This window comes from Gossypium hirsutum, chromosome A12, assembly GCF_007990345.1.
Source record: "Gossypium hirsutum isolate 1008001.06 chromosome A12, Gossypium_hirsutum_v2.1, whole genome shotgun sequence".
Lineage (NCBI taxonomy): Eukaryota > Viridiplantae > Streptophyta > Magnoliopsida > Malvales > Malvaceae > Gossypium > Gossypium hirsutum.
This window is the reverse complement of record NC_053435.1, coordinates 13,487,052-13,538,329: the sequence shown is the minus strand read 5'-3', so window position 1 is coordinate 13,538,329 and position 51,278 is coordinate 13,487,052. Positions and strand designations below refer to the sequence as shown.

General features: G+C 34.9%; 3 protein-coding genes and 2 pseudogenes across 5 annotated transcripts; 3 read left to right on the top strand and 2 right to left on the bottom strand.

Annotated features, from left to right (window-relative positions):
- Positions 1-1,725: 1,725 nt before the first annotated feature.
- Positions 1,726-3,248, top strand: LOC121211297 (protein STRICTOSIDINE SYNTHASE-LIKE 5). Its single transcript, XM_041083969.1, has 4 exons — positions 1,726-2,316; positions 2,394-2,701; positions 2,781-2,913; positions 3,001-3,248. Exons 1-4 carry the CDS (start codon positions 1,879-1,881, stop codon positions 3,166-3,168), a joined length of 1,047 nt encoding a protein of 348 aa, XP_040939903.1. The 5' UTR covers positions 1,726-1,878; the 3' UTR covers positions 3,169-3,248.
- A 1,227-nt stretch (positions 3,249-4,475) lies between these two features.
- On the bottom strand, positions 4,476-7,152 carry LOC107949967 (isocitrate dehydrogenase [NAD] regulatory subunit 1, mitochondrial-like; annotated as a pseudogene).
- A 1,456-nt stretch (positions 7,153-8,608) lies between these two features.
- On the top strand, positions 8,609-10,462 carry LOC107887665 (ABC transporter B family member 15-like; annotated as a pseudogene).
- Positions 10,463-21,734: 11,272 nt separating this feature from the next.
- LOC107949974 (paired amphipathic helix protein Sin3-like 2) lies at positions 21,735-30,532 on the top strand. 3 transcript variants are annotated; one of them, XM_016884729.2, is made up of 24 exons: positions 21,735-22,040; positions 22,132-22,206; positions 22,613-22,834; positions 22,927-23,107; positions 23,186-23,284; positions 23,409-23,582; positions 23,799-24,072; positions 24,782-24,918; positions 25,063-25,138; positions 25,222-25,251; positions 25,417-25,610; positions 25,693-25,847; positions 26,283-26,410; positions 26,513-26,767; positions 26,993-27,631; positions 27,776-27,864; positions 28,137-28,745; positions 28,837-28,937; positions 29,024-29,162; positions 29,246-29,398; positions 29,476-29,639; positions 29,808-29,919; positions 30,037-30,195; positions 30,299-30,532. In XM_016884729.2, the coding sequence occupies exons 2-23, from the start codon at positions 22,133-22,135 to the stop codon at positions 30,160-30,162; spliced, it is 4,131 nt and encodes a 1,376-aa protein (XP_016740218.1). In that variant the 5' UTR covers positions 21,735-22,040; position 22,132; the 3' UTR covers positions 30,163-30,195; positions 30,299-30,532. The 3 variants fall into 3 exon arrangements, with proteins under 3 accessions (XP_016740218.1, XP_016740228.1, XP_040939902.1); XM_016884739.2 differs by lacking the exons at positions 29,808-29,919; positions 30,037-30,195; positions 30,299-30,532 and having other exon boundaries at positions 29,024-29,113; XM_041083968.1 differs by lacking the exons at positions 29,246-29,398; positions 29,476-29,639; positions 29,808-29,919; positions 30,037-30,195; positions 30,299-30,532 and having other exon boundaries at positions 28,880-28,937.
- A 3,166-nt stretch (positions 30,533-33,698) lies between these two features.
- LOC107949992 (uncharacterized) lies at positions 33,699-36,469 on the bottom strand. Its single transcript, XM_016884747.2, has 5 exons — positions 35,936-36,469; positions 35,599-35,866; positions 34,921-35,019; positions 34,612-34,805; positions 33,699-33,878 (listed from the first exon to the last, which is right to left on the bottom strand). Exons 1-5 carry the CDS (start codon positions 36,346-36,348, stop codon positions 33,803-33,805), a joined length of 1,050 nt encoding a protein of 349 aa, XP_016740236.1. The 5' UTR covers positions 36,349-36,469; the 3' UTR covers positions 33,699-33,802.
- Positions 36,470-51,278: the final 14,809 nt, after the last annotated feature.

The window sequence follows — 51,278 nt, the reverse complement described above, 5'->3', positions numbered from 1 at the left end:
GGTTTAAATTGATAAAGATAATAAAATAAGGAAATACGAATGTAATATAATACAATAAAAACAGATTCAAAATTGCAAAAAAAATAAATTTAAGTAAATAAAGTAAATTGGTAAATAGAATATTTTTAAGCTTAGCATTAGCCTCGGTGTACTCCAATCTTGAATCGATCCCCGAAATAAATTTTCTCTTCCAAGCAATAAACTGGTTATAGCAATCGAGGATCCCTCAAATCGCCAACTTTTCCTCTCGTATTCAATCCCAATATCACCTGCAAATCGACCCTTGTCGAATTTCCAACCACGTGGCATGTACCCGTAATTTAAGATTTTGACAACCTTACAATCTGAAAAGCCCAACTCGAATTAACGGTCTCAAACGTGTGGGTCGTTTAAATATGATCACTATCTCCCTTGACAGAATCCAACTAGCTTTTTCCAATTGAACATGTCAATTTGTTCGCAGGATTTTAAATAAAACACCGCTGACTCAACTTCTCAACTGTACGCCAAACGATTCCAACTCAATGCACGCTTTTCGAATTGAAATCAAATCAACTTTAAGGGACGAATTTGTACTATCCTATATACCAGAGAGATAACGAATACCGAATTACAAAATATTTAGTGTGGGTTCATATCTCACGATTACTTTGTCGAAGCGATAATTGGGCTAAGGCTAAAAAAGGTTTAGTTAATCATGAAAAGTATCATGCTTGAAAATAAATGGTTTCAATGAAATTGTAAAAAGTGAGAATGGGAAGGGGAAGGGAAAGGGCTTGGTAGGCAAATAGTTAAAAAGTTGAAAGTAAAAGAAAAATAGTTGAAATGGTAGAATAGAGTATCATGCATGAATGGAAAAAAATAAAGAATTTATTAAATGCCAAGTGTGTGTTTAATTGGTTGTAGCCACTAGGTATTTATATACAGTTTCAGTGCTAAAATTTAGCTAGATTTTTCCTAAATATTATCATTAAATAATCCTAAATATTATCACTAAATAAATTAAAATTTAAAAATCAAATTTAAACTAGAGAGTGAATTTAAACTAACTACAGAGTTATAACAATATAAAAAATCTTTCAATCTTTATCTAGCCACCTTAAAAAAAATCTTCAACCCTTTAATTTTTATCTAGTCATCTTTGTATCTTCAATCTTTCAATCAAGCCCTCCTCTTTGCTTTTTGCTTCAATTTAGCTCTTTTTTGTTAAAGTTTGAATTCAACACACCAACTTCATTCTTGATAAGAAAAATCTAAATTTAATAGCATTTTATCCAATAATTAGCCAAGAATAAATATATTAAAATATGAATTTATTTGGCTATCACCCTTTCATCTAAAAAGCTAAAAAAAAGTTATCTAAATTTGATTGGAAATATATAAAAAATAAAAACAACCAAATATACAATATAATAATTTTTCATACTTTCTAATTCCTTTAAAATTAACCCTCAATGTCGCAATAAAAAAGTGCAAATGTTGAGGGTTAGATTTTTTTAAAACCAAGACTAAATTAATACAATGTATAAATTTTAATGGTTAAAGTTGCTGTTATATCAATTTTAAAAGTTGCTACTACAACTAGTGCCCAAAAAATACAAAATCAAATGGTTAAGTGATAAAAAAATTTAATAATTGAGTAATCATTTTATAACTTTTACTAATTAAGTGATCGAAAAATAAAATTTAACAATTGAGTTACTACTAGTTTAGTCTTTTTAAATATAAGTCAAGAATGCATTATCCTAACATTTAATTATTAAAAGTTGGCAAGTTGCATTATCCTAACATTTTTGGTTTCACTATGACCCCTTAGATCTGTAAAATTGGTATATATTAAAATCGTTTTTGTTGAATCTGCAAGTCCCCAACGCTTCAATGCCTCACTCAAATTCTGATTCGGGTATGGCATCTCCTGCTCCTCATCCAAAAAAGAGACTATGCCCCTTCCCTCTTCTTTTATCTTCTTTGTTTCCCGTACTGGCAGCTATGCTTGTCTACCAGCTTGATCCATTCGATCCAGCTCCTTTGCCCATCCACGAGTTGGGTCAGGCAGCCATGTCTGTGTCGTTGCGCAACGATCGCATGCTGCAAGGTGCAGAGTTCGTGGGCGCAGGGGAGTTGCTAGGACCAGAAGACATTGCATATGATTCCAAGTCGCACCTCATTTACACCGGCTGTCAGGATGGGTGGATCAAGCGAGTTAGATTGCACCACGCAAATTCAGCAGTGGAAAAATGGGTTAACACCCACGGTAGACCGCTAGGAGTGGCTCTTGGCCACAATGGGGAAGCTATCGTGGCTGATGGTTATAAGGTTAGTTGCTCACAGACCTGGAAGCAGCAAGCAGCCAAAACACGTTTTCGTTTTTAAACTGAAGATTAATGTGACAGGGATTGCTGAATATAAGCAGAGATGGTGAGGTGGAGGTGCTGACGGAGGAGGCTGATGGGTTGAAATTCAAGCTTGCAGATGGAGTAGATATAGCTGACAATGGCATGATATACTTCACCGACGCTTCCTACAAATATAGCATGGAAGATAGCGTTTGGGACGTGCTAGAGGGTAAGCCACATGGGCGGCTTATGAGCTTCGATCCTGTTACCAGAAAAACCAGGGTGTTAGTCACCCATCTTTACTTTGCTAATGGAGTTGCTGTGTCACCACGTCAAGATTCTCTAATCTTATGTGAAACCACAATGTATGTTCCCTTCCCCAAAAGGCTTCTTATAATCCCAACAGTGAAATGCTAATAACAATGATAATCAATTTAATTGCAGGAGAAGATGTAGAAAATATTACATAGAGGGCAACAAACAGGGAGAGCTAGAGAAATTTGTGGATAACTTGCCTGGTCTGCCTGATAATATTAAATATGATGGAGAGGGCCACTACTGGATTGCATTAGCCACGGTAAATTAATAAAAGTTAATACTATTTGATGCATTGATATTCTATACACTGGCTATGCATAGTTGTAAAATATATTTAATTGGGCAGGGAAATTCGGTTGTTTTGGACTTTGGCATTGAGATATGCTTTCATCCGAAAGGCCATGGGATTGATGGAGAAGTACATTGGAGGATTGTCAAAGGGGAACTGATACGGGGTTGCGCGCGGACCAAGATCGAGTTGCCAAGTCACGAGAAACTCCTACGAAAACCCTAAACAATTAGATCTGAAACGAAACAGAAAATTAAAAAATTAGATTTTTAAATTTTCAGATCTGAAATAAAATCCCCAAATCAGCAAAGAATCAAATTGAGAATAGAAATAAGTGTTAGGGTTCTTGAAACCCTCAAGGAGATTGTGATTCTGCCCAATTGAACACCAAGATAGTTTTCCCCAAATTTTGACAATCTAATTTCACCCAAAAAGAGTATGGAAAAACCCTAGAAATTGGGGATTTTTGGGCTGATTCCTTAAGATAGAAAAAGGCTGAAAACACAATAAGAACAGAAAATAGATTAGATAATGATTCAGCACAAGTAGAAATAAAGAAAGAATTGACAGTAAGAAATTAAAAGATAAGTCCTAAGAAGCCTTGAAATCTCGAAAGATCTCACAACTTCCTTCAAACGGCTCTAATCTCCCCTCCAAAGAATATCAATGGCAAGAAGAAGGTTGAAGATGGCTCCCACAATCAAAAAGATTGTTAAAACAACTTCTAAAGAAAACTCAAGAGAGAAATCTTGGAGAAAACTCAAAGAAAATTCTGCTCTCAACAAATCTGAAATTTTAATAATAATGATAAGTGTTTAACAAGGTGGATAGCCATGCCTTTAAATAGGCCTTATAACTAGTCCTAATCTAATTAGAAAACTAAATTAAAAAAACTCCTAATTATTTTAATATGGAAATTCGGTCAAACGTCATTTTATCTGGGACTCTTGGACTGAATATTAACATAAAAATTTAAACTAAGTAAATAAATAAATAAAAATAAAAATAAAACTTTACAACTTGGGCCACTTTGACAATTTGGCCTGATTTTCAACTAAGTATGGATGGATTTCTTGATTGGGCTGGGAATTTGCTTATTGGGCCTCGCCTTCAAGAATTTGGGCTTTTGTGACTCGTATCAGGAACAATGCAGGTGTCTTAGTAGTTGATTTGGAAGGAAAACCGGTTGCCCACTACCATGATCACAAATTATGTTCGGTTACAAGCGCAATCAAGATTGGAAATCGTTTATAGTGTGGCTCTTTTGTTTATCCCCACATTACCAGCCTCGATCTGAATCAACATCCTGCCAGACCAACTGTGTTTGTGTGAGCAACAAAACTAGATTTACTACATTATTCCCTGCCCCTGCTGCTGCAGAATCAAATTACAGACATTAATTAATGGCTTGCCTTCTGCTAATTTGATTAATAACTACCTGTGGATTTTAAACGCTTCCCAACTTATTGAACCATACGATAGCAAAACAGCGATAAATTTACTAAATACATGACACACAAAGGACGCAGAAATGAGATCTCAGGAAAACTGATATACTGACTTTGTATGCAAATTACATCCAATAATACAATAAAATCACGATTAACAGACCCACAATTTTATTTAAATATAAGCTGGAACAGTGATTATTTTATACCATCATTAGTGGACATTCCAATCAAAGGAATAGTAGTTTGTGTTGTAGTAGTCCAAGTATCAAAAGCATTGATCTCTATCATGGTATTTTTGGGCTGTTAAATGCAGGTTTCATGAATATTTCAGAGTTTGATAGCACCAAAAGTTGTCAGGATTGGTTGCCTGGTCATAACTTGCGTTGGGTGTAATTGCCCTATAACTTGCGGGTAAATGGTAAAGCCGTGATTAGTCAGTTTTCTTCTTGCTCAGTCTAATGCAGCTATGACTGCATCAACGACTTCTTGAGTAGTACTAGTTCCTCCAAGGTCCTTCGTACGGTACTTTCCATCCGATATAACCCGTTCCACAGCAGTTCCAATCGATCTGCAAATGAGGGAAACTGCAGATGTCTTAACATCATAGCAGAAGACAGAAGCAGGGCCACAGGGTTTGCTTTCTTCTGTTCCACCAGATTCTCATTGCCCACATTTCCTGCAGAAGCTCCTTGCTCGAAAACAGCATGATCAGCCCCAACATTGCCTGCAAAAACAGCACCCCAGAAATTGAACAAAATTTTAGTCATACATTCATGATTCAGTGAGATCCCAACACTATACCACAAGTGGTGGTACCTTTTCTGCCGACAATATCTTATAACCTAAACATTAGAAAACTGAATAAAGTGGAGTGAAAATTCACTTGGCCTTTCAATGTAAAGATACATGTCCAGTGTTGAAAAGTATTTAAGGAAACAAGATTACTAAAACAGAGAGAAGAGTACATGGTTCAAAATTCCTCTTATGGCAATTACACATCTTCATTACATGGTCTACTAAAACATGAGCATTTGCTATTGCTTAATACACAGTTTTCATTGCTCTTATTGAAAGGAAAAACAAAAAAAATAAAATGGATAGGCATGAATATTTGATTTTTAATGATTTCAGAATCACCACTTTCTAGTTTTGGTTAAGAGAACCAAAGCTATATTCGTCAATGATCCAACAAAACAATGTAGCCCATTCCAGAAAAGGTCAGGGTAGCAAATATTTAACAAACAGAAGAAAACATTACAAAAGACCATCAGGTGTCAATTGATGTACCTCCAGGCATAACTCCAGTGCCCCCAGCAATACCAGCAGCTGTATTTGCAACTAAATTGCCATAAAGATTGGGTGTTACCTAAAAAAAATAGCCAACATAATTTATCATTAACTATAATAAGTAGATAGAGCAAGAAGCAAGTTAGAGAGTTGAACAATAATCACCTATTTTCTACCAAGTTAGTATAGCCTCTTAGAATAATCTACTTTCATTGACATTGCCAGGACTATGCAATCTCCAGTAAAACAGAGATATCCCAACAGTATGGTAGTGGAATACCATATCGTAGTGTCTAATTTCATTATTTTTAGCACCACTTGCTCTAGGTTGCTGCTCTAGGGACTAGAAGATAAAATTCTGAATTTAAGCAGTGCATATGAAATTTTCAAATTAATAGCGGCGAGGGAAGGATATGAATACCATGACATCAAACTGCTCAGGCTTGGAAACAAGCTGCATACAGCAATTGTCCACGATTATTTCATTGTACTTAATCCCTGGATACTTGGTAGAAACCTCTCGGCAAGATTCCAAGAACAACCCATCAGCAAGCTTCATGATGTTGGCTTTATGCACAGCGGTCACTTTCTTTCTATTGTTTAAATAAGCGTATTCAAATGCATATTTTGCAATGCGCTCCGAACAGAACTTTGTTATCAACTAGCAATAGAGTAATATCAGTATGAGACACATAACATAAAAATAGAATAATTCTAAATTTTATTCAGTATTAGCAGCACAAGACAAAGAGTGGAGAGTGGAGTCAAACGGAGTACCTTAAGACTCTCGACGACTCCACGGACGACCTCGTGTTCGAGGCCAGAGTACTCGCCTTCGGTGTTCTCTCTGATCACCACAATATCAACATCCTGATGCCTTGTGGGCAAGCCAGGCAAATTGAAGCAATTGACGAGCGAAGCGTACAAATCCAGCTCTCTTCTCAGCTGCACATTAAGCGAGCTCACACCCCCTCCCATCGGCGTAGCCAATCCTCCTTTCAAACAGACTTTGTTCTTCTTAATTGATTGGATCACTTTTTCAGGCACGCGCTCCATGTCGCCGTGAACCTCGTATCGCTCGAAATATAGAGGCGCGTGCATCGCTTCCATCACTTGCTCCACAGCACCCGTCACAAGAGGTCCGATCCCGTCACCAGGGATCAAGGTAACGGCTCGCGGGGCACCGTCGCCTGGGCGGGGCATGTAGGTGACGGATCGAGTTGGTGTCAGATTAAAAGACGGTAAGGTCCAGAGTTGTCTGAGGAGGGGAATGGATCTTCGGGACATGGGGGTTGAGTTTTAGCCTTTGGGAAGGGAGAGATTGCGTTTGTTTAGCCTCTACTTTCAGCGAAGCAATACAGCCATTGAAAGGGCATGGCAAAGCAGAGAATAATTGGAAACAATAAAATAATATTAATTAATTAATTAATTGTGAGACAAGAGTAGCTTTCCCTTTTCTTTTGTTTTGACTTTTCCAAGTTGTATGTGGACCTGCTCTGGTATAGATATTTAGAAGACGATTATAGGATTTTTATTTTTTTATTTTGATCATACCATTTTTAACGGTTGAACTGAATATTTAATTACTTAATCAGGGGTATGATGGGATTAGGGATGTAAAATATTTCCAACCCTTAGATTTTTTTTAAAATGAATTTAGGTTCAGGTTGGGTAAATTTAGAAAAATAATTAGGTTGAGATTAAGCTTGAGTTTGAGATAAAGTTGCACGGCCATTACTTTAATATGTATATATATTAGATTTTTGTTTTTAATAAATAAATATATAAATAAAAAATAAAATACATTAAATTCTAAGTTTTTATTCAAAAAATTAACCTTATTTACTTTAAAATAGAAATGTAAAAAATATAATTTTATTTACTTCAAAAATAAATAATTAAATAATTAAATTAAATTCGGTTTCAAGTTAAAAATCGAGGTCAATGCAGAGTCGGAATAAATTAATCAAGTTTCATGTAGGATGTGATGGATAGATGCAGTCAGCTCTCGGCCTTGTTTGTTTCATTCAGTTGGGAGAAGTTTGCTCCTATATTGCTTGCACGTACTATGTAGTAATGTTTTCCACTATAACTCAAAGGGGCAACCTTTCATATTTAGATATTCCATCAGTTTTAAGTGTTTAATGTATACTTTACTCAAAAAAAAAAAAAGCAGCATAGTACAAAGGTAACAAAAACAAAATGTCAGCAAATGTAATTAGTTAAAAGCACCGGTTTCAGTTACATCGATTGTTGTGCATTATTTCAATAATAAATCGAAATAAATTTTTTATATCGATGTAAATTTTAGTTCATACTGATTACATCAGCTCGTTCTGGTCAATTTCGATTATAATGATCAGAATATTGTTCACCAAATGATATATGAACAATATTAAAAAATAAATAAAATTATTTTTTATTCAACTTTTAAAGAAAAATATTAATCAATTTAAACTTTAACCAAATGAATGGAGTAATTTTAAAATTTAAAGTAAAAAATTAATAATAAAAAAATAATTTATATAACAAAAAAAACTAAAGGAAAGAAAAAAAAATTCTAAAAGCTTCACGAACACATTTTTATGTGTATGTTTTTATTAAACTTTCATATGATCTTATTGTAGATTTTCTTAAATTATGTCGTGGATAATTTTGTTGTTTAATTTGTGAGATACTTTTTTTCTTGTTTTCTTTAAATTTATTAAATGAAAAAAATTTTGTTTCTGAAATTTATTGATGAGTATTTTATATAATCAATTAATATTTTTATATTTAAAATTATTTAATCTAATTCATTTAAAATATTTAAATATTTTATATATTAAATATTTTTTAAAATATTAATAAATTAAAAAAATACACCGAAAATAAATTGATACCAATACATATCAATTCCAGTGAAAAGAATTGGTATGCCCACGAATATGGCCAAGAATACGATAAACAAAACTAAAACAGTATTTTCTTTAATCGCGTTGTTTGAATGAAAAGATGTTAGCCGCTTTATTTCAAGCCCCTCCTTATAGTCCACAATCATGTATCACACACATCAATACACCACGATGTCATAACACTTGAGAATAGGAAGTCAAACCAGTTCAAAAGGAAAGGACTGAAGATTCAATAATGTATAATTATTCCATATAACCAAAATCCACCGATCATTGATGGTAAGCTGTGGCTTATATTTCATTAGTTTGCTTCCAGAGGAACCCCATCACATGATTTACTAATTAATATTATCCAGCATTCCAAATTTTCTTACATGGGAGAGCACTTGACAAAGAGGATAAGAGAGAAGATGCTTTCAAAGGTGTTGACTTTTGAAGTTGGGTGGTTTGACCAAGATGAGAATTCCAGTGGCAGTGTTTGTGCTAGGTTAGAAAAAGATGCTACTGTGGTATGTTTTGCATTTTCTTACCTTCTTTATGACTATATATAATTGATTGAGATTATAAATTTGATTATGGTCCTGTATGTTTCCAGGTGAAATCTTTGTTTGGTGATGAAGTGTCGCTTGTTGTGCAAACCATCTCGGGTGTAACTCTAGCTTGTGTGATGGGCCTATTCATTGCGTGGAGACTTGCCATTGTCATGATTGTTGTCCAACCGCTCATCATCCTTAGCATGTACACTCGAATGGTTATACTTAAAAGAATGTCTGTGAAAGCCATAAAAAGCACAACAAGAGAGCAGCAAGCTTGCTGCGGAGGCAGTTTCCACCCATAGAACTATTACTGCCTTGTCATCTCAAGACCAAATCATGAAAATGTTGCAAACAGCCCAAGAAGTTCCAAGAAAAGAGAATGTTAGACAATCTTGGCTTGCAGGTCTAGGACTCGGTTCAGCTCAATTGCTTACTGCTTGTATTATTGCCTTTGATTTTTGGTATGGTGGAAAACTCATATCGCAAGGATATATCACTGCGAAAGCCCTTATTGAAACGTTCCTTGTTTTGTTTAGCACCGGCCTTGTCATTGCTCAAGCTGCAAGCATGACATCGGACTTAGCCAAGAGCGCTGAGGTTGTTGGATCTTTGTTTGCGATATTTGATCGTTGCACAAGGATAGGACCTGATGAATGTCTGCGACATTCATTTTGTGACAGCTAGACTTATCAATCAGCATAGAAGCCGGGAAATCAACAGCATTGGTGGGACAAAGTGGATCTGGTAAATCAACCACTTAGTTCAATTGAGAGATTTTATGATCCTTTCAAAGGAGTAGTGAAGATTGATGGTCGAGATATAAAGGAATACAACCTAAGGTCATTGAGGAAACACAATAGCACTTGTTAGTCAAGAACCAACACAATTTTCTGGCACAATCAGGGAAAACATATCCGGAGCATCAGATAAAATCATTGAAGTAACTAGAGCAGCAAATGCACATTATTTCATAGCAGGTCTAGTAGATGGTTATGATACCTGGTGTGGAGACAGAGGTGTGCAACTATCTGGGGGCCAGAAGCAAAGAATCGCCATAGCCCGAGCCATATTGAAGAACCCAGCAATGTTATTGTTAGATGAAGCAACCAGTGCACTTGACAGTTACTCTGAGGAAGTGGTGTAAGAGGTATTGGAGCGAGTGATGGTGAGGAGAACTTGTGTTATTGTTGCACATAGGCTAAGCACCATTAAAAATTGTCATCTTATTGCTGTGTTAGACAAAGGGAAGGTGGAGGAGAAAGGCAACCATTCATCTTTTTTGGCCAAAGGGCCAACAGGAGCTTACTACTCTTTGATTAATCTTCAGAGTAGAGCACATAATTCTATCTAGTCATTCAAATAAGTTGTGTATTTTTAGATGATAGATCATTTTTTGAGCTTTAGTGGGTGATAAAATGCCCCTTAGCTTTCACTATGAGCTTAATCATTTCATGGAAGCTGGTGAATGTCCTATAACATTCTAATCATCATCACCCATCATTGACATAATGATTTATTTGGTTCTCTAACTTTATAAAAAAAATCATTTTAGCCTTCTATTTAATTTTTCATTTTTTTAACTCTTGAACTTGCATTATTTAACAAATCATCCTAAAATGAATGGAATAGTCAACATTGTTAACTTTACTAACGTGGTATCCACATGGCAGTCCGCGTATATGCCATGTTAGCAATTAATTAATTTTTTAAAATTTAAAATTAATAAAAAATGTTTTTTATACTTTTTAATAATTTCTAATTTTTAAAATATTTTTATTTATTTTTTTTATTTTTTAAAATTTAAGGGATAATGACAAAATTTACCCCTATACTTTATCAAAATTGTCAATATAATTTTTGTACTTTAAAATTTATTTATTTTGATACTTGTACTTTAATTTCGTTTATTAAAATAGCAATTGCCCTTAAAACTATTAATCACATCACATCGTACCAATAAAGAGATTAGATGTGAAAATTTTACCATGTCATTGAATATGTATCTATCTCTTATGCCACCATAGGTGGCTTAAAGCTAATTTACCTAATATTTATTATAATCAAAAAACAATTTTAATTATGACTAAAAGAAAAATAATTGTACTTGCCTCTTCAAGCATCTTTTCTAGAACAAAATAAAGAAGACTGAGCTACATGTTTTCACTGTCAACGCTAATACTCATCAGTGTCTTCTCTGATCAGGAAACATTCAATGGAGTTTATGAGTTCATCTCCTAGTTTCAACCTTCTTCAACTTTGGGTTAAAATCTTCAATTATGGGCACATATATATAATGTATAATACTTTATAAAGTATGATACGAAATTAAGTGACCAATTATGTTATATGTGTCACAGGTATTAAAGTGTCATAGAAATAATGTGTAGATACCATAAGTATCATGGAAAGGTATAATTCTTACCCTGGTCTATTTTGAGGTTAATTTAGCTTCAGTACCTAAAAACACTTAGTGGATAGATTTTGGTGCTACTATTCACATAAGTGTTTCTATGTAGGGTTGCCTGAGCTACTGAAAGCCAAGTGATGGTGACAGACACATCTTTTTAGGTAAAGGAAAATCAGTGGAAGTGGAATCAATTGGACATTTTAGGTTGTTATTAAGAACTGTTTTTTGTTTAGATTTAAAAGAAACTTTTATAGTACTGTCTTTTTAACTTACCGATGGATAACATTTGTACATATGTTCATTTCTATTGCCTCTACATCTAGTGGCATTTTAACTTAGTGAACTAATTATGTTTACATTAGGAATAAAAAAGTTAACTAGATATCACTCTTAAGTTGCATGTGAGGTAGTTCTAGTACGAGTTTGATATTCTATCGCTATGTGACTTAATTGTCTGGTTTAGTCCACGAGTAGTCTTTTTTTTCGCATGTTTGGTGTGTTTGCTTTAGGACAAACAAAGAGTTAAGTGTGGGAGAGTTTAATCTTCCATAATTTGATATGGAAAATTAGGTTTTCTCGATATACTTAAGGAGCTTATTCTCAAGCAAAGTATCATCTTTTTCATAGTTTTTAGATTTTAAGTTAATAAGTGTAAATGTCTCGATTTTACTCATTTTGTGACCCAGTTTGACCAATAGTGCCATTGGGGGCCTAACATGTTGTTGAGTGGTGTAGAGAAGGGTTGGAGGTTGAAAATGAGCGAAAATGGTACCAAAGGAAAGGGTATCATGATATCATTGCCTTAGAATCGTGACACCTCCAACAGGTTTGAAGATTGAAGATCACATTTTAGCTGTATCACGATATCCACCTTCAAAGAAAACCTCTAATGTAACACCCCTAACCCGTATCCATCATCAAAACTAGGTTACAGAGCATTACCAGAGTTTACAGATCAAACTGACAGAAATTTCAAACATTTCATATAATATAATATTCATGTCAGAAACCAATCGAAATCATACATATAATCCCTTATACGAGCCTTCGAGGCCCAAAATACACGTTAGAAACAAAGCGGGACTAAATCAGAAACTCAAAAACTTTTTCGAAATACATTAAAAAATTTCAAAGCTGCAAGGGTCACACAGCCGTGCGGCCAGGCTGTGTGACTCACATGGCCAAGAGACACGCCCGTGTCTTAGGCCGTGCAGGCATTCGAAAATAAGGACACACGGCCATGTCCCAGCCCTTGTCTGTCCCTATGTAACTCACTGACTTGGGTCACACGGCCAAGCCACACGCCCGCGTGTCAAGCTATGTACCCTTTCGATGTAACCTCACATACCCGTGTGCTAGGCTGTGTAATAGCCTGACTTGCAAACCTTTAATAAGCTACAGGGGACACACAACCGTGTTACACACGGCTGAGACACATGTCCGTGTGGACGAAAATAAGTCATTTTACAAGCCACATTTCTCACACAAATTGGCATTGCATATACACAAGTCATAAATAGGCATCTAAAACAAGCCAAAATCAAGCCTTAAATATGTGATATCTTCACATACAACCAATATGCCCTTAGGCATCTCAAATGACAACTTATAACATGTATATCTAAACATTCAATATATTCAATTGTTTAACTAACTTATATGCATATTTGTACCAAAACTTACCATGTAGGTCATTAATCAAAACATACCATTTAGTACCATTTATGTACATGATCTCTAGTATCAAATGGTCATATAAGTCACTTGTAACTTGTGCACTAGAAACACCAATACAAACCATTCAAAACTAACATCATTATACATATGTGCTTTCCACAACAAGCACTAAATCACTCCAAATTATAGTACATATCCATATGCATATTCAACTACCATTTAATTTTCATCCATCAAACATAAATTATTTCATATATTAACCATACCAAACCACACATCAAACATGATAAGGCTGTTTATATATACATTTACAAAATATACCAAAACACAAGCCAAAGCATATGGCCACAACCACAACATCACACATAGGCCAACATTAGCCTAAATAACCTATACATGCTATTATAACCGAAATTAAACAACTGAAAGTACCAAAAGAGCCGAAGGGTAGTGTGTTATAGCTTTGACAAGCTTCCAAGCCGAACGAGCTTTCAAATCACTATAAAACACAGAAAATAACACAGAGTAAGCATTTAAGCTTAGTAAGTTCCTATAACTTAGAATTTAACTTACCATTTTAAATCACAATTAAGGTAAGCTAACATAGCATATCCCAACCAATTTGGCCAAAAGCCTAAACACATGATCACCAACATATTAGCCATGTAAATCATATATAAAATCCAATACACATGGATGAATTCAACAATTAATCACATTTCATATACATGAATTATTCATTTCATATATCAATGTATCATGTAACATCACTTTCAAGTATTTCATGTAAATACCTGTAATAGTTCATATTTAACTCATATAATCTCGTAACAGAACTGTGCCCGTTGAACCATTTAGAATATCGTTGGATACGCGGGTAGTACACACGAGGTGTACTAAACTGTAATCCGTCAATTCCTGTAATCTATGCTCATATGAGCTCTGAATCAGTATGCTCTTACGAGCTGTAAACAGCAAGCTCCTCCGAACTGAATAATGGAAAGTTCATACGAGCTGAGTATCGATAAGTCATACGAGCTGAAATCAGTAACTCTAATGACGTGCCATTTCTATCCTACAAATTCCTAAGGTTCAAACGGGGCTCGGTAATCGCCGTACATCGTCGGATATGCTTTCAGTATCCATACATGGCAATTACACAATTCACATACATATAAATCAATTGAAACATATAAATGTATAGTTTAATTACACAAACTTACCTCGACGAGTGTACATAAATACGGAGGCAACGAATCTGAGATTTTCTCTTTGCCTCGATCTAACTCCATACGAGGTCTGACAGGATCTATACGAATGAATTTAACTCAATTCAATATAATTCATATTCGATTTATCCCACAACATATTTTTGAAAAAATTACCATCTACCCTTATACTTTTAATTCCTTGTAATTTAGTCTTTAAGCTCGAAAAATGAAATTCATTCAATTTTATCCCTACCCAAGCCTAGCCAAATTATAAACATACTAATAACAGCACATATATTTCACAAATTCACAATTTTTCCATATAATAATTTATGTTTTTTAATTTAGTCCCTATTTGACAATTTCATAAAAAATTCATTTACAAAAGTTGTTTATCTAACAACAACCATTCATTTTCTATCATCAAACTTCAAAGCTCATGCATATTCATCAATGGCAAAACCCTAATAGTTAACAATTTTGCAAATTAGTCCCTAGGCTAACTAGATTAGCCACAACGATCCTGGAAACATAAAAATCATTAAAAATGAAACAAAATTACATACCTAATTGAAGGATTAAAGATGGCCAAATGTTAAGGATGAAAATGGCTTTATTTCCTCTTGAAAATCAGTGGAAGAAGATAGAGAAAGATGATAACAAATTAAATTTTATTTTAACTTATCATTTATTATTTAATTACTTAATTAACCTTTAAAATTAATTCAAATTACAAAATTGCCAAGCCATTATCATCCACTAACATACTAATGGGCTAATTACCATATAAAGACCTCCACATTAATGTTCTATATCTATATAATACCTTTAGCTATTAGAACTCAACTTTTGCAGTTTATGCAATTTAGTCCTTTTTTATCAAATTGAACATGTAAACGATAAAATTTCTGAACGAAATTTTTATATGGTATTTCTATCATGCTGTAGACCATAAAATAATAATAAAATAAATTTTTTGACTTCAGATTTTTGGTCTTAAAACCACTGTTCCAATTTCACTGAAAATGGGTTGTTACACCTAAGTTTGAAGTTGACTTGGTATCCTGATATCCTTTTCTGGGTATTGCGACATCAATATCATGAGGGGAACAAAATTGGACAAAAAGGGTAGTCTTTGTCCACCCGATACACCAATCACACAAGGCCCGTGTAGGGGAAATTTTGGCAACAAAATTTCATCAACATTCAGCCTAAAACAATTAATTTTTACTGAGGAGGAGACACACACATTAGTTTAGTTTTTAGCTTTAGTTTCTCTAGGTTTTCTCTTAGTTTTTCTACAACTTTTCAAATTTTTTTTATTTTCTCTTATTCTTTCTTAGTTTTAAAGTTTATTTTTCTGTATTTGCTTCTTGTTCTTAGTGTTCTTAGTGTTAGTTAAGTTAGTTACCACTGTAGCTTAGGTTTATTTGCATTTTCAGTCCCTGTACCTTGGTTGTAAGATGTTTTTAGTTTTATTTTAATGTATTTCAATTTCTTTTACTTTAAATCAGCTAAATATTGTTCCTTTTTATGTTTACTGCTTTAGATTTTCTTTTTGAATGCTTTTAGATTCATGTTCTTTAAGTTTTCTTGCATAAAAATCCAAACTTTTATACTTTTGTTAAGTTTGACTTTAGTGGTTTCTTTATTTTTCATTTCCATGTCCATTATCTTTATTTTCAGCATGGTAGCTAAACCTTAAAGGGTTTTGATTGACGGAGATGTGGGTAAGTTAATTTTTTTACAAGGGACTAAATCGTAATAAATTAAACTAAATCGAATTGACCTAAAAACTTAGGAATTGATGCCCCTAAGGGCATATCTAGACAAATGAGACTGAGAGATAATCTTGTTGTGCACCAATTCATTAGTCCCGGATTAACCGGTGAGATCAAGATATAAACTAAATTAATTTTTCTAAGTTGGTAAAATTTAAATCGAGAGTTAAAATGAAGCCACTTAGTATTTTAAGCGATTTAATTCCCTTCTTCAAAGATCGGCGAGCCACATCAAAATCAACCAGCCACCGTTAGTCATTTATTATTTAATCTCTTAGTTTTGTACTCTTTACAATTTGGTCCCTAGATTAGCATATTTAATTTCCTTGCAAAACTTTCTTGTTATGATTTGTTGTACTATAAAATCATACCAGTAGCTGGTTAGAATCTATAGTGTACGCTATCTATCACTCAATCACCATCTCCTTTGGGTTTGACCTATTGGAATACTTCGTGTTCCATCAAAACTATAAATATTACAACTGACCTATACGCTTGCAATAAAACTGCGCTTTAAATTTGTTTTATAAAACCATTTGCTTTATGCGCATACGCACACACAGTCAGTAACACACTTATGATAAGGTCATTAGACGAGTACTAATCGAATTGCTTTCATAATGGTATGTCGTTGGGGAGAGCTTAATCACGATACTATAGTGGAATGACTTCGTGACTAAATGAGTTTATAATTAATAGTCGAAAAGTTGGAACTTAATTATAAACTATTTGAGCCTCAATTGCATATGTAGAATCGATCCCTCCGCTAGCTCATTGAAACCATAATTGAATGAAATGAACATAAATGAATGAAGATGGTGAAATGGAGAAATAAGAAACATTTGGAAATGATTAAGGTTTTCTCCAAAATGAAAATGAAAATGGAGAAATGAAATATTTGGAAATGAATATGGTATTCTCCAAAATGAAAATGAAAAATGAAAAAGAACTAAAAAATGAATTTATGTTTTTTAAATTAAATAAAGTTCAAAAATGGAAATAAACCATTTGGTTATAGTGAACCGTTGAATGCAGAAATATTAAATATATTTTGTTATAGATTTTTTTACGGTAAAGTCGTCATGATTTTAACGGAATTAGAATTAGGTTGAGAAAATTATTTGATTGGAAATATATTTAAATTTATATTTGAGAAATAGAAAAACAAATATTGGGTTGGATCTATAAACTATTAGGTTAAAAGATCAGGAGGTACTTGTACTTAGACTCAATGTGGAAGAGGCCCAAAACCCTTTATGTAATAAAGGGAGACGACAAACCCTAGTATTATTAACTAGGGTTGCCACCGCCTACACTTTAGTAGAATTAGAATTTTATTTTTCTAATTGAAATAAACTTCTACAATTTAGCAAGGGTTTTACCTTCTTTTCCTATAAATAGATGGCATGGTAAGACTATTTATACAACTCTAAGATATTATTACTCTACCAAAAAATAGAGAATTTATTCTCAACTATTAAATATATTTTTTTGAAATAACAATTCTGTCAGTTTCTATTTGAGAAGAGAATTTTCGTTTTCACCAAAAAGAAAAGAAAATTATTTCTAGTTTCTTTGTTTGATTCGATTTGTTCGAACCCACACTTGAAGCAATTAGTGGTATGAGAATAACGGAGAAGATCATTTGGTTGAAAGTCGGGAACAACAAGGATACATCTATTCGAAAACATAGGTACAATTTCGGTCTAGGGTTTATTGCTATAAATATCACAAACCGGGTCAATTTTCAAAATTTTTATTTTCCGCTGTACAAGAAAATCAATTTCAAACCGGATTTTTTTCGACAATTTAAAACCATTGCATTCAATCAAACCTAGTGCAATTTGTAATCAAATCTCATATAGTTTCATACCAAATACTTTCATTACCATATTAACATGCATATGATCATCTTTACATACCAAATCACTCGTATGTATTCAAATTTACCATATCTCTTTCATTTCACAATAACTTAACCAAATCATATTATCATGTATAGGCACATATATTTATTCATTACCATTACTAACATACCAACTCATATATTCCATTTCATATCAAGATTTCAACCATTTCCAAGCCTATTGACTTATTGTTACTCAATTGGCCCCCAGTGCTCGTTTTCAGCTCATTGCATTTCATATATTATATTGTCGCATCATGTTTATTTTATAACCTTATTAACCAGACACAGACTCGAAATGAATATGTGGATCCGTCACCTTGGGTTACCTGACAACGATGGTTTTCACAATTTGAATATTCTATCACGCTAGATTACCCGACAACAATGACTCTATATATACAATCTACCATCTTGGGTTGCTCGATAATGATGGTTTTCAATCAATATTCTAACCTTATAGCATGTAAATAGTATTCGGCCCTATTTGAACAGCTAATAGGGTAACCAAATTTCCAATTTCAGTATACGGTTCAACTAATACTTTATCATATCCAATTCACTATTAAGTCATCATGTAATATAACATGTTTCAACTCAATTTCATACCAATTATCATATATCAATTAAATCATACTACTTTCTATTCTATTTAGTTTAGTCATTGTCTCAATATTCAATCTCAACCAGAGCAATTCAATTAAAATAACCATTGAAAACTCACATCAACATTATATAATGCAAAATGTCATGAATATACAGTAATTAAATTGATCCCGAATCATAAAAATACAAACGAAAGTTCGAGTCACTTGTCGTCGACTCTGGCATTTCCTTTCCCTCTTGATGACTCAATGCCGTTTTTAACAACAAATAATAATTCAACAGTAACATAATATCAAATTCCATCCAAATCACATTCAAATATAAAAATAAACATATTTTGCAATTTATTTAATTTAGTCCTTAAATTTGGGACAAGCATAACCTTCGATCTAAAGTTTTGGATTAAAATCTGATTTCACATTTACACATTAGGGACCTTCTACTTTCTATTCCTACCAAAATTTTGCAATAATTTTACATTTTATTCAATTTGGTCCTTAATGTACAAAACTAAAACTAACAATTAAGCTTTACAATTGAGTCATTTTTTATAAACTAAGCTTAATTTCTATCAATTTCACACCTCATTCTTTAAGAAATCAACAATGACAACTTTCTAAAACTTTAACAGTTTCACAAATTAGTATATAGGCTAGCTAAATCAAGCTCTCATGATTCAATTTCCATAAAAATCAAAGAAAAATAGCTAGGAAGTTACTTGAAATTGAATGGTCGAATATAAGAAAACCTATAGCTTTTGTTATTTTATTTTCTTTGGTTTTGGCAGTTGATGATGAAGATGATAAAATTTTTATCTTTCTTTCCACTTGTTTATTGTTTATACACTAATTAGCTTTTAGTTAATCTTAGTTAACATATTTAATTAAGTTTTATTTATTTAATCTCTAATTACTTAAGTTAAAAGACATACATTATTACCATCCAATAACACTTTTTAAAAAATGGTTTATTAGCCATTTTGGCCCTTTGGGTATTTGCTATCTAAGACCCTAAACTTTTTCCTAATTAAAAATTTATAACAGTTAAAAATTTACAATTTAACCCCTATGCCTTAATTAACCACAATTTTAACTAAATTACTTAGTCGAATTTCAATTCAATTATATAGTAACTCTGTAAATATCTCTATTTAATATTTACAAACTCGGTTACTGAAACGAGGTCTCGAAATTACAATTTCTAACACCACTGAAAATCGGGTCATTATAATTGTAAAAATATCAAAAGCTTCAAATGCTTACGACTAAGTTTGAGAATCTAAGAATGCAAGAGAATGAAACTATAGGAGAATTCTATGCCAAGTTATGCTACCTGTCTAATTAGGCCTTTGCATTTGGTAATGAGTAAATCAATGCTAAGTTTGTAATGAAAGTTCTTCGATCTTTGCCTGATAGGTTCAACATCAAGTCTACTACCATTGAAGAAGCCAAAGACATTGATATTATGCATATTAATGAACTGCTTGGATTCTTAAGACCTTTGATATCAATCTTGATGAAGCTAAGATGAGTAGATCTAAAGAGAAAAAATATTGCTCTACAAGTGGCAAAGATAGTGCCCACTAAGTTTGGCACAACCATTGAAGACTTACAAGAATAGATTGGTCTACTCATCAAGAACTTCAACAAAGTTTTCAAATCCAAACGAAGTAAAAGATTTGACAAATTCAAATACACTTAAAAAGGAAGTCTAAAGGGGTTATCATCAACAAGGGTGCAACCAAAAACAAAAACAAAGGAATCCAGTGCCATGAATATCATGGTTTTAGCCACATTCAAGCAGAGTGTGCAAATACCTTGAAGAAGAAGAAGAAGAAAAAGTCTTTTTGTGCCACTTGGAGTGATGAAGAATCTAGTAATGAATCAATCTCTTATTAGGAGTTATTTAGAATATCTAATAATTTAAAATATGTAATTAATGTCAATGGAAAAAAATCATATTTAAAAGTTTATGGATTATTATCCTACACACGGTCAATGGAATAAAAAAAATTCTGCAAGCGGATTTAAGATGATGACACTTATTTTAGGGTCTAATAAAATAATTAAAAAGGACACTTAGCATTATCCTAAACTCAATTGTGGAGTTTTTGTACTCCATTGCCAATGAATAGAATAATTATCCAAACTTTATTTTCAAGACGGGACCACTCTAAATATAACTAAAAAATAGAAATATTTTGAAGCTCAAATAAGTAACTTAAAACTAATGTATGTTTGGTTTGTTGTAATGGAATAGGTAATTAATAGAGTTATAATAGAATAAAATGAAAGTAAAAATAATTTAGTTAAATGAATGATATGATAATAGAATTATTATATTTGATATAAGGGAATAGACGCAATAATAGCATAAGAAAAATATTTAATGACAAATATAACCATTAAAAAAATTTAAAGAAAAAACAATGCAAATATTAATACATGTAAATTAGCAAAATATAGATGCAAATGTAAAAGTCTATCATATCCACTTGCATTCTTCTCTTAATCGACTTAATAGCTTGTATTCATAAAAATCAGGCTAAATTTTTTTTTTTAACAATCACATTACAGGTTTATATCTGCTCTTTTTAATATAATACTTAAAATTATCCATAGCCTCTCGACAACCCATAAATAAAATGATAATACGCTTTAATACACTCGAACCGATATCCTCTTGCATTGATAACAATATTCATACTAATCGAACTAAAATCCAATAATCAGCTAAACAAATTTATCCAAAACAAATTCAATCAATTTCCCTTGTATTTCAAATCAAACATTTAAAATTTTAAAATAAAATTCGATGAACTTCAATTTCACCTCAAAAAGACTTAACATGAAATTCAATCCACAAAAATGTTTTTTCCTTCGTTTTAATTAAAAGAAGATCACATCCCTAAAAACCCTAATCCACCAAAATCAACCCAAAATTTAAGAGAAAAAAAAAAAACCCTCATTCGGCCTGTAGTTCAATTTCGAACTGAAAAAGAAAAAGCCCACGAAGAAGCTCAAAAACAAAGAACGAAAGACAACTAAAATCTTCATGTTTTTCCAAATTTAGAACACTAACTAAAACTCTCACAAAATCCCATTGCAAAACAAAACAAAAGGAACCAAACATAATCCATTTCAGATTTTGACTCTCCTTTTTACTTCCTCCCTTGCTCCTATATATTCTACTATCTCTTCAATTTTGTTTCTTTTTCCCCTTAAATCTTATACACAACCGAAACAATATAGACAAAACATATAGGATCAGAAAAGAAAAAAGTAACTGGTTTGGTTTCTTTGTCTTTCCCCCCCCTCTTGTAAGATCTGTTTCAGAGGAAAGTAAGTTCTTTTAACTATTTTGTTAAAATGGGTTTCTTTTTATTTCTTCAAGGATTACTAAAAAAAATTCACTTTTCTTTTCTATTTACAGGATGAAGCGACTAAGAGATGATATATATTCTGGTTCCCAATTTAAACGTCCCTTTGGTTCTTCAAAAGCTGAATCGTAAGAAGTTTTCTTTTTCTTTTATTTGCTTTTTTTTTCTAATCTGTTTAAAGTTGTTTGCTTTTAATGAGGGTTTTGTGTGGTTCGGTTCATTTATATGAAACTTCGATGTGGGTTTGTTTTGTTTACCACATGAATTGAGTGGCTTGTCATGTTTTAATTTGCGTAATGCTGGATTTTCTTAATTCTGGGATCATTACACTGAATAGAATATATCACTTGGTTTTGCAATACGTTGTAAATTTACTTCTAAATTTGATGAAAATTTCAGGTTCTTTTTAACAGTAATCATCTGCTGAAAGCATATTACGTTTATCACAAAATTTTATTGTTGTTTATCAGTGTTGGCTGAATTGTTGTGGTTCTGAAATTTTTTATTTTATTTTTTTATTTTCTACCTATGAAGCAATGGGCAAAACCAGATTCCAGGTGGAGGTGGAGGTGGAGAACGGGGAAGTGGAGGTGGAGGTGGAGGTGGAGCCGTTAGAGGGGAAGGGGAAGTTGCGGTGCAGAAACTGACTACAAATGATGCCTTATCGTATCTAAAGCAAGTCAAGGAGATGTTTCAGGATCAAAAGGAGAAGTACGACATGTTCCTTGAAGTCATGAAGGATTTCAAGGCTCAAAGGTATCCTCTTTTGAAATGGAAACCTTTTGTCGATGAAGATGGATTCGTGCTTTAAACTACTAAATGTTCAATGTGTCTTTTGTATGCCACAGGACTGACACAGTTGGTGTCATTGCCCGAGTAAAGGAATTATTCCGAGGGCATAACAACTTGATTTACGGATTTAATACCTTTCTGCCAAAGGGATATGAAATAACCCTTGATGAGGAAGAGGCTCCACTGAAAAAGACTGTTGAATTTGATGAAGCAATCAGTTTTGTAAACAAAATAAAGGTGAAATTATTGTGCCATAATCTTCCACCTTACTCTTGTCCAAGTTTAGCCATCTAATTTATCCATTTTACTAAGCAGAAACGTTTCCAAAATGACGAGCATGTTTATAAGTCATTCCTGGATATCTTGAATATGTACCGGAAGGAGCACAAGGACATAGATAAGGTCTACAGAGAGGTAACATGTCTTATTAGGGTTGTTACCAATGTTCATTGGCTCTTTGGTACTTTCCGGCTCTTAATTTCTTGGAAACTTCTTTTTTCAAAATACTTTTCGTGTTTTTTGGTCTCATTATTTTCAGGTTGCTTCTCTTTTCGTGGGCCATCCAGATCTGCTTGAGGAGTTCGCTAGATTTTTACCCGATGCTTCAGAAGCACCTTTGACTCAACAAGTACCAAATGGTCGAAACTCAACTCATCGTTATAACGAGCGAAGCTCTGCTACACCCACCTTGCGGCATATACAAATGGACAAGGTAACTCTTCTTTTCAATTTGGTACTTTTCATGTCCGTTTTACGGTCCATGTTTGGGGTTTGGGGTTGCCCCTCCCAACAATTTTGTCTTCAAGGTTCGAACCTTGTTCTCCCATTGGGAGTGCAATGTGCCTTGCTACTGCACCCCAACACTTGTTTGTTTTAATGTTAATATTTTTGTTAGATGCTATTTCAACAATTATCTTTTCTTTTCCAGCAATGTCGGAGGGATAGGATTATTACTTCCCATGCTGATCAGGATCTCAGTGTTGGTCGTCCAGACCTGGAAGATGACAAAGCTATGGTGAAAATGCAAAAGGAGCAGAGAAAACGCGTGGAAAAGGAAATTAGGGATCGGAGAACTCGTGATCAGGATGACCCTGAGCATGAAAACAATAGGGATTTTAACATGCAGCATTTTCCTGATAAAAAAAGAACTGGAAGGAAGATTGAAGGATTTGCTTCTTATAATGAAAAGGATACTTTAAAAAGTGAGTCCGGAAACCTCTTTGACCGCTTTTATATAATTATAATATGCAAGTTGTCACTTTTACTTCCCTTTTTAAAGCATATTATAGGTATATGTATTTATGGTGTTTAGGATGAAAAATTTTGTTCTTCTTTTTCTATATATTGCTAGTAAATGATTTTAATATTCTTCTCAATGCTTCTCTTCATCAACCATTAGCATGATTTACTGGTGAAAATGTGCTTGTAGTTTTATTTAGGCGTATCAGCCGGTATGACATGTGCTTACCTCATGCTGGGTGCAATTATAAATGATGCTTTTGACTGAAGGAATTTGCATAGGAATATAACATATGTTTCATTTTATTTTGAAGCAATCAATGTCCGTGAGAAGCAATATTAGGTTAGTTTGTCTGTCATGAATTTGCATCTTAATCTTCTTAGCAAAACCAGTTCAAATAATTTTTTTGTCCAAAAAAGAAAAATCAGTTCTAATAATTTTCTATGTGGCCATTCTCATATATATAGAAATGGCGTTTTTTTTTTAACCTGAGGGAAATATTTTTGGTAGTCCTTTCGAATGTGTTTCTCCAAATGGTTTTTAATCCCATTTCAGCCTTTTTTTTGAAGTTTTTAAACATTTTCGTTGCTTGTGTAATGAGATTGGGTGTGTTCATCTTGTCTTTCATATATCAATCTTTTGAGTTTTAGGTTTTTCTTTTCAAACCTCAGGCATGTGCAACCAACGGTTCGTATTCTGTGAGAAAGTTAAGGAAAGGCTATGCAGCTCAGATGACTACCAAGTGTTCTTAAAGTGCCTTAATATTTACAGCAACGGAATAATCAAACGAAATGATTTGCAAAATTTGGTATGTTTCACAACATTTCCAGTAGTTATCTTTGACTTTTCATATCAATCTACTTGTCTTCATAGAATTATCAAGAAGCACATCTCTCACCTTTTATCAGCCGGTAGTTCAGTTATATTGTTACTGTGCTTTATGCATATTCAGGTGACTGATTTACTTGGCAAGTATCCTGATCTTATGATTGAGTTCAACCAGTTCTTGGAGCGTTGTGAGAACACTGGTAATTGATGAAGTTTCATCTTTGAGTTGTTTTATTTGATTATTTGTTGGTATGGCTGTTTCTAATCTAAATGTCTCCTGCAGATGGGCTCCTGGCTGGTGTCATCAGTAAAAGTATGTAATTCATAGCCTCATTTATTTGTTATTTGTTATTCATTTTCTTATTCTTCTTTGCTCTTCTCTAATTTTCCATCAACTTGAGTGTGCATGGTTTAATCATATAATATGCAAAAGTATATGTATATGTATAATGCAATGATGTTTACCTCTTGATTGTAGAATCACTTAGTGGTAATGGACATGCATCAAGGCTATTCAAGTCAGAGGAAAAAGATAGAGAGCAGAAACGGGAAACAGACAGCGCTAAGGAAAAGGAGAGATACAGGGAGAAGTACATGGACAAATCAATACAAGAGCTTGACCTTTCTAACTGCCAACGTTGTACTCCAAGCTATCGGCTTCTGCCTGATGATGTATTAACTTTTGATTGAATTTTTCACTTGCAAACTATGCATGATTTAGCTTTAATTTCGATTTTTTTGTTGTTTGACTCAGTATCCGATACCTATAGCAAGTCAGAGATCAGAACTTGGTGCTCAAGTGCTGAATGATCATTGGGTATCTGTTACTTCAGGAAGTGAGGATTATTCTTTTAAGCACATGCGCCGAAATCAGTATGAAGAGAGTTTGTTCAGATGCGAGGACGATAGGTAAAATATGCTGGTCTTCCTTTATTAGTGCGGGTACCGTGTACCGTGTATGCAATAAATATCTATGTTACTCGGACTCTTCATTTGTTTTGAAGTACTTGTGTCCAGTGCACATTCGGATATGGATATGGGAATATGATCCTCTAAGGACCATCCAAATACATAGGAAAAATTTGGACATACCTGTGTCAGACACATACCCGTAACCGAAACTCAAATCAAAGTCCGTGTAACATAGATGAATTCATTCTCTCTATAGTAATTTGATTGTTCTGTTAATCTGTATACAATATTTTATGCTGCATGTGAAGGTGAGGATGAGTTTTGTAGATGAAAAATCAATGTGCACTGATTAGTTGTTATGTTTCTTATTCCGTTTGAAATTCTTGATATTAATCTCCTAGACATAATAGACTTCTTGTTTCATGGTCTTAGATTTGAGCTGGATATGTTGTTAGAATCCGTTAGTTCAACTGCCAAGCGTGTCGAGGATTTGCTGAACAGCATTAATGAAAATGAAATCAGTTTGGAGTCTCCATTTTGTGTAGAAGACCACTTTACTGGTTCGTATTTCTTGCTAGATTGTTTAGATTATGTGTGAGTCTCTGCTATGTGTACATTTCTCGTCTTTTTAACTTTTGCTTCTTCTGAACCACTTACTGCAGTTCTAAATTTAAGGTGCATTGAGCGTTTATATGGTGACCATGGTCTCGATGTAATGGAAATATTACGTAAAACTCCTACTCTTGCTTTACCTGTCATTTTAACTCGCTTGAAGCAGAAGCAAGAAGAGTGGACAAAGTGCCGTTTAGATTTTAACAAGGTTTGGGCTGAAATTTATTCGAGAAACCATTACAAATCACTTGATCACCGCAGTTTCTATTTCAAGCAGCAGGATTCAAAGAACTTGAGTGCAAAATGTAAGTGAAATTTCCTTATCAAAACATCATGCTACATTTTCCTATGTTTCAAAATTAGATGTTCATGGAATATTTTCATTTGTACTGAATCAAAAAGTTTGTTAGATTCTAAATACATGGGCATGCTATTCCGTGGTCTCTTGAAGATATTGTGTTCATTGCTATGCTGCTTTATATTCTATTACTTTCTTGTCTATCCTCGTTGATCGCTTTTCCTAATTGCAGCTTTAGTGGCTGAAATCAAGGAGTTGAAAGAGAAGAACCAGAAAGAGGATGATGTTCTTGTGGCTAGCGTTGCAGGTCACAGACAACCCCTAGCTCCGCACCTTGAATATGACTATTTGGATGTCAGCATTCATGAAGACCTATATAAACTTATAGAATATTCATGTGAAGAGATTTGCTCGACCAGAGAAGAGTTAAATAAAGTCATGAGGCTATGGACCAGTTTCTTGGAGATGATGTTGGGTGTTCCTCCTCGACCTAGTGGCAGAGAGGGTACTGATGATGCTGGTAAAGCTCAAAGTCCTGCTGTAAACTGCACTGCATCAAGCATTGCTGAAAGAGATGGAAATCTCAGAGCTGTTGCCGCTGTTAGATCCAGGCAACAGAAGGCCACTAGTGATGGGGATGGGAACAGTTTTCCAGAATTAACTAATTCTTGCAGAAATGGCTTGACAAATGGGGAAACTAGGGTGGAAGAACGCTCAGATCATGTCTATAGCGATGATTCGAAGCTAGAGAAAGAGATCAAATTTACAGCTGATAAAAGGCCTGTAATTAACAAGCTTGCAACTGGACTTGGCACCCTTGCAATTGAAGCAGAAAATAATCACATTGGAAACAGTGTTGAAGGGGCATCAGGTGTGTATGACAGAAAAATTTAACACGGAAATCATTTCCATGATTTTCTTCTTTGCTAACCTAGTTATGTTATTACTTTTTTTTCTAATTATTCCTTCCTTTCCAAAATCATGCTGCGATACTGAGATTAGTTTGAATTTCAAGGGTGTGGTGCAACAGCATCTAGACCTAGCATTTCTGCCAGTGAGGATCATGAACCTGAAGCTAATGCTGATCTAGCACATTCATTAGAGGTACGAATTTATGCATATTGGCTACTGTATTCCTATGTCACTTGGATGTGAGTGTCGGATGTGTGTGTGTCTTACCACAGGTATACTCAATTTTACCAATTTTTTTCACGTATTTGGAGGGTCCTTGAAAGGTCATATCCCCTCACCCATGTCTGAATATGTGTCAGACATGGATACTTTAATAAAAATGAACTTTGACGTGGAAAAGCAAGGAGCTTCTCTCTTTGATCTCTTGTTGTAATATGCTTACACAAACTTGTTTGGTACTTTAGGGTGGTGATGTAACAAAACATGGTTTAGTAGCAGCAAATGGAGTGCCTACTGATGGATCCAATGCGAGTAGATATCATGAATCTGCTGGTCCATCGAGAACTGAGAAAGAAGAAGGTGAATTATCACCCAATGGTGATTTTGAGGAGGATAATTTTGTTTCTTATGGTGATAATGATGTAAAGGCAGCTTCAAAGTCAAATCATGGTGGTGAAACCAGACAGTACCGGTCTGGAAACAGGAAAAAGTTGCATTACGAGGATGCTGGAGGAGAAAATGATGCTGATGATGGCAATAGTGAAAATGCCTTGGAGGCCGGTGATGACGCATCAGGAAGTGAGTCTGCAGGTGATGAATGCTCTCATGAAGAGGAGGAAGAGGTAGAATGCGATGAAGTTGATGGTAAAGCCGAGAGTGAAGGGGAAGCTGAAGGGACGGCCGATACACAGGTGGGAGGAGATGGCGCATTCTTGTCAGTTCCGGAACGGTTTCTTTTTACAGTGAAGCCTCTTGCAAAGCACGTACCTGTTCTTTTACCCAAAGAAGCTAGTAACAGTTCTCGCATTTTTTATGCAAATGATGATTTCTATGTTCTTTTCAGACTTCATCAAGTACGTCGAACATCTAAAGCTTTTTAGTTATTGCTTCTAATATTTTTGTCAACATTTTAATAAGTATTCTTCAATGTTTGATTTTCATTAGATCCTGTATGAAAGAATACTGTCTGCGAAAACAAATTCAACAGGTTCTGAAATAAAGTGGAAAATTCCAACAGAGGGGACTCCTACAGAATTATATGCCAGGTGATTTACATATAAATGTTATTTTCAAACAAGATGAAGGATCCAATGCATACTAATTTTGAAAACATCATCTCTGTGCTATACAGATTTATGAGTGAACTGTACAGTCTGCTTGATGGATCTGCTGATAATGCTAAGTTTGAAGACGAATGTCGAGCTGTAATAGGAAACCAATCGTATGTGTTATTCACATTGGACAAGTTATTATATAAATTGGTTAAGCAGGTTTGCTTTATTCAGTCATTTGCCCTTAATTATTTCGTTATCATTTCACCTGCAACTGCTCTGAATTATAGTTTTCATGGCAGCTTCAAGCTGTCTCAGCAGATGATATGGATAATAAGCTTCTCCAGTTGTTTGAGTATGAAAAGTCCCGGAAACATGGGAAGACAATGGATTCTGTTTATTATGAGAATGCACGTGTCCTCCTTCACGAAGAGAATGTTTATCGATTGAAATGTGTAAGTTTGCATGCTCTGCTATCTTTCAAACTCTTGATGAATGTTTATGCAAATTTTTTTATCCCTTTTCTTTGCAGTCGTCTTCGCCGCCTCATTTGTCTATCCAGCTGATGGACAATGTCATTGAAAAGCCAGAGGCATTTGCTGTTTCCATGGAACCTAACTTTTCAGCTTTTTTGCACAATGATTTTCTGACGGTGTTTCCTGGCAAAAAGGAGCCACATGGCATTACACTAAAGAGGTAATAACTGATGGCATATAAATGTTAGGTTCAACAAAAAGGGAAGATTTGGAATCTGAGTCCCATACATATTTGGACATGACTATAGCACTTATTACCTGTATCTTAGACTCCTCCTAGTCTGAGTAACATATGCTTGAATCTGCTTTTGTTTAATGATATTTGCAGAAACAAGACAAAATATGCAACCCTGGATGAATACGGTGCTACATGCATGGCCATGGAAGGTGTTGAAGTGGTTAATGGTTTAGAGAACAAGATAGCTTGCAACTCATACAAGGTATTTTGCTGTTATTAATATCTGGTTTAATCTTTTACGTTTCCTTCTTACATGACCTGCCACAGAGCATGCGTATCACTAATAAATCACTTACGCCATGCAATTTATGTTTGGCAGATTTCATATGTGTTGGACACAGAAGATTTCTTCTTTCGTAGAAGAAAATCACCACAACACAAATCTTCAAATATTTATCAGGCAAAAGTACAAAGGTTCCATAGATTTTTATCTGCTTCACAATAATATACCATTCTTTGTCTCGGACCAGCACAAATGGTAAATGCAACAACATTATTATGATTCTTAAATCTTCATAACCATCATTTCTCTTTGAGAGTTTTCCAGTGATGGTACTGAACCCGTTGTTTTTTCTTTGTAGAAGCCGTTGGTGCAATGAAACCTTGACAGGCTTCAGAAACCGGAGACATGTTTCATGTATGTTCATATATGGTGCTGGTTGGCCATAGTAGTAGTGAAACAAGGAAAGAATGGTTAGGAAATGTAGCATATTGGTTATATCATATGAGCAAAAGATCTGGGTCATTATTGTGTAAATAGAGTTTGTTCTTTTTATAAAAGGAAAAAAAAATATCTGTTTATTAACGTTGCTTCATTACAAGGGTCGCATGCACACCAAACAGTGTTGGCTTTCCATGGATAGGCTTGGCTCGATTAAGGTTGGGTTAGGACAAGATAAGTTTTGGGCTGATCCAGTTGAATTTAATTTAAATTTTTAAAATTTAAAATTAATTTTAAAAAGGATTTTATTAATTTTTAAACAGTATGAGTTGGTTGGGGCGGATTAAAATTGAAACTTTTTTTAAGTAGTTGGGCCAATGAATAAGTTTATTATCATATGGCAAATAACTAAAAACATGACGCAGAATATACAAATATTAAATATGAATATTCTAACATGTTACAATTTATAAAATAATTTAAATATAAATATAATATAAGAAACATAAATGTAAAATAATGTTTTTATGTACTAAAAAATTCAACCAATCACACCCTTAATCTCTTTTGTTATTTTGTCTTGGTATAAATGTAAAATAATATTTATATCTAAATATATGTTAAAAAATTATTAAATAGGTTGAATAATTCAAACTGATAACTTTTCATATTATATGTAATTTTATAAAAAATAAAAATTAGTTTAAAATGTAAAAATTTTATATCAATTGGTACCAATTGGTATGCACTAGTATTGACTGAAACGTAACAAAATTTTGATCAGAACTAAACATAAATTATTTGGTACCGATTTAGGATAAAAACTTTACATGCCAGTTAATATTAGTACGATAACGATTACCATGGTCTAAATTATATATAAAATCTAAAATATAGTTTTACATGCCTTTTAAGGAAGTTTGGATAGATGTGTTACTATTACAAAAGTAGTAGAGTTGTTAGCTTTTACATACCTTATGGATCCATTTTAGACATTTCAACCAACATTTATTGCATTAAAGATTAGTTAAGGAAGTCAATTACATATATGAATTCAGTAAATTTGGTAAATACAATTTCAACGTGAACTGATTATGAAAATAACATATCCATTAAGTCAATGATTAATATGGTAAATTTCATCAGTAATTATTAAATTTTAAACATCAGTCATGATTCATGAATACAAGCGTTAGTGGACCGCCATTACTAATTTTTCTTTTCCTTTTCCAAGCTTGAATCGGCTGCATGCAAAACTTGTTTTTTTTTTTAAAAATAAATGAAATTAACTTTTTTTAACCACCACACAATCTAATGTAGGCCGCTAACGAGCCCCTGAACAAGACCCAATCTAATACAGGCTACTGACGAGCCCCTCAAATACAAAGTTTGAAATAATACAACCAAATATATCATATATATATATATATTCAAACAACTAGAATTAAATTATTATAACACAAATGAATGGAAAACATGAAAAAAATCGAATTAAAACTCACACATCCACACATATAATTACGTATGATAAACTTCATCTTAAGCACTTAAGATTTAGAACCTTCATCTTTATTAATAACTAAAAATTTTATCGCACATGTATGCGTGCGAAAACCACATATTTAATAGAGATGTTTGTAGCATATAATAAAACATATGGTTTAAAACTAATTATATAAATAATAAAAGTAATAAAGTGTGCATAATAAATTAAAATGTATAAATATATTAAAATAAAACTTTAATTAAATGGTAAATTAAAGATTTTTCTAATGTAATTTATTTAGATTCAAATATCATCATATACATGTTTTTTTTTAAAATATTAAAATACCTCCAAATTATATAATTTATTTTACTTGTAAAAATACATTTTTAAAATTTTTTTAACTGAATTGATGACCTAATTAAAAATGAAATCAACTAAATCAAGAGTTTTATTAATAATATAAATTTTGCACACTAAAAACATGTCTTGTGTTAATTATATCTAGATGAGTTTTATTACGAACTAAAATTTATACTGGGAACATAAATGAAAAAAAAAAATATTTCTCATGAGTTATTGTATCATTTTATATCTTCTATTTTACTTATTCTTTTAATTAATGCTCGTGTAATTTTAAAATTTTGAAAGGTTAATGAAACGCAGAGGTCTGGTTTGTGCTGTTCCAGTTATTTCTATATTCCCTTTTAGTAAATCAACAATAATAACACAAGATAAGAAAAAGGAATAACAAGAATAAGATACCAATATTAAGGTTGGAATTCGATTGAATCAAAGTAAAAATATTTCAAATTAATTAAATTAATAAATTTAATTTTATCAACTTAACTTGATTTAAATTTTTTTTAAATCGAGTAAAATTATTCAAATTAAATTAAAAAATTAAACATGTCAAATTTAAATATTATATAATATAACTAATTCTATATTACAACAAATAAATTTAAAACTATATATATGTGAAAACTTTCTCAAAGTAAAATAAAGAAAAAAACTAATATAATAAACTTGAATCATTACTTAACTTATCTCCCAAATTATTATTTTAGAAAATTTTAAAACCTTTTAACTTTATATATTCTTTAATTTTTTTTCAATTTTTTTAGGTTTTTAAAAAAATATAAATTTTAAAATTTTTATTTTCTTTTTGTAATTTTTATTGAGAGAGACCAATTTACTAATTTTTAAAATTGACGGTATTAAAGGTATTCACACTAATTTATTATCTGTGTCATTCAAATTATAAAATTCAACCCAACTCAAACTCAAATTACTTATTCAAGTTGACTCAAAAAATAGAATAACTCTATTCCATTAACTCAAAATTCAATTTTTTTTTCAAATCGAACCGAGTTTTGATAGGTACATACTAATATTTATATAAATACGAATTATTAATATTTCAACTTCCAACTTATATAAACATATAACACCTTAACAAGTAAAAAGATAAAAATATATGAATTGCAAGGTGTAAACTCAAGCAAGCTTTTTTTTTTTATTTTTTATTTTTACATATGCTGCCTGCCTGCCTCAGATAGGAAAATAATCTGAATAAGGTTTTGAAATCTGACTTTTCATTTTTTTTTCTTGAAGTACTAGTGTCAAAAATGGATGCTGAGCAGGTATGAAAATATGACCCTCAAAATATAAGGGAAGGAGTAAACATACCCGCATCCAGCACATATTTGTATCCGACATAGCTGCATATAGGTTGGTTACTTCATCCTAATTCCTAAGATTTTTCAAGTTCTCACAATGAATCAATAATTCATGTTAAAGCAGGCAGAAGAAAATGTTGATGCGATAAACATTGGCACCTTCAATGTAAATGTATGTATATTATCGGATTAACCAAAACTGTAACAAAAAGGACCAAAAACGAAAAGAATATGCATATGTCATACGTAACTTACTTTACAGTAATCCAACAACACAACTTAGATGCAATCTGTTTTCCAAGCCTCTCAAATGATGACCTAATAGCATACACCTGCCGAAAGAAACTGGCTTTAATCTCATAATACTATCACTGCATTTGATATATTGCAACTAAAAAGAAGTTATCGATCTTTTTTCTTTGAAACCAATAATTTGCGAGTTATGTTATGAATGACAACCCAGAATCTCTTTCAAATTAAAATCCTGATAGACTTTCTTATTTACCCCCTTCTCAACAACTACAATGCGCATGCGTAGCGGTACACAGATGTCTGTGCATTACAGGGTCCTAGAGTGAAAGAAAAGGGTGAAACTACTTATCAAGTCCCTCTATTATAGGGACGGGATAAAATTAGTCCCCATACTGTTAAATGGATTAATTTAATCTTTGTACTATTAAAAGAATCAAATAAATCTAAATTGTAAGAGAGTTAACATTTACTATTTAAAAATAACATGAAAAATTAATTTATTCCATTTATAGCTCAACTCCAATCAAAATTTTATTTGCAGAACCATCAAATGCTTTCAAAATATTAAATATTAAACAATAAATGACATTTTTTTAACAGTAAATGTTAGCTCTGCTGAAACTTGACGTTATTTGATTCTTTTTAATAATACAAGGACTAAATTGATTCATTTAATAGTAGATGGACTAATTTGATCCGGTCCTTGTAATAGAGGGACCTACCAGATACGTTCACTGAAAGAAAAGCTTAATGTGCCTTCTTTTACGAAACATTCGAACCTAACTTGTAAAAAGCAAGCGCATGAAAACATACCAGAAAAGCAGCTTTGCAAGGTAATCACGTGAAGTGCCACAAGTTTCATCAGCAGCATCTTGAAGATTTCCCGTGTTTACTATCCCTGAATCTCTCATACAGGCATCCTTGAACAACCTTTGCAATATATTCTGAACAAGCTGATGGATCATTTCCTCCACTTGTACCGATGATGGTTGGGATAATTCTGTCACCTGAAAAATAAAAAGTACAAACAATGAGAAAGTTTCAAGTTAATTGTAGGATCAAACAAAGTTAATTCAGTTCCAAAACATGACAATCTACTAAGAAACACTTTCCAGCTCTTACCATGTCAGCATCCAAGGATCGTAAATACTCTAACAAACCATTCATGTTTTCCCTGCCACACTCCATTCGCACATTTTCCTTCTTTTGAGCAGTCAGTTCCTGAAACGACAAAAATCTTATATAGAGGGAGCTCGGAGAACACATTATATCGAGCTATTGACAATGAGTTAGGTACCATGATCCATCAAATGGAGGAACGAAGGATTCACCATTACAGGAAAGCTCGGATATGTATATAAACATTCTTTATAGCACATAACAAGAAAGAAAAGAGCAGTATAAAATTGATTGCCAAAACATGTTTGTTGCTAGAGCACCTTAATAACCAGAGACACAGTCAAGAAGAAGAAATGCAATCACGAAAAACCGGAATTCAAACAAGCAATTGGTATGTCTAAAGTCAAGAAAAATCCAGAGTTAAATTTTCTCAAAGACAAACTACTTCCAAATTGACCAAGAATCATCTAACTTCATTTCTCTTTCATTAATTTACATATTAAGCAAGTATCACAAATTTGTAATAATTTCTAAAAAGAAAAGAATATGAGCTTCAAATTTTGCATCTTTTAACCCTCTATCGCATTATTTGTAAATATAGTATATGTACGTGTGTGAGAGAGACTGATTTTATAATTAATTACAAAATTTATAATTACATAAAAAGTCCAAAATCCTCACCTCCTCCATATCAGATAACTCAGCTTGCAGCTTCTCAATATACTTCAAAGCCTCCGGCGACAAATCCTCAAAAACCCTCGGACTTATCTTCTCCAGTTCTTCATATTCACCATTTCCACCCTCTCCCTCCTCAATATTATTCTCCACCACCTCTCTGTGCCGCTGACTAACGCCCTCCTCCGTCTCCTTCACTAGGTCCTCCGCCGGTGCCGCTCTTTCCAGATTTCTCATCAGTGAAACCCTATACTCCGCGTTCCACAAGGTATACCTAAAAAAAGTATATTTTTTTTAATTGCAGTAAAAAAAACTTTTTGAAGAAGAAAATAAGATATATTACCCTGTGATGATGGATGAGAAGAGGAGACGATGAAGAGGAGGTTTCGAGAGGGAAACCAAAACGGAGAACTGATCAGAAGGGAGAATTCCGAGCATAGTGGAGATAGTTCGCTTCATAGCTTCCTTGGCGGAATCAGAAACCCCTTTGGAAATAACAGACGTGTCGAGTGGTTCGATGTGCTTTAACATGTTAGCTATTACTATGAATCCACGATCTAAATTCGATTTCTGCGTCGAAACGGAGTAGTCGTCGTAGGCTCCGCCGTCCTTTAAGCAGCAGCTCACGGTCAAGGCGGAAGGAGGACGGTTGCGAGGGCTAGGGAGGAAGCTAGAGAGAGAAGGTGGTAGAGGTTTGACTGAAAGGGCGGCGATGCGGGAGAAGATGACAGCTCGGGACGTGGCTGCCGATGCCATCGAAGATGAGAGCTTCTGGAGCTCTTTCTTTTCTTTCCTTCTAGTTTTCTCGCTTTCTTACCCGTTTTTTGGAGCAGCTAAGCCTAAGCTTGATTTTTTTTTTCCTTTAATATTTAAGAATGGAACTGCCAACTGGCCGAACCGGGCTGATTCATACCCTGATTTTTTCTTTTTCTCTTTTTTTTTAAGTAAAAATTGGATACAATCAATTACAAGCTAACAGAGACACTATTAGAATTCGATAGTAATTATAGACTCTTTTATTAATCCTGCCACAACGTGGGAGCAAAATTTGCTTATCTTCACATGCTATTTACATCTACACAGTTCTTAGATTCATAAAATCAAGTTTGTATTATTGACTCTATTTCATGTCGAATGTATGTTTTAGTCGAATTTTAATTATTGACTACTATGAATTGTTTGTGTTTCAATCGTAGCTGTTTCGACAACAACTGTGATATCTCGTAATTTGGACTTAGTGAGCGGGTTGAGTACTTGGGTGTTACAAATTGAACATATATGGTTAAGGCTTAAATAATTTATAATTAAGTTTCGGCTCTTCACCTATTAATTATAAACTCATATAGTCATGAAGTCATTCCAATATAGTATTTTGACTTAGCTCTCCCTAATGACATACTATTATGAAATCAATTCGATCAGTGCTCGTCCAATGAACTTGTTATATTGTGTTATACTCATAGGGTATCCTTAATCTCTTTGGGATAAATTTGTTCTCCTAATATGATTCTATTTTATCTCATGTTAACCATTACATTTTCCTTCGTGAAAAGTCAATTACTATCAAATAGTAATCAAGTCATTCATCACAAAGATGAACGACCTGTGACCACATTTACTTTTCATCTAACATGTCCCAATGAGAAGATATCATTTACCCATATCTCGAACTATGAATTCCATTATTGTGAATGACGTTATATACTACAGAAGTCATATACATAATGTACCAGCTTTCGGTTCCTTATCTATTTAAACTAAAGCTTTTACTTACATCAAAATATACTAGTCATGCATACATAATTTGTTATCCACTCAAGATTAAGGTAAATCACACTATGAACGTCACAATTGAATAAATCCATAAATGGATTTAGGATTTGTTCTTCTTGGATCCAGTCCTATGTGCTATCAGTCTAGTTAGTCACATATATGTCTTTATCTTTTAGGAGTAACTTGCTCCGATGCCCAAGATAAGACATTTCCCCAATTGGAATTGATAGATGACATATTAGTCTTTCAATCGATTTGTTCATTTCCTATTAGACTAAGGATTTGTTTAGGTTCGTCTACTAATATAAACTGCCTTTTTGTATTACGATCTGACCACATAATCTGCCTAGTATAGTTTAAACATTAGACAACTAGTGAGCCAATATTTACTTCTATTTTTCTTTACATGCAAAAATCACGTGAGGACAATATAAAGGGAATTAATGTAATTCATGAATAATTTTCCTAATCAACTTATTCGATAAAATTACGATTGTACATAGAAGAAAATACTACTATAGCGACGTAAAAATTTTGGTTTAAGGTCGCTATTTGTGGCGATCTATTGAAAACTTGGAAATTGAAATTTGATTTTAAAATAAATCGGGAGTCGCCACCGATCTTTTTTAGGGTGTGATCGGACACCCATTAGATTCCTTTGTTTTTAAAACAAAAAGAAGGCTACGTTTAGGTCCACGTTAAAATCCGGAGACAAAATTAGGGTTCGGGAGTCGGTTACGCGCGAGGAAGGTATTAGCACCCTCGCGACGCCCAAAATTGGTATCGTATAAACATGTGTTGTCTTGATTTTCAAAAGTACGAGTTCAATTTATGATTTAATCGTGATCCGATTGAAAAGTCAAGGAATTCTAGTTTTTGGTTTTTTGAGAAGGATATATCGTTTTAACACGAGCAGACAAAAAACATCCAACATAGCGATGAAACTTTCGACTTAACGTTAAATCGATGTAGCGACGTAAAAATTGGTTTCGGGGTCGCTAATTGTGGCACTCTAGTGAAAAAGTTTGGAAACTGAAGTTCGATTTTAAAATAAAGAGGGAGTCGCCACCGATCCTTTTTCCTAGGTGTGATCGGACACCTATTAGATTCATTTTTTAAAATAAAAGGAAGGCTGAATTTAGGTCTACGTTAAAAGCCGGAGAAAAATTAGGGTTCGGGAGTCGGTTACGCGTGAGGAAGGTATTAGCACCCTCGCGACGCCTAAAAATTGGTATCTCATAAACACAGGTTGTCTTGATTTTCAAAAATACGGTTCAATGTAAAATTTAGTCGTGTTCCGATTAAAAGAACGAGAAATTTTGGTTTATTTCGTTTTTTTTGAAGGGTATATCGCTTTAACATGAGTCAATTGACGTTCACCCAACATAGCGATGAACTCGATGACTTAATGTTAAATCGGTATATTACCTTGATTATTGATTTAAATCATGAATAATAATATTTTCGACATAATGCAAAGTAAAATAATATGAAATAAAAATCAATAAATGAAAGAGCTAGGAATATATTGAAACAGATAATCGAGGTGACAATAATATTAGAAAAGATGAAGGTATAATGGAATTGAACACGAAATGAAAATAATGAATGTATACACGTAATAATAATATTAAGAATGCGTGCGTAAGATGATATATGTATAAAAAAGTTTACATAAAATAGTATCTAAAAATATGAAAATACAATTACCTAAATTAAAATAAACGAGTAAGCAAATGATACAAATAATTAATACAAGCATTACAAAAGACATCAATGATATGATAAAAATAAAAAAAAATTAAAAAATAATTACTAAACTCAAAATATGCAAGTAAATAAGCCCGAATAAAAAAAACTATAAAATGAATCTAAATAAATTACCTAATTAAAATCAAAGTAAAATAAAAAAGGATAATTTATAAATAAAATAAATTACTAATAATAAAATAAGGACCCACGTATAACACGCGTGAATTTATAGGGACCAAGACTGAAATTATCCCTGATCTCGAAACACTGCGTTGAGACATGGGCTAAAGTGTAAGAACTTACAAATATTAGGGAACATTTAAAAATAAACAAAGTACAAATAGAAGTCAATTGAAAATTGACGCGAAAGAGAAGGACCAAATGCGCCATTAGCCCATTTGAAACAAAAGAATGCGGATCCAATCTTTTGGATTGGGTCAACACGCGTGGGTCCCCTCTTTTAAACTCCATCATTTCCAAATCTGTTGCTAAGCTTTAATTCCCATTTATTTCCTTTTCAAAACCCAGCAACCTTTCATTCTCTTTTTTTTTTAAATAGAAGCTTTAACCCCTTCCCCTAGGGTTTGATTCAACATGCAGCCGCCTAAACCATCATTTATTTGATGGCTGACTGTGCGTCAATGGCGACCGGACCTTGTCAACGGAGGACACGCCCACGGAGATCGGGTAAGCACACTCCTTCTCCCTTTTTCTCTTTTTTTTAAAAGAAAAAAATCTTAAAATGTTGTGCTATTCTACCAAAAAACAAAGCAAAATCTGATGAAAATAATAATAAAAACAACCCTAGCCTGAATCTCCATATTTTCGAGACATGTGGGCTTTCATCGGTGTTGTTTCAAACACGCCTTTCGTTTTCCATGCTAAAAAAAAAATCACAAGTAGATCGAAAATAAAGAAAAAATGTGAAATCACCTTTGAATGACTTTTTTGATTTCTTTTTGCTATTCAGTATGCAGGTATTGTGTCTGTTTTCTCTTATTGCCCGTAAAAAACTTACAACGGCTATTACATGGCTTTATAGCCGAATGTTCCAAAGAAAAGTACAAAAATTTTGTTTCTTCTATTGGCTACTCCTCTGTTGCTGCCGTTGTTTTGTTTCCTTCTTATAGGTACAGAGTCTGTTGGCATGCGTACGGGGTGTGGGCGTGGCGTACGAGGGCTGTGGAGGTATGGGACTGCTGTAGTGGGGGTATGGGGCCGCTGTAGTGGAGGTATGGGGCTGCTTCATGGTTGCGGTGCAAAACAAACAAAAGGGGGGACCTAGGGTTGCTGAAATGTTTTGTGTGTTGGGCTAGGTGGGCTTTAGGGTTTTTGTATTATTTGGGTTATTTAGTTTTGGGTTTGGGCCTTTCAATGTGGAAATTGGACCTGTTTTGATTTTTGGGCTGTTTAACATTGTAAATGGACTTGAATTTTGGTTATGTGGATTTTATTTTTGCTTGGGCCAAAAAATTGGCCATTACAGCTGCCCTCTTTGCTCATTGTCGTGTAACGAGAATGGAGCAAAGACTCCAAAATGGCCAATTTTGCTTAGTCTTACTGAATCTTAACTTCTTGGTACTTTTTTTCTTCTAATAGCCTCGTTTCATCCCATTGCATCTTCAGGGGCATAGGAATTGTTACTTTGATTCACTCCACTGCAACTTCGGAGATTTAAGGAGAAGAGATTTGTAGCCTCAATCTTCTCTACTAAAACTTCGAGGAAATAAGAATTCAGGTAGAAGGGATTTGTAGCCTCGACCTACTCTATTAAACTTCAATTAGCTTCACTGTAATTTCAGGGATATAAAATTTGTATCTTCGATTAACTCCAATCTTTATTCTTTACTCGGCATGTGATCCTGAGCTCAACTTATATCTCGCAATATGAATTGACCCTTTTTAAAAACAGACATTAAAACAGAAATAGCTCAGCACGTGAGCTAAGGCTCAACTTACCTGTCGCAATATGAGTTGGTTTTTTTGAAACTTAATTTGGAAAACAGATTTTGAAAATACCTCGACATGTGACCCGAGGCTCAACTCACCTCTCGCAATATGAGTTGATTTTTTGGAAAGTAGAATTTGAAATGCATAAATTGAAAAAACGAAAAATTGAAAATACCTCAGCGTGCGAGCCGAAGCTCAACTCACCTCTCGCAATATGAGTTGATTTTTTTTTTGAAAAGCAGAACTTGAAAATACCTCAACGTGTCTTGAGGCTCAACTCATTTCTCGCAATATGAGTTAATTTTTTTTGAGAAGCAGAAATTGGAAAAAACATCTATTGAAAATACCTCGGCGTATGACCTGAGGCTCCATTCACCTCTAGCAATATGAATTGATTTTTGAAAACATAAATTGGAAAACAGAAATGGAAAATACCTCAGCATGTCCTGAGGCTCAACTCACCTCTCGCAGTATGAGTTGGTTTTTGCCAAACAGTAATTGAAAATACCTCAGCGTGCCCCGAGGCTCAACTCACCTCTCGCAATATGAGTTGATTTAGAAAACAGACATAAAAACAGAAATTGAAAGTGACTCAACACGTGAGCCAAGGCTCAACTCACCTTTCGCAATATGAGTTGATTTTTTGAAAGTAAAATTTGAAAATACCTCGGCGTGCCCGAGGCTCAACTCACCTCTCGCAATATGAGTTGATTTTTGAAAAACAGAAATTGAAATTACCTCAGCGTGTCCTGAGGCTCAACTCACCTCTCGCAATATGAGTTGATTTTGAAAAACATAAATTGAACAGGAATTGAAAATACCTCAACGTGTCTTGAGGCTCAACTCACCTCTCGCAATATGAGTTGATTTTCTTGAAAAGCAGAAATTGAAAATACCTCAATGTGTCTTGAGGCTCAACTCATTTCTCGCAATATGAGTTGATTTTTTGACAACAGAAATTGAAATTACCTCAGCGTGTCCTGAGGCTCAACTCATTTCTCGCAATATGAGTTGAATTTTGAAAAGCAGAAATTGAAAATACCTCAACGTGTCTTGAGGCTCAACTCATTTCTCACAATATGAGTTGAATTTTGAAAACAGAAATTGAAATTACCTCAATGTGTCTTGAGGCTCAACTCATTTCTCGCAATATGAGTTGATTCTTTCAAAAACATAATAATGAAAACAGAAATGGAAAATACCTCGGTGTGACCTGAGGCTCAACTCACCTCTCACAATATGAGTTGAAATTAAAATACCACAGTGTGTAATCTGAAGCTCAACTCACCTCTCGCAATATGAGTTGATTTTTTTTAAAACAGAAATTAAAAATACCTCAGCATGTGAACCGAGGCTCAACTCACCTCTCGCAATATAAGTTGATTTTTTTTTGAAAACAGAAATTGAAAATACCTCAACGTGTCTTGAGGCTCAACTCATTTCTCGCAATATAAGTTGAATTTTGAAAACAGAAATTGAAATTACCTCAGCGTGTCCTGAGGCTCAACTCATTTCTCGCAATATAAGTTGAATTTTGAAAAAGAAATTGAAATTACCTCAGCGTGTCCTGAGGCTCAACTCATTTCTCGCAATATAAGTTGAATTTTGAAAACAGAAATTGAAATTACCTCAGCGTGTCCTAAGGCTCAACTCATTTCTCGCGATATGAGTTATTTTTTTTTAACAACAGAAATTGAAATTACCTCAGCGTGTCCTGAGGCTCAACTCACCTCTAGCAATATGAGTTGATTTTGAAAAACAAAAATTAAAAGGCTTAACTCACCTCTCGCAATATGAGTCAATTTAAAACATAAACTAAAATACCTCGGCGTGCCTCGAGGCTCAACTCACTTCTCGCAATATGAGTTGATTTTTTTAAAAAAAATTAAAAATACCTCAACGTGTCTTGAGGCTCAACTCATCTCTCGCAATATGAGTTGATTTTCCTTGGAAAGCATGAATATTAAACATCAAAATACCAAAACCAGTCCTTTGGTAGAACTCGGGTATCTTTTCCTTTGATTCAGTGCGACTCTCATTCAAGATTTCTTGCTCTGTTGGAGTACCTGTATATGCCATGTACCATGATATGCACATGTTTGTCTTAAATGCTTTATGCCTACATGATTATGCGGTGCTCCTTAAGCATATTGGTCGTATGTCATTTTCACCATGATTGTTGAGGATCTGCGTTCATTGCTTTGATTCTCGACCTTCTCTTCAGGCATCATACCTGTCTTCGAGCTTTACGAGTAATCGACGTTTCTCAGATATCACCCTTTTGCCCTTGGTTAAACTTTGTTCTTGCTTTGAAGATCTTGCACTTATCGAATTCTTATCCGGGTAATGCTTGACATTTCTTTTGTTTAGAGTATGTCATTTCACTATTTATCATTAAATAAACACATAATGAGATGCATGAAAATGGTCAGGTAGGGACAAAAAGGATATCTCATATTCCTTTATTTCAAATGTGGCAAACAAAGAAAGTTAACCAATGAGAGTAAAAATGTCAAAAAGAAAGAAAAGGTCGTATTCAACGGATACAAATGCTCTAGATATTCAACACATGAACTCTTCCACGTTCCTCAATCAATAATCTTTTCGAGCATGGCTTCTTGCGTAGAAAATTTCGAGTTTTCAGAAGTGCTTCAAATACTGTAGTCTCACTACTTGACCTATCGTTCGACCGCCAGGTTTGTTTCATTAAGACGCCCTCTCGGGTTTTCATCCTAATCTTTTTGTACTAATCAAGACGCCCTTTTCGGGTTTTCGCCCTGATCCCTTTTTTTTAAGATGCCCTTTTCGGGTTTTCATCTTAAGCATAATATTTCTTCACCGCATCTGAATTCACCGGATTCGGTAACTCCTTCCCATCCATCTCGGTAAGGATTAAAGCTCCTCCTGAGAATGCCTTTTTTACAACGTATGGTCCTTCCTAATTTGGTGCCCATTTTCCTCGCAGGTCTTTTTGTATTGGGAGAATCTTTCTCAGAACGAGTTCTCCTTCATGGAACTCTCTTGGTCGTACCTTCTTGTCATGGGCTGCGATCATTCTCTTTTGGTACATTTGCCCATGACAATTGCCCTTAGACGTTTTCTTCAATGAGGTTCAACTGATCATATCGAGCTCGAACCATTCTACTTCTTCTAACTTTGATTCCATCAATACTCGCAGAGAGGGGATCTCAACCTCGATAGGTAGCACAGCTTGCATTCCATAGACTAGAGAGAAAGGAGTTGCTCCCGTAGATGTTCGTACAGATGTGCGATATGCAAACAAAGCAAATGGAAGTTTCTCGTGCCAATCTTTATATGTCTCAGTCATTTTCCCAATGATCCTCTTAATGTTCTTGTTAGCTGCTTCAACAGCCCCGTTCATCTTTGGGTGATAGGGCGAGGAATTATGATGCTTTATTTGGAACTGCTCGCAACTTCTTTCATCATCTTATTGTTCAAATTCGTGGCATTATCTGAGATGATTCTTTAGGCAAACCATATCGGCAAATGATTTCCTTTTCAAAAACTTGCACACTGCAGTCTTCGTCACATTGGCAAACGAAGCAGCTTCAATCCATTTTGTGAAGTAATCGATAACCACAAAAATGAATCGATGTCCATTTGAAGCTTTTGGAGAAATTGGCCCTATGACATCCATGCCCCACATAGAAAAAGGCCACGGAGAAGTCATGACATGAAGGGGTGAAGGGGCTACATGAATTTTATCGCCATAGATTTGACATTTGTGGCATTTTCTGGCAAAATTGATGCAGTCACTTTCCATTGTCAGCCAATAATAACCGAGTCTCATGATCTTTCTGGCCATATTGAAACCATTGGCATGCATTCTGCAAATTCCCTCATGGACCTCTTCAAGTATTTTTCTGGCTTCAACATCATCCACACATCTCAAAAGCATCTGATCCTTTCCTCTTTTATACAGGATATCCCCATCAAGAACAAATCCCGCTGCCATTCTTCTAATTGTTCTTTTATCGTTCTCATTCGCTTGTTCGGATACCTTTGATTCTTGATATATTCTAAGATATCATGGAACCAAGGCCGTCCGTCTACTTCTTTCTCAATGCTACAACAGTGTGCAGGGACCTCGTATATGCTCATTTTGAGGGCATTATTTCTGCTTCTCTACTTGCTTTGAACATTGAAGCCAAAGTGGCTAGGGTATCAGCCAGTTGGTTCTCTTCTCTGGGAAGTAATGAAAAGTTATTTCTTTGAATTCCTTGATCAATCCAGCCACTAAATCGCTGTACTTAATCAATTTTGAGTCCCTCACTTCCCATTCTCCACGGATTGGTAAATCACTAGGGCTGAGTCCCGTACACCTCCAAGATCTCGATGTTTCGTTCGATAGCTGCACGAAGCCCCATGATACAGGCCTCATATTCTGCATATTATTGGTACAGAAGAAGTTCAGTCTTGCAGTGAACGGATAATGATTCCCGTCTGGTGATACCAGGATTGCTCCAATTCCATGCCCTAAAGCATTTGACGCACCATCAAAGCACATCTTCCATGACTTCTCTTTTGATGACTCGGATTCTATTTCTGTGATGCACATTAAGTCTTCATCTGGGAAATCGAATCTTAAAGGCTCATATTCCTCTGCCGTTCGAGTTGCTAAGAAGTCAGCTATTGCGCTCCCTTTTATCGACTTCTGACTTACATAGGCAATGTCATATTCCGAAAGGAGGATCTGCCATCGTGCCATTCTTCCTGATAGTGCCGGCGATTCCATCATGTATTTTATTGGGTCCAGCTTTGAAATTAGCCATGTCGTGTGATACAACATATATTGTTGAGTCTCCGAGCTACCCAAACCAGAGCGCAACAATATTTCTCAATGGACGAATATTTTGCCTTATATTCAGTGAACTTTTTGCTGAGGTAGTAGATCGCCTTTTCTTTCTTCCTGACTCGTCATGTTGTCCCAGTACGCAACCCATTGAACTTTCGAACACTGTCAGATACAAAATTAATGGTCTTCCCGGAGTTGGCGGTACTAGCACTGGAGGACTGGACAAATATTGTTTTATCTTATCAATGTCACTTGGCATTCCTCGTTCCATTCTCCTGGGTTATGTTTTCGAAGAAGCCGAAAGATTGGGTCGCATTGGTTGGTAAGTTGAGGGATAAATCGGGCGATGTAATTTAATCTCCCTAAAAATCCTCTAACTTTCTTTTGCGTGCGCGGAGGTGGTAATTCTTGGATGGCTTTTATTTATCTGGATCAACTTCGATACCTCTTTCACTGACAATAAAGCCTAGCAACTTTCCCGAGGTAGCCCCGAATGTACATTTGGCTAGATTAAACTTTAGCTGAAACTTTCTCAGCCTTTCGAACAACTTCTTGAGGTTCATTACATGCTCTTCTTCTCCTCGAGATTTAGCAATCATATCATCGACGTAGACCTCTATTTCCTTATGCATCATGTCATGGAATAACGTCACCATAGCCCTCTGATATGTTGCCCCAGCATTCTTTAACCCAAATGGCATCACCTTGTAGCAGAACGTTCCCCACATTGTTATGAAGGTAGTTTTTCCATATCCTTAGGGGCCATCTTGATCTGATTATACCCCGAGAATCCATCCATGAAAGAAAACAATGAATGTTTTGCTGTGTTGTCCACCAACGTGTCAATATGTGGCAAGGGAAAATTATCTTTTGGGCTTGCTCGATTCAGGTCACGGTAATCCACGCACATTCGTACTTTTCCATCTTTCTTTGGTATCGGGACTATGTTAGCCACCCATTCTGGATATTTGGAGGCTTGTAGGAAGCCAGCGTCAAATTGCTTCTTGACTTCCTCTTTTATTTTCAACAGCATTTCGGGGCCTCATCCGTCTTAATTTTTGCTGGATGGGCTTGCATTCTGGCTTTAATGGGAGCTTATGGACCACTAAATCTTCATCTAGCCCTGGCATGTCCTGGTATGACCACGCGAAAACATCTTTGTATTCGCGGAGTAAAGTGATCAAACTATGCCTGGTACTTTCTGAATAGAAGTCCCAATCTTCACTTCTTGTTTCCTTTTTTCAGTGCCCAATTTATTGTTTCCACAGATTCTTCATGAGGCAGAACCTGTTTATCCTCTTGTTCCACCATTCTTAACAATTCAGGAGACGAACATAATCTTCAGCATTTTCTTCGGCTTCAAATTCTCCTAAGCAAACAGCCTTCTCAAATCAATTTCAAGATTCGTAATGGGCTTATTCATGTCGTCAATATCTGAGCACTGAAAGTTGAATGGAAAAGGAAGCTATCGGGGACATCCAAGTATTGGAAACAACAAACAAAATGTTATGTCATGGCAATGAGGCAAATGTAAGGATAGGCTATGAAATGAGAAAATGATTATGAAATTAGTGATAATGCGAAAAATCGTGACAAAATGCATCTTCATTGATATTCACTTAAATGATAAAGAGCGAATGCAAGCTCCTACAAAAGAATTCCATTATATCTAAGGACACAATAGAAGGTTGATGTTTAGCATTACTCTGAAGGCTTATAAACTACAAGAAGCTCCTCAGCAATCCAATTGTTCAACATGAAACCAGGAGGGCAAGGGCGTATCCTCGAGACATCTTTACTTGCACCAGCTTCTTTGTCAATGACATTTATACTGACATTCTGAAAATCCCTTTCAATTAATCCCAGCATGTTTCGTGAAACATCTTGTCCAGGGTACATCATTCCCGCAGATGTAAATGTTTTTGACAAAGGAGGGTACTCTATTGGTTCCCATTCTGGTTCTCGGCCCAAAGTTCTTGCAATTCTTCTCTCTTGATCCTTCTTCCACTGTCTTCTTTTTGGTGCATGTCAGGCTGGAACCCCAAACTGTATCGGGCCTTGTGGGCACTGGATTTAAAGCCCTCACTATTCCTTGCAGATGTCTCCCTAAACCTCTTCTCGCACGAGCTCCCCTTCCTACGGTCAACTTGACACCCATTCTGGTATTTCTCGACAGTTTTGGCATCGGAATTCTATTTCCCTCAGCAACAAAAGTGGCATTGATGAATTCAAGGGATCGAAAGGAACATTCCACTGCGTCCTTGCTTACTTCCAGGTATGGCGCATCAGCAGAGATAGATGCGACGATGTCTTCTTCGCCTCGACTGTGACCAAACAGCCATCCATGATGAATTTCACCTTTTGATGGAGGGATGATGGGACTGCTCAGCAGAATGAATCCAAGGTCTTCCCAAAAGGCAGTATAAGAGGGTGTAATGTCCATGACTTGAATTCGACTCAAGATGTAGGGCCATTCAAAGGATTCATCTTTCCATGACTTCGCGCCTCGTCCGTCGATGCCCTTACCGTGGAATGACAGGGCTTTAAGTAGGACAAATCTATCGGTATTCTGGAAAGGTAGCCAATGGCATAACATTTAACGCTAACCCATTATCGATGAGTACGTTCGGTATTATGTACCCTTGCAGCGGGTCGTATATGCAGCGCTTTCACCGACCTCTACCATTTGGCGGTATCTCATCATCACTAAAAGAGATGAAGTTGTCCGCATTCAGATTGTTTACCACCTATCAGCTTTTCACAGATATGTTGTTGGCCACGTAAGCTTGATTTAACACCTTCAATAAAGCGTTCCGGTGTGGCTTGAATTTAACAGTAGAGATAGAACCGAGATTCGTGCTGGCTGCTTGCTCAATTGTTCCACCACACTATATTCGCTGTGCTAATAAATTCAAGATTCTGAGCTCTTCCTCATTCACAAGCTTTTAGTTTCTTGCACGGTGAATTTCTGCTCGACTTCGACTCGTGCATCACTGCTTTCCCTTTTTGCTTCGAGTCGCTACTTTTCTTTACCGGTTCAACTTCTTTAGAATAGCATCGTCACTTCGAGTAAAATGACTTACCTCCCCACATCTTCAGTCATGGCTTTGGACTTTTCAACTTCCCGGTGTAACGATATTAACATCATATCTCCACGGTACTGTTTTGTTTGTCCTTATACGGAAAGGAGATGGTACTTCAATTACCATCTGTGTTCAATGGCTCTCTCATCGCGTCATAATAAATTACCAACGGTCGATCAGCACTATAAGGGGGCCCTGATGATTGGCTATCAAAGACGCATACTTCTCTTTTGTTGGCATCTTCACTCTTGTTAAGGACCTTGATCCCCTTATTATCCATCCGGTCTTGAAGTAACCTTTTAAATCCTCACATGACTGAATGTCATGTCCAACAATCCATGAAAATTGGCAAAAACTTTGACCTCTTCTCCAAAAATTCTATCAGAGTGACAGAGCAATCCTTTCTTAACCAATACCTCCCAGATTTTCTGCAGAGGCGTCCTTATTTCTGATACACATCTTCTGACCTTCCATTCATCCTCTTTCCCCACTGTGCTCACATTCCCTTCGGTATGGTTAGGGACGGGTTCCCGTGGCGTTACTAGCACTATCGAATCGTAGGATACCGCGTCAATGAGTCCTTGAACTCTCCTTTTGAAGCGAGACAGTTCTCGTAGAGTGCTTGGTTCCCTGCAGGTATGCACAACTAGCGTTTGGTGTACCACTTTGGTATGAGTTTAAGGGGTCCATGTAATGGGAGAATTAGCTGTTTCTAAAAGTTTGGTACAATTCCCATACGACACAGGGATGGGGTAAATTGCGGTCTCTCAGTATACCTTGATGGTCTTGTTTGCTTCTCTTGGGGTGGTCCTTTGGGGGGCATACCGGGATAATAAAATTCGAGGGTGGATAATTTCAGGTCGGGGTTGGTTTACGATACGAATTGAGGAAATGTATACGACTCCCAGTTCCCACCATGTGGGGCTTCTGGACTTTCTTCTTCTAAGGGTGCTGGCTTTTTCTTGAGCCTTCTGATCCTTCCATTCTACCGCTCTTGACGGCATTCTCTATGAGTTCACCAGATATTACAATATCCGCAAACTCTTTCGTGGCACTTCCCACTAATTTGTCATAAAATGGCGCCTTAAAGTATTGATAAAGAGAACGGTTATCTCCATTTTTGTTAATGGGGGTTCCACTTGAGCTGAGACGTCTCTCCATCTCTGCGCATATCTGTCTAAAAGTCTCTGATGGCTTTTTCTCCATTCATTTGCAAGGTTCATACGGATCTGGCACCATATCCATACATGCTTGTATCCTGCCGCAAAATGCTGACGCCAAGTCCTCCAGGATCGAATCTTTCTCTACTAAGTTGGATTGTACCACCGAAGAGCTGACCTGTTAGACTATCTTGGAAAGCAATGTATGAGTAGTTTATCCTGCGTTCACATAACCGGTCATTTTTCGATAGAACAAGAGATGTGCTCTTGGGCACCTTGTCCCATCATACTTCTCCAAAATCAGGCACTCTGAATTCGGGGGCAAAATTAGATCAGGTACCAAACTGGGTTCCTTGCACCTAGTACGGAGAAGACTTCAGTGCTTCTATTGATTTGAGTCTTTCCTCTAGACTCCTATATTTTGCGTCATGGTTATCCAATTTCAACTTGGCTACCTCTGCTGGGTCATCTAGATCTGAAACTAGTGGATTAGCAGGACTAGCCCCTGGGTTCGACGCTAACATTCCTTGCCCCAAATTAGTGGGTGGAGCATGGTGGCATAGGTCGATGTTCCAAGCAGTGGTTCCTCTTGAGTATACCCTCTTTGTATTGTTATATGCGGCGGTGGAGTGAATCCCGGGGGAGTAGAGTGGATCCTGATCATGGTGAATTCTTGCCGAGTTCCTAAATCGGAGTTCTACATGGGTCTTTCTTTGCCAAAGTTGTCATCATCTCCATCATTTTAGCATCTGATCTCTTGTCGAGCGATTCCTTCGGATCTCACCATTGGTCTCTCGTCTCTTGTTGCGATTTGCCATTGCTCTTGTAATTCCTTTTGCCCTTTCCATCCTTTCATTCTTCATTGAATTCATTCTCATTACTTAGCTGTCGGCGCGTTTAAGGATGATGTGGTTCCAGTCTTGAAGTCTTGCAACTGCGAATTGTACGTTTTAACCTCAGCGAACAAGTATGGATATGCAATGAATGAATTGATGCATGAATGAATGCATGAATGTCAAATGAATGTCAGTTATGAATGAAATGCAAGAAATTGGTGTTGATTTCAAGATAGCCCATATTAGGCATTTCATTTATCACATAGTCTATTACACAAGTTCTCATTTTTCAACAGTTACACAAATTCCTAGCCAC

Excerpts from the sequence above, each read along its gene's own strand:
- LOC107949974 (XM_016884729.2), top strand. The coding sequence starts at position 22,133 with ATGAAGCGACTAAGAGATGATATATATTCTGGTTCCCAATTTAAACGT. Across the intron at positions 27,632-27,775 it reads CAGTGTTGAAGGGGCATCAG|GGTGTGGTGCAACAGCATCT; the intron begins GTGTGTATGACA and ends TTGAATTTCAAG. Across the intron at positions 28,746-28,836 it reads TTCTTTTCAGACTTCATCAA|ATCCTGTATGAAAGAATACT; the intron begins GTACGTCGAACA and ends GATTTTCATTAG.
- LOC121211297 (XM_041083969.1), top strand. The coding sequence starts at position 1,879 with ATGCCTCACTCAAATTCTGATTCGGGTATGGCATCTCCTGCTCCTCAT. Across the intron at positions 2,317-2,393 it reads TCGTGGCTGATGGTTATAAG|GGATTGCTGAATATAAGCAG; the intron begins GTTAGTTGCTCA and ends TTAATGTGACAG. Across the intron at positions 2,914-3,000 it reads ACTGGATTGCATTAGCCACG|GGAAATTCGGTTGTTTTGGA; the intron begins GTAAATTAATAA and ends TTAATTGGGCAG.
- LOC107949992 (XM_016884747.2), bottom strand. The coding sequence starts at position 36,348 with ATGGCATCGGCAGCCACGTCCCGAGCTGTCATCTTCTCCCGCATCGCC. Across the intron at positions 35,867-35,935 it reads TTCTCATCCATCATCACAGG|GTATACCTTGTGGAACGCGG; the intron begins GTAATATATCTT and ends TACTTTTTTTAG. Across the intron at positions 33,879-34,611 it reads CTTGCAAAGCTGCTTTTCTG|GTGTATGCTATTAGGTCATC; the intron begins GTATGTTTTCAT and ends TTCTTTCGGCAG.